The 52,499-nt window shown below is 33.6% G+C and overlaps 2 protein-coding genes across 2 annotated transcripts; one reads left to right on the forward strand and one right to left on the reverse strand.

The window, feature by feature from the left end:
* Nucleotides 1–16,213: 16,213 nt before the first annotated feature.
* Nucleotides 16,214–17,378, reverse strand: LOC115980486 (pectinesterase-like). The gene is made up of 2 exons (XM_031102727.1): nucleotides 17,054–17,378; nucleotides 16,214–16,905 (listed from the first exon to the last, which is right to left on the reverse strand). Exons 1-2 carry the CDS (start codon nucleotides 17,376–17,378, stop codon nucleotides 16,214–16,216), a joined length of 1,017 nt encoding a protein of 338 aa, XP_030958587.1.
* A 17,358-nt stretch (nucleotides 17,379–34,736) lies between these two features.
* On the forward strand, nucleotides 34,737–35,488 carry LOC115979282 (pectinesterase inhibitor-like). Its single transcript, XM_031101279.1, has one exon. The coding sequence runs from the start codon at nucleotides 34,812–34,814 to the stop codon at nucleotides 35,322–35,324; it is 513 nt and encodes a 170-aa protein (XP_030957139.1). The 5' UTR covers nucleotides 34,737–34,811; the 3' UTR covers nucleotides 35,325–35,488.
* Nucleotides 35,489–52,499: the final 17,011 nt, after the last annotated feature.

The raw sequence follows: 52,499 nt of genomic DNA on the forward strand, positions 1-52,499 counted from the left end.
AAGATCCAGAGAGACTATTGATGCAACCATGTTGCGACCAATTAGCCGCAACAAGGTCGCAAAATATCTGCTGGCATTCTGCTATGTTCTTATCCTAATCTTCTTTTTAGTTCACACTATATAAGCCAAGACTCATATCCTTTGCATGTATGAAGAGGAAGTAAGTGTGTGAGCTGAGCTTATAAGAACAAGAGAGAGCATTTGTTCATCCCAACAGTTTTGTATAAGAAAGTGCCTTATTCTAGAGAAACAAATCTTTATCCTCTCTTCTCATTTTCTCTCACAAATCAGATATCCTTATTTATACTTGTTGCTCTATGCTCTTTCTTTACTTATTCTTGATTGCTCTAATTCAGTAAGAAAAAAGAATTTTTTTTTTAATTTATTTATATTAGTTTTTACTTTTTGAACATGATTGTTTTATTGTGATAAAATGAATCTAGTTAATTTTATTTCATTTTCACATAAGCTATGAAATTTTTAGTTAAAATGATAGTATATTGAAATTAAAGAAAGAATTTTTACATATTCATATAAAATACTGTCGTTTACTTAATACATACTCTATTAATATGTCAAGGACAAGTCTCATATAAAGTAGTTATAAACCATGCATCATGCCATGTTAATTGGATTAAATGACAGTCTAACTTTATAATCAAGCATTCAACAGCAACAACAAACAAAAACAAAAACAAAAATATAAAAAATCAAGTGCCATAATTTCTCAAAAAAGAAGTTATATTTGGATTTTGTAATAATTAAACTATTATGTAGTTTAGTTATTGTTGGCAAAATGTGCAAAACTGTTTCTTGTTGGAAGAAGATCAGAGTCATTGATTCTCAGATAGCATATGTTATACATAGCATATTGGCAATATTGAGCACTAGCTCCATACCCGTTATACATGTCCAAATTCCAAAATACTTTCACATGGCCTCTTTCCTTGGATCTAGTCTTCACACTCCCACCAAAAAATGGAACCAAGAGCACATAACCTCTCACCCGAACTGGCTCCAATTCAACCAAACCCACACCAAGCCTAAGTGCTACATGGTGAGCCACGTTCCCTCCAAAAGAGTCACCCATTACAAAAACCCTATTGGAAAAACTAGTTTTGCATCTCATACAAAATATACAGCGGAAGAAACACAAGGATCTACTTCATTCATGAGAGATAACATATAACCTTGAATTTTAGAACAATGAACAGAAAGCGTACCTTGATGCACTGAAATCCAAAAACAAGATTTGAGAATACCTTCAATCTTCATCCCAATTTCACATGGTGCCCAAAATGAGTGATCTCTCAATCAATTCTTACATACGTTAATTTTCCTTTTGGAACAATGTATTCCAAAAATCTTGTAAAGAAAAACTGTTTTCTCTTTTTTTTAATCATACATACATATTAACTACCTTAACAGTTATTTTATTTAATAACTCTTATTAAATAAAAACTGATTATCTTATTGGGTTAGCCTTTTGGGCTAGCTCAATTAGGCCTAAGTGTGTGGCTTGGGATGGGACCAAAGGGATTAATAAGGCTTTAGCTCCAATGGGCTTCAGACTTACCTGTCAACTCTTGACAAGCCTAAAGTTACCATTAATTATATAACAAGTACTACTATGGAAATATAATTGCACTCTAGGCTTTATCAATAAATTATATCCCATGACTCTAATATGATATCATTTGACCCTTCCATGAAATATCCATAATGAACAAAGTTATAATAAACTATCACTTTGTAAACAACTATTTTATTCCTTAAGTACCTAGTTTAATCTTTTAGTTATTCATATTTATGAAATCTAATTTCATAAAATATGAACTTTAGTAACTCTTTACTAAAGTGGCCGGCCTTGAATAATCAGTTTCCATTAAACTTATCTTAAGGAAATATTTTGTGTCTCTGTAGAAAGAGATTATAGATTTCATCTTGAGAATATGTGTTCCCTTAATACTACATGTGGTACCCAACATACTAAGGTTTTGACCACTAAATTATATCTCACTCTTGATATATCAAAGTAACCTACATTTCATAATCGGGTTCACTATCCTCTCAAGATTGAAAGTCTATAAAATTAGAAGTCATGAGATTTATTATTTTGTGACTGTTGTTAATTGAATAATTAATCTCACAGCGGTCCAGTTCAATATGTTTTACACACTTAAGACACATCAACACATCAACTAGAAGTCTCCACTTCCATGATCAAGACAAACCATCTTAGTTGATGTGTTATAGTCTTCGCAGATGAAACGCCCAATTTCATCACCGACTACGAACTACATTTTAAGTTTACAAGGAACTTGTGATTTATATCTTCTGTAACTAAATCACATAAATCACATACAATGCATCTCAATGACTATGATAATGTCCAATTAGTTCACATACAAATAGTCTCATAAAATTAAACAATTTAATTATTATAACATGCCAATAAATTGGATTTTAGGCCATAAACCCTAACAAACCACGTATCACAACCAATGTCACCATGCATGGCTAGGGTTTGTAACCATTTAGAGAACTCATTGCATCATCTATGGCTACCGAAAGCCTATGCACCGATGCAAGCCTATAGCTTGGTGCAACTATGAGGACTCCAAGACGGATGCAAGGCAGTGACATATGTTGTGGAAGTTGGGAAAATTACATGACCCAAAGCAAAAACCGCTACCATGAATGTAATATGTTAGACATATATTAGCCCATTAACATAGGCCCAAGCCTAATTCTACTTTTTGTGCAAGCCAAGTCTCTTGCTTATACTAGAAGTCTATTAGTGTAGAGTAAAGTCTACTATATATACCCATGTTATGGTTCACTGTAACACAAGATTTGTATTACACTCTAATATATTAAAGATATATCCATTTAGGCTTTTCTCTGTGGACGTAGGCCATTAGGTTAAGCCACATAACCCTTGTGTTCTTGTGTTTCTATTTTATACTTCCCTTTTCCACATCTATACAAGCATATGCAACATGGAATATATTATAGCTAATATTTAACATGGTATCAGAGCCACCTTTCCATGGCCATGGCTTTCTGTCTTTATGGTGTGTTTAAGAGCAATTTTTGTCTTCCTCGATGTTTCTTCATTGCGTTCATCTTCTTTGACTCCTCACTGCTGCCGTCAAAACTCTTCAGTATAGTCATGCCACCATTAGAAGTCACATCAATACTACAAGACCATTGCCTTCCTTAAACCAACATTACTTCATTCAAGCAATCTTCTCAACCTTATCAAATCTCAAGGTTTCATCAAGCTTCCATCTTGAGTTTGAGAAGGGGTGTTAGAGATATATTAGCCCATTAGTATAGACCCAAGCCTAATTTTACTATGTGCAAGTCAAATCTCTTACTTGTACTAGAAGTCTATTAGTCTAGGGTTTAGTCTACTATATATACTCATGATATGGTTCATTGTAATACAAGATTTGTACTACACTCTAATATATTAAAGATGTAGCCATTTAGACTTTCTTCCGTGGACATAGGCCGTTAGGTTAAATCATGTAACCCTCATGTTTTTGTGTTTTTATTTTATACTTCCCTTGTGTTTTTGTGTTCAAAAACTACGTACAGTTAAATTAAGTGTACATGTTTTTATTAATCTTTCGGTATATGTGCACACAATTTTTACAATATTTTTACAACAAATTTTAAGTGGCAAGTTGTTATTGTTGGATTAAAAAAGTAATCTCAGTGTTAATTCAAATTTGAAATAATAATAACTAATCACCTATGATTTGTTGTGAAAATGTTGTAAAATATTGTGGACGTCGCATTTTTTTTTTTTAATTCCTCCCCAGATTTCGGCAACCATTAATTTTTTTTCCTCCCATTTTCGGTAATGGCATTGCCACAATTACCACAAAAATTTTTTTTTCCCCTATTTCTGCAATGGCATTGCCACAATTGGTTTTCGGAGATTTGGGCAGCAGGAATTTCGGTAATGTGATTATCGAAATTCAAAATTTTCTCTCTCCCACTTTTTCTCTTTCTCTCTCATACTTTTGTTGAATTTCGGTAACACCGTTGCTGAAATTCACTCTCTTTCCTCAATTCCCTAAATAACTTAGAACAATTCCTATAAAGCAAATAAACTCTGGATTTAGCAATATTGGGCCAAAAGACTCGTGACAACCTACTTTGCCATAATATTTGTTACAAGTAATGACATATAAGATTATAATTGGTAAATCATCACTTTATGACCCACTACCTTTTTACCGGCATTTATAGTTGTACGTCATGGTTCTGGCAAGATTTGTGGTTCAAAAATATTCTCCATAGACTTTATCATATTTTTCTTAATTAGTTTATGACCTTCCACTTTTCTTCCTCCATTTATAGTTGTACATGTCAAAGTTGTGGTAAGATTTATGGTACAAAAATATTGTCTATAAATTTTAGGCGAAAAACACATTCTAGTCCCTACATTTTCAGGCGATTCCCATTTTAGTCCCTACATTTTATTTTTACCGCTTTTAGTCCCTATCCTGAAAAACGCTTCTTATTTTGGTCATTATCGTTACTCATTTAACAGAAATATCTAATGTGGCAAACGGTCCAACAGTAAATGCTGACGTGTCTATTAAAATAATATTAAAAAAATATTTGCATTTTTAAAAATGCCATATCAACAATTTAATTTTTGAAAAAAGCCACATCAAATAAAAATAATATAAAAATTTCTAACCTAATTATTTTTAAAAAAAAGAAAAGAAATTAGTTAAATTAATTTTTTTTTCCTTTTTTTTGGAAGAACATGAAGAACGTGTTCTTCATTTTTCTTCCCCAACTAAGCTTGCCCAAAAAATTAAAAACATTAGAAAAGAAAAATAGAGCAATCAGAGATGGGTTAAGGCCGATCTCATAGTCGATGACGGTGGCGACGCCACTCTGCTCATCCACGAGGGCGTTAAGGCCGAGGAGTTGTTTGAGAAGAACGGACTCTTCCGGACCCAGCTTCCACCGACAATGCCGAGTTCCAGATTGTGCTGACCATTATCAGAGATGGGTTGAAGACAGATCCCAAGAGGTACCACAAGATGAAGCAAAGATTGGTTGGTGTGTCTGAAGAGACAACCACTGGAGTTAAGAGGCTTTACCAGATGCAGGCCAATGGTACCCTCTTGTTCCCTGCTATTAACGTCAACGACTTCGTCACCAAGAGCAAGGTAATAACTAAAAACATTGTCTTTTGACATTTTCGTTTAGATCTGTGTCTGTCTTTTTTAGATTAGATTTTGATTTGATTTAAGTTCTAGATCTAGTTTATCTTTTGGGTTTTGCATCAGATCTTATATGGAAATTCTCTGTGTTCTATTCTTGCTTACTCTTTTGCTATTTTGATAACTTGACTGAAAAGAGAACACCAAAAATGATTGTTAAAATTTGAATCTTTGCTCTATTTTTATTTGGTCTCCAAGAATGGTGTAGTCTAAAAATAAATTTGTAATGCAGTACAAATGAAGAAAATGCAATACATTAGACTCCTTAATTACATTGGCTAAGAAAATGCAAGAAAAGAAAAGTAAATTTTTAATTTTTAATTTTCTGGCCAAGCTTAGTTGGGGAAGAAAAATGAAGAACACGTTCTTCATGTTCTTCCCAAAAAAAAGGAAAAAAAATTAATTTAACTAATTTCTTTTCCTTTTTAAAAAAAAATAATTAGGTTAGAAATTTTTATATTATTTTTATTTGATGTGGCTTTTTTAAAAAATTAAATTGCTGACGTGGCATTTTTAAAAATGCAAATATTTTTTTTAATATTATTTTAATAGACATGTCAGTATTTACTGTTGGACCGTTTGCCAAATAGGATATTTCTGTTAAATGAGTAATGGCAGTGACCAAAACGGGAAGCGTTTTTCAGGATAAGAACTAAAAGCGGTAAAAATAAAATGTAGGGACTAAAATGGGAATCGCTTGAAAATGTAAGGACTAAAATGTGATTTTCGCCTAAATTTTATTATATTTTTCTTACCCAAGTTTATTTTTGTCAGTTTGTGACCCTCCAACTTTTTACTACCATTTATAGTCATACATGTCAAGTTGTGACAAGATTTGAGGTACAAAAATATTTTCTATAAACTTTATCATAATTTTCTTTCCCTAGTTTCTTATTCATACTATCTGCCACACAATCCTTGAATCATCTATGCTATACTTTAGTTTGTTATATATTGACATATGTTTTAACTTATAAGACTTTTAAATCTACTGAATAATTCAAAATGATTTGAAATGTCAAAATTCAACAGATTAAACAATCCATATAAATCCGTCAGAGTAGTTCTAACTTCCAACATGCAAAAATTAACCTCTAGGCGTAATCTAAGTCTGGATGCAACATAATTCTCTCCAAATTAAATGGAAAACCCAAGTTTATTTTATTATTTATTTATTTTAGGTAAAATGGCAAACCCAAGCTATACAATGAATATAATTGACTAGAATGATCCTTCAAGAAAGGGTGAATAAATAATAATAGTGCACTAAGAAAGGGTGCTTTGAACGCTTTAATGCACTATTCCCTTAGCGTAGAGTTGCAGTAATTGAATTTGGTTCTTGGGCACAAATTATGACTTTTGGATTTATACATATCAAAATTTTATAATCTTTTGGATTATGTTTCAATGGTGTTGATTTTTGGGGCAGTGTATCTCAGTCGTAATCGATATAAATTGTCACCATTCCAAATTTGGGAGGACAAGTATGGAGAGTAACTAGCTTTAAGTAGGAAAGTGGGGGGAGAGGAACAAAGAAAAAGGTAGAAATTATTAAGTCTACTAGGAGAATTGCTAACATAGTCCTCCCAACCAATGAAACAATGTCATCTGTGCAAATATGTGAGTGAACTTCCTAATTAGCAAAATGAATAAAAAATAAAAATTATTAGATGATGTCACATTTGCATAAATAATAGCATTTTATTGGTTGGAAGGTTAGAAAGAACCACGTCAATAGTTCTCTTAGTGGACTTAATAATTTCTCAGAAAAAGGAGAAGATTTTGTGAGGAAGTTGCTATCGGTTGTGTGATGGTGGTTTTGGCTGTGTACGTGGAGTGGAAAGTTTTTTTTTATTTATCTAGTGGGAAGTTTGGAGAGTTTTTTAGGGTGGTGTATCTCATAGTTATCTATATAAATAGTCACCATTCCAATTGGTTGTGCGAGGCTAGTTTTAGTTGTGTACGTGGAGTGCAAAGTTATTATTATTATCTTGTGGGAAGTTTGGAGAGTTTTTTGGGCTGTGTATCTCATATTATCTATATAAATAGTCACCATTCCAAATTTGGGAGGGTAAGGATGGAGAATAACTAGCTTTAAGTGGGAAAGTGGACGGAGAGAAACAAAGGAAAAAGAGAAGTTTTTGTGAGGAATTTGTAATTGGTTGTGTAAGTGGAGTGGGAAGTTTTTTTTTATTTTTTAATCTAGTGGGAAGTGTAAGGACTCGATTCGTAACGACCCCAAGATAATATTGGACTCGTACGTAAAGAGGGCCCAAACAATATCATTTATAGAGCGTGGGTTTGAAAAGCTAGGCCTTAGTCACGAGACGGTGGTTTTCCGTGGTGTTCATACATAATTAAATCGTGTTCGCCCTAGGAGTCTTTCTCTTGGAGGCGGGCTGGGAGGCTCTGGTTTCTGGCCATTTTTCCCAGCCCCTTTCTCCGGATTACTTACTTTTCCTTTTATACTAGCCTGTATCCCTTATCTAACGTCCACGTGTGGGTTCGATTTTCCAGGACTGATACTTGTCCCATCAGCCCATACCCAGAGTGGTTGGGAGTGGTTGTAAAAGCTAAAGAGTATGGCTCTGTTAGGTGCAGAATATTGAATGGCAGTAAGGACAGCTTCCCCTTTGTCCTTGGTCGTTATACTATCCAGCGTACCCTTCTCTATTGACCTAGATATTTTAGATTTTTTCCCAAACTGTTCCTATACCGTTTTTGCCCTTCCTTCCAGGGAGACCTCGGATATGCCGAGGACAGAATCATTCTCGGCTGTGTCTCAAAACTATTTGGACTTTTATTACCTATTCTCGGCTATAACCTTCCTCGGCTCGAGCCTTGGGCCCCAATGTAAAAATGAGCCAGGGCCACAAATTATTGGACCCCACAATAGCCCCTCAAAATCCTGCTGTCCGACCTCTTGGTTGGACAGGAGGGTTTTGGTAATGCCACGCCTTTATTGCGGTCTGCTTAGATCTGCCCTTCATCAATGTGGGCGTCTCTTCATCTATCCAGGAAACATACCGGACTACTAGACATTCTTTTGAATTCATTCATGATGCGTTCCTGCTGCTTCATTATCCGAAACGCGCCTTTAATGATTTCCCTTTACGAGACCATTTAAATTCAACGGTTATTGACGGCGTGGGGAAGTGGAATGAGTATATTCTCGTTTACCGATTTTCTTGGAAATTTGGACAGATTAAATGCCTCCCGTTTTGCCCTTCATATAAGAAGGGAAGCAAGAGGTTACCTCTCTTACACAGAGACCTTTCAATCCTTTTAAAGCCTGAAAACCCTTAGCCTCCCCTAGAGTTTCCCTTATCCGCTTGCTTACACCTTGAATTGTGATTCGTCCACAATAGGAGCGGGAATGAAGAGACCATACTCTTCCCAGAAATGCTACGTTCTTGTGAAGCTCAAAATGGCTCAGTCAGGGCAGTGATGACAGAAACTCAAGATACTTCTCATCCTCCTTTCAGTCAAAATCCGAAGCAGGGGCTCGTCGCGTCAAACTTTTGGCGCGACTGAGCTAGGGTCACCCATTATCAGTACCAGCCGCTCTCTTATGAGCATAGCTAACATGACACCAGCGTGTTAGGAGTCAAGACTGATGCAGGGACAAAGTATCCCTGCTTCTTCCTCTCTTCCTTCACTGGTGCCTCCTTTTGCCTCTCCTTCTTCTTCTTTCCCATCACCAGATCCATCCTGGTGCTTTTCCTTCTTCCTCTTCTTCTCCTCCCCCACCAAGGAAGGTCCTCCTCTCAATATGGATGCTACTGGGGCAGAATTTGGAAAGACTTGGGAGCAGAGCTTAAAAAGATTTCTGGCTGTTTGTTTGTTGTTGTTGTTGTTGTTGTTGTTTTTTTATTGTTTTTTTTTTTTTATTGTTTTTGTAATTCGTTTCCTACATAGGCTTGTTTAAGCCCTTCATTGTACTCTGTAATACCTCTTTATATTAATAAAAGTCATCATTGCTTTATTTCGTATGTTCTATCTCTTCTTTTTGAAATGGTTATGCCGTGAATAGACGTACTACCCTGTGACTTTTTTTTTATTTTTATACTCTGAATGACGCTTAGGGCCAAAATCCCCGTTAATAAAAAGACCTTGCTCTGTGCTTATTGAAACTATCCGACATAATAATGCCGATTTGAACAAATGATACATAGGGCTGAAATCCTTACTAAGAAGAAAAAGAAAAAGATATTATGATAAGCTTATTAGAGCTGTCTGGCATAATAACGCCGACTTGAGAAAACAATACTTAGGGCCGAAATTCCTTACCAAGAAAAAAGATGTCATTATGAACTTATTAGAGGTATCGTGTACAATAAGACCAACCTGAAAATGGGTTGTATACCCCAAACTTGAATGAGGTGATGGCTGAATGCTCGATGCCGACATGAAAATGGGTTGTATACCCCAAATTTGATCGAGGTGATAGCTGAATGCTCGATGCCGTGTAGGAAGTAATCATCCGAGGATATATAACCCGAAATGTACAGCCCCTGTAGGTCGCTGAGTAATAAGGCGTTTCGCCATCTTCCTAATAACTTTCATAGCCTTAACCTTTTCTGGTATTTGGTCCGAGGACTGAGCGACTTAGAATTCTTCTTAAGTAGCTGATTCCTCCATAGGTTTGAGTCCGAGGACCATGCAATACCTTGGTTCTGTCCAAAACTTGATTTTTAAGTAGTTGGGGGAAATAACCCCTCGACTATGGTGTGAGATCTTGGTTTAGGGGGATTAGCTCCTCGGCCAAGCCCTTAGAACCATTCGCGCTGCTGACGCTACGAAGCGCAGCCCCTAGTAAAGAAACGTAACCCCTAGTGGGACTCTACGTTAAAACACTACATTCGGCTGTTGGAAATTATGTGAGTGATTATCTCAACCCACCACCTGTGCCAGGACACAAGCCTTCCCACAGACGACGCCAATTGTATGGACTCGATTCTTAACGACCCCGAGATAGTATTGGGCTCGTACGTAAAGAGGGCCCAAACAATATCATTTATAGAGCGTGGGTTTGAAAAGCTAGGCCTTGGTCACGAGACGGTGGTTTTCCGTGATGTTCATACATAATTAAATCGTGTTCGCCCTAGGAGTCTTTCTCTTGGAGGCGGGCTGGGAGGCTCTGGTTTCTGGCCATTTTTCCCAGCCCCTTTCCCCGGATTACTTACTTTTCCTTTTATACTAACCTGTATCCCTTATCCAACGTCCACGTGTGGGTTCGATTTTCCAGGACTGATACTTGTCCCATCAGCCCATACCCAGAGTGGTTGGGAGTGGTTGTAAAAGCTAAAGAGTATGGCTCTGTCAGGTGCAGAGTATTGAATGGCAGTAAGGACAGCTTTCCCTTTGTCCTTGGTCGTTATACTATCCAGCGTACCCTTCTCTATTGACCTAGATATTTTAGATTTTTTCCCAAACTGTTCCTATACCGTTTTTGCCCTTCCTTCCAGGGAGACCTCGGATATGTCGAGAACAGAATCATCCTCGGCTGTGTCTCAAAACTATTTAGATTTTTATTACCTATCTTCGGCTATAACCTTCCTCGGCTCGGGCCTTGGGCCCCAATGTAAAAATGGGCCAGGGCCACAAATTATTGGACCCCACAGGAAGTTTGGGGAGTTTTTCTCCTGTAGTTTTTTGTTTTTTAATTTTGTTGAATTACAGTTCTATCCTCTTTTCTTTTTTTGACAATTTGTTAAAATGATAACTAACTTTCGCATCTTCTTAATCTATACAAATAAAACACATTCTCTTCCCAATAAAGAGAATCGATTATTAACTGTAACTAATAATTATTGATATCACATTAATATATGCTTTCCCAAAATGCAAAACTCCTTTATTGTTTGAAAATATGTTGTTGCAATAAGTGAAACCATATTTCCCACCCATTCCAAGCATAATTTCAAAAAGGGTGCTGTTAAAGGGTACCGTACAACACCTGTTAATGTGATAAAATTTAAAATAAATTATTCACGTTTTTTTAGGGATGTGGAAAAAATTGAATATGTATTGAATGTGTGCCGGTTTAAATGAAAAAAGTCAAATTATTTTGTGATAAAACACAGCTGAAAAATAAAACTTTGCCAATTTCCTATGCAAGTGGGATTTGTGATAAATTATAAATGAACCATAACTAGTTCATTAACAGGTGCTGGCCGGCACCTGTTAACAAAGTCCTTTCAAAAAAACGTGTTATTACCATTAATCCCTTATAGTAATAACTTATTACAATGAAAAACTTTAAAACAATAATTTTTCAACAAAAAATGTCTTTGCAATATGTTTTTTCAACCAATAATGTTTTGTATTTATTGTAGCGAAAATTTTGAAACAATATGTTATTGCCAAAGAATATTCGAAATATTAGCTTATTACAACAAAATTTGGTATTACTATTTCCGTCGAATTTTTTTTTCATATTTATTATAACTAGTCGCTAACTCATGCAATGCACAGGAAAATTATTGTGTAAGTAGATGTTAACAACTATTTGTCTTTTCCACTTTGATTGTACATAGTTGCTAACCCGTGCAATGCACGAAATAATTTGAGAAAAATAATATATATTTACTTTGCTTAAAAACTCACTTTAAAATGAATAGGCTGGCTTTCTACTCATAACATACTCAAAAACTGGAATCACGTTTGATTAAAGGAAAATTGAATAATATCAACTATTTGTAAAAATGGTAAAAGAACGAAAATATATAACAAATGAAAATTTTCCATTATGTTTACGCTGTTTGTTGTTCTAAATAAAATATTTTATAATGTATAATATTTTACATGTAAAATATTTTTAGTAAAATGTTTTCACTATTTGTCTTTTCCACTTTGATTGTACATAGTTGCTAACCTGTGCAATGCACGAAATAATTTGAGAAAAATAATATATATTTACTTTGCTTAAAAACTCACTTTAAAATGAATAGGCTGGCTTTCTACTCATAACATACTCAAAAACTGGAATCACGTTTGATTAAAGGAAAATTGAATAATATCAACTATTTGTAAAAATGGTAAAAGAACGAAAATATATAACAAATGAAAATTTTCCATTATGTTTACGCTGTTTGTTGTTCTAAATAAAATATTTTATAATGTATAATATTTTACATGTAAAATATTTTTCGAAAAATGTTTTCATTTTACGGTACATAGTTGCATAATTGGAAATGTTTTAGAAATCATTTTTTAGTGTTTTTTTTTAGTAAAATAAAAATAAAAATTCCATTGTTCTCAAAACCCACCAAATGCAAGCACAATTACACAACTATGCACATAACCCACCACTGACAACCACCCAAAATTCTAGATCCATAAGGAAAAAAAAAAAAAAAAGTTATGATAGCCAACCAAAAACCCAAATCTAAAAACCCAACCAAATTTGCTCCAATCTCCAAATACACCAATCTCATCCTAACCACCATCAGCTAATATCCAGTACAGCCATTACCCAAAAAAGAAGGGGAAAACTTAATCCACATCGCAACAAATGCATACAACTCAACTGCCAAAGTAGACAACCACCACAATACAACCCAACCTTCGATCCACACCCTCAAACCCAATGAAAACCCACATATCTATGTCTCTAACTTACCCATAGCAAGCCTCTCAACGACATCGACTTGAGCAGCGATAGCCACCTACACATTGATTTCTAATTGGGAGTTTTGGGTGTGGAAGTTCCGAGCAAAAGAGAGACAAATAGGTGTGGCTAACAGTGTGCACTTTAGGTGAAGGGAGAAGAGGGATATTTGGTAGAGATTGGGTCTTTGAATTTGATACGGATTTGTAATGGTTGGTTAGTTGTTTGATGAATTTTGGACTGTGGGCGTGGCTTTTTGTTTGTGGCTGATTTCTGCGTTTAGGATCGGGTTTGTAATTTGTATTTGGTGGAAATAAAAAAAAGATTTATTATTATTTATATAAGTATTGCTGATGTGGAAAATTGTGGGAGATTCAAAAGCTTCGGTTTTATATATATATAGATGAAAATTTTTGAAACAATATATTATTGCAATATATTTTCGTGTATGAATAAATTACTTAATTGATATTTACAACATGTCCATAAATGAAAAAAAAAATTATTCAATTGATATTTACAACGTTGCATGCAAAGATAATTAAATCAAATAAAAAATTATAAAAATTAAAAATTAAAAAAAAAAACAAAAATTTGAAGACTTATATGAGAATAGAACCTTACCTACTGTAGCCGATCTTGAAATTTCATAACATTGTTTCGCACTTTTGTTAAATTGAACTATAGTCTTCTCCATGCCTTCTCCAATTAAAACTAAATTGGACTTATTTTTACCAATGTAGACCACTTCAATATATATCCCTTGTTTGATTAAAATAACATATGGATTGTGACAACCTATTGAAATCTTTGATACGGCTTCGTTGTGCTGAAGTTGTCACTGCATGCCATCAATGGTGTAAAGTTGTGATTTCCAACTATATTGTGTTGGTTTTAATTTCATGCCAAATTTGATTATAATTTCTTCAATCATTTTCCCTATATGTATGTGGGTTTATGTGTAAGGGATAAGTGTGAGAGATCGGTGAAGAATCAAGCTTCAAAAATTGAATCAGTGGATTTCGCGACTAGCTCGCGAGAAGCAACCCACGAAAAAGCCACGTTTGGAGCACATGACTGGAAGATGAAGAGTTGTGCCAGGCTGTCAATTTCGTGACTATCTCGCGAGAAGAGCCAACCCGCGAAGGACCCACAAAAGTTTCTGTTTGGCAAAAAGCTATGTTTGCTTTACCAAGTCTTTACCCACACTATATATACCCTTATTATCAACGAATTGTAAGGAGTGCTTTTTAGAGAGAAAACCCTAGCAAATACACTTGAGAGTTAGAGATTGTTATACCCACAATCATCTACACATTTCCTTGTAGTTTTTCTCAAACTCTTACCTCTCCATCTCTAGATCTTTGAGAGGTTGCCAGCCAAAATACTTACCACACCCATTCTGAGTGTTAAGTGAGATTTTGGTGCTACTGGAGAGCATTGGAATGAGTCATTCATTAGCAGATGTAATTGGGCTGAATTACGGGATCCGGAAAGCTAGAGAAGACAAAATTCTGAGAAGTCTGTTGGCAGTAGGAGCTTGGAGGGCTCTAGTACATGGGGTAGACTAGATTTGGAGGGTCTTTTGTTATTCGTGTACTCCAACTTTATTCTCTAGTGGATCGATTTCGATTTGAAGGATCACGGAGAGGTTTTTCGCCAAGTTCCTTGATTTCTTTTTCGATAACACGTCTTGGTGTTATCTGGTGTTTGCATATCTCTTCTCTACTCTTTAAGCTTTCATTTTATTGTTGATGATGGATGAATATAGCTTAGGGTAGTACTATCGGTTTATTGCGCTTATATACTCTTATTCTGCACTTAGTTTAAGGCAGAGTAAAAGCAATCTAACCGAAATTTTTAATTGGAGGTCTGAATAAGCTCTTGTGTTTTAGCACAAATCCGAGCTTTCAAATGGCAATTTTAACATTGGGCTTATAAGAGTGAACTTTGACACATGAAAAGTATAGAGTTAAAATGAAAGCTAGGACAAAAATATGTATTTCCATAAAATAAAAAAAATAAAATAAAATAAAAAAGGTGGTTAGAAGAAAATAAACTAGAACTTTTTTTTTCTTGTGTTTGGATACAAAGAAGGATTACAAGTACAAAGAGTAAATGCTCTATTTATAACCTTATATTAGCGTGGACCTATGTGTGGGACCCACTCTTCATGTGAAAGGGAGTACACAATAACTTCCCCTCTCACTGGACTTAGAAAATTGATGAGACTAATGAGCTGATACCACAATATGCAACATATGGTCACTCATGGAATAACCAATTATCTACTGGATTAAATCACAGACACACATTCCTCCCAATAAAGAAAAACAATTACTAACCGTAACTAATAATTATTGATATCACATTAAAATATGTTTTTGCAATATGCAAAACTCCTTTATTGCCTTAAAAATGTTGTTGCAATAGGTAAAACCCTATTTTCCACCAATATAATTTTAGAAACATGTTATTACCATGAATCCCTTTGCAATAATAACTTATTGCAATAAAAAACTTTAAAACAATAACTTTTTGCAATGAAAAATTTTATTGCAATAGGTTTTTTCAATTAATTGTACTTCGTATTTATTGCAACAAAACTGTTGAAACAATATCTTATTGCCAAAGAATCATTTGAAGCAATACATTATTGCAACAACATTCGGTACTACAATTTCCTTCAAAAAATTGCTTTCATATTTATTCAATGAAAATAAATTTAAAAAATTAAAACTAAAAGCTCAATATGCTATAGAATCCTTCTTTTTTTTTTTAAAGAAGTATTTTGTATTGAAAGCGGTGTCACATTTAATATGAAAATAACAAAATTCTCAATTGTTGCAATGCACGATAAGTACTTGCACAAAAATTAAGAAATTGATTCTACAAAAGACACAAAATTAGACTTCAATCTTGGATTTCATTGGATTTTCTCTCAATTTTGACTTTATATATATATATTTATATGAATGCTTTCTACTTAAAAACTTACTAAACAATTTTTTGTTAGTGCTTGTTTAGGTGTTTATTATTTCCCATTAACCTTATAAAAAATTTTAGTTTATTTTAAAAAAAATTAATATTTATTCATATATTTTTTAGTCAACTCTCCATGCAATAGATGACATTTGGTTAGTTCACAAAGTAATATATCCATCAGGATAAAAACAATAGAAGTCAAGGATTGAAAAATAATGAAATAAAATCTGCATGGAGTCAAAGTGTTCCAACGAGTCAGGAAGGACCAAATTCTTTATATATATGTGTGTGTATATATATATATATATATATATATAATTTCTTTAATTGATATTTTCCTTTTCAATGCATACAATATTTAATTTATAAAACCACCAACAAAAGGAACTCCCACACTTGGCAGCCATTGGGTACCATTAATAAAATTTTCAACAGTAAAATGTTTAATCTCTTCAGAATTTTTGGCAATATGATACCCGGGCCATTTAACTCTTCCTGTTGTATTGGCTCCTGGGCCCCAATTAGCATATTCCACGTGATGCAAAGTGGATAAGCTTTTCTTGTCATTGTTCGGAAGCCATCCTTCAGGGTCAACCAATTTGTCTAGAAAACATTCCATGACAATGGTTTGTGAATAACTATACCACGGCCTGCCTAGAAATGTTTTGATTTGTGGGTAAGGTTGAAGATCTTTGTCAGCCTTAATGGAACAATTGTGTAATACTATTCCTGTATCTTCCACTTGTCCTCGACCTTGAGCTGTGATCATATTCACAGTGCCTTCCGTACGCTTCCTCACATAAATGTCACAATTCTGTAAGACAACTCGTGAATTCCCAAATATGAAATCTACTGTGCCATAAACTTCACATTCTCGGAAGAAATGAATACCATATGCTGTCAGTAACGTATCTTGGTATCCTTGTATGGAGCATTGGTAAATTGCAATTCGGTCACCGGCTACTCTCAAAGCCACAGCTTGGCCACCATCAGGTCCAGCATTGTTCACAAATCTAATACCTTTAACAAACACATCATTGGCGCTAATATCTAAATGAAGAAATATAAATGAAATAATCAGTATGTGTTAAAAAAATAAATAAACAACAACATGTGTTAATAGATATTTACAACATTACATGCAAAGTTAAATAAAAAAAAAAAAAAAATTAAGACTAATATGAGAATAAAACCTTACCTACTGTAGCTGATCCTGAAGTTCCATAACCTTGTTTTGCAGTTTTGTTAAATTGAACAATAGTCTTCTCCATGCCTTCTCCAATTAAAACTAAGTTAGACATGTTTTGAGCTATGTAAACCGCTTCATTATATGTCCCTTGTTTGATTAAAATAACATATGGACTGTTACGGTCTATTGGAATCTTTGATATGGCTTCGTTAATGGTGTTGAAGTTGCCACTGCCATCAATGGCAACTGTGACATCGGGCTTGTAAGATTGAACATTGACACATGAAATGAATAGAGTTAAAAAGAGAGGTAGACGAACAATATGTATTGCCATTGAGTCAGAAGAAAATAAGCTAGAACCTTTTCTCTTTTTTTTTTTGGATACAAAGAGGGGGGAGCTAAAACTAGGAATCAAAAACACAAACTAGAGCTTAAACAAACAAACAAGTACTGATTGCAAGTATGAAATGCAAGTGCTCTATTTATAACTTAATATATAGTTGTACCATAATTTAAATTTAACCATGGTACAACTTATTAGTTGTTGTAAATAACCTACTAACCAATTCCTCTGTGTAGATGGCTTATTTCATTTGGTTTGCAATTTAGCTTAGTGGTTTATATGGTGCTAGCAGTTTGAGTTGGTTTTGCTGTGGTTCATATTGGCAGTGGAGAGTGTGAATTCTTAGCCATGGGTGGACACAATTGTGGGTGCTTTGAGGTATTGTGTTGTCGGGGATGGTTTATTTTTAGTGCACATGTATGTGTACGTTGTGCAACATTTAGCACGAAAATGAGAAATCATATTAGAGAAATATGCAACTATTAAGCATTGACTTTGTCAATTGTCATACACTAAAAATAACTTATAAGAGTTGTCATTACGAAAAGCTACTTGAAAACCATAAATTGAATGTGATAAATGATTAGCACCACTTCATCAATTATGCAAAACAAAATGAATGCAATGGTCATAGGTACGTGACCCGGTCTACCGATTCTTAAAAATCAACCAATAAAAATAATGTAAATGCATTTATGAATGCACCCAAATTGAACATTGCCACATCTTCACTTAAAATTGATTAAAATTTCTAGAAATATCATTACTTGAGTGGATCCAATAGTCGCAAATTTGCAATTATTTTCAGCAAATATCAAGTTCTCAACATGCTTAAGAATAATTTTAGGTTAAATTCACATCTCTCTTTAATACCTGGAAAAATTACAGTCTTATAAAGTCTTTTAAAACAGAATGGATAAATGGATGGACTAAGTGATTAACACATTAATGCACAAGGGTCATGAGTGAGATTTAAATGAAAATGCAAAATTTTTTAACATGAATTTATCAAAATTTAATTGTTTTATTTCTATCTTCATTATGTGAAATAGATATGTTTGTCTATGTTAGTGTGCAAATATGTTAGTGACTCGGTATGCCTTACATTATGAGATTTGTTGAGAGCCATATGGCATAAATTTATGCAATTGTATCGCAAAAACTTTTGTAACAATTTGAGATAAATTTAATTATAGAAAAAGTTTTATGATTTCTTTTGAAATTGCAGCCATCGAAAACAATATTTATAGGGCTAAATGGTAGATTATTGTGAAGAAGGAAAGAAAGAAAAAGAGAGGACTTTTTAGTTTTACACTTTCAAAGGCTCGTAGGATATAGAATTATAAACAAATTAAACAATAAAGAAATTAAAATGTTTTTTCTTTTCCAAAAACAATAAGCCCGCCTACCATTATTATCTGCCTACTCCTTTCCTTTCAAGACTGTCTTGTTGTGAAGTCTAAACTATTGGACTCTACAAATTCTCTCATTGTTTATTTCTATCAATTTAGAAGGATATTTTGATTATTTTAGGGATTTTTGAATTATTTTTTTGTGTTTTTTAGGTTTCAACTTACAATATTTTGTTAATTTTGAAGGTTTCAATGATGTTAATTTGAAGGTTTTGAGAATATTATTAGGATGGACATTTTAAAAAATTTTGAAATATTTCTATCATTTTTAAGATTCAGATTTTCTTGAGACTAAAAATGGTAGAATTTTTTTTTTTTTTTTTTTTTTTTTTTTTTTTAACTCCTTAAAACAAGGCCCAAAACAAAAATTAAATAAAAACATGAAATTTTCCAACCAAATCAACGTATCCATGGAGATTTTGTACCAAGGCCTATTATTTTTATTTTTATTTTTATTTTTTGACCCTATATACCCCACTCTTTCAAAGTGTGTTTGGGTTTGTGGATGCGCTTTGATTTATCATGGACCAATAGGGTTTGGTTTTAATGGGAGGATCTATTGAAATTTTAGTGGGAATAGGTAATCTTAAGAATACATTAATTTTTATACAGCTTCAACTGCCTATAGGTCGAAGAAGCATAATTGCGTAAGTGACCATTGAACCTTACAACGCCTTACTCCCCTGCTATTGCAGGAACGGTGCCAGGGATAGCTTGTACATCTTCCCTAGTGGTATCTAGTATTAATGCTATAAGACAAGAAGGCAATGGTTATCCAAAGATGCTATAGGATTCATGTAGCCCTTTTCATAGGTTGGGGAAGGAGGAACCTTCTTGTTTCCTTGCTGCAAACTTTGGGCGTGTTTGGTGCTTAGGACGGTCAGCTCCATACAATTAAACTAGGTATATGGTTCTGCTCAAAAATCTTGTGACATGGCTGTTTGCTTAACACAAGCTTTTCGAAGGCTCCATATGCCTAACCGGTGGTGAGATCAGAGTGGCAACAACCCTCACTCCTTAAAGAGAGGGGGTAAGGTTTACCTTACCATAAAGGGGTAGTTAATACAAGAAACTTCATAGTAGTTGTAGTACTCCTTAAAAAGAGTTCCATGAAAGCCCTATTCTCAATAGATGAAAAGGCTAAGAGAGAACTGTAGTAAGGTATTAGAGTCCTGTAGCTATTCCCATCATTGCTATTCCTATTACAGTTATTGTTACACTAGTACAGCTAGCTCATAACTCGTAGTATACTACTAGCTCATAACTCATAGTATGGACTGTTACCCCCCTAAGTCCCCCCTCAGGGGGATTGAGAGCAATTGAGCTCCTTAGTTTACTAATAGTTTGAAGCTCCTAAGTCTTTACTGGCTTGCTTTGCTTCGCTTATCCATTTGAGAGCGTTTATTTCTCATATCATGAGTCACTTCACTCTCTTGCAAGCCTATTCATAGAAGTTAAACGTTGGTTCCTACCTTTAACACATTTATGATAACAACAAAGATTCAAGACCACAGCTGGCACCCTTAGTTTCTGCAGACTAGCAAGGATAGCATGATCTCCTCCCATAGCTGGCACCCTTAGTTTCTGCAGACCAGCAAGGATAGGCATGATCTCCTCCATATTTTCTTTATTCTTTCCTAATATATCTCTAATTACATTTACATCAGTTATGTTGTACAGATCCCACCTTGTAACATTTTATCTATAATCTATATAAGTAAATATAAGAAATCTCTCTATCTCAACCGTGAGATAGAGTTCTCAAAATTCTTTATGGTATCAGAGCCACTAGTGAGATAGAGAGATTTCCTTCTGCCTTTTTCAATCATGTCATCCTCATCAAATTCATCTTAAGTTGATGAGTACCCTTATCCAGTGACACAAAATGTTGCTAATTTTGTATCACTCCGTCTCTCTTCCACAAACTTCCTTCTTTGGAAAACACAAATGCTAAACATCCTTGAGAGTTATGATCTTCAAGGATTTATTACAGGTGAAACTAAACCACCATCACAGTTTATCATGGACGCTGAGTCCAATCCACATCCAAACCCTACATTTGTGAAGTGGCGAAAATCTGACCGTCTGGTCAAAGGATGGTTGACAGCCACTCTATCTGAAGAAGTCCTTGGCATTGTTGTCGGTCTCAACACTTCAGGCCTAGAATGCACTTGTACATGCCTTTGCACGAGTTTCATCTGATCGTAGCGTTGCACTAAAGCAGTGGCTCACTTCTATGACTCGGGGTACTGACATTTTGGCTGTGTATTTATGCCGATTCAAAGTTGTCTGTGATGATCTTGCTGCCATTGGCAAACCAGTTACGAATCAAAAGAAGTCATGGTGGCTTCTAAATGGACCTGGCAAGGAATATGCAATGTTCACCACCACTATGCTTCGCCCTCCTATTCTACCATATTCAGAAATAGTTACTCTCCTAGAGAGTTATGCTGAACAGCATAATCTTGATGCACAACCAGCTCCTCAAATGGTCTTCTATGGCCAACGCAGCAACAAGAACATAAAAAATAATGGAGGGCAAATATCATTCAATTCCAAAGGACGTGGCTTTGCTCAAGGTCACCAAACTACTCCTAAGACTTTTAATTCCTCACAGTCCCGTAACCAGCCAGTTGGTAGTAAGGATGAGGTTCCTATTTGTTAGATCTGTAACAAACGGAATCATACAGCTCTTAAGTGCTTTAATCGATTCAATCATTCATTCTCTCCAAATGATATCCCAAAAGCACTTGCAGCTATAAAGATTGCTAATAGTCAAGATTCTAAATGGTTCCCAGATACGAGCAATAGATCATATCACAGACGATCTAGGTAATCTTGATTCTTTAACTCCCTATCATGGATCTGATGGTGTAATGGTTGGAAATGGACAAACTTTGCCCATTACTCATATTGTTCAAGCAACTATTGGTACTGGTGTTTCTTCTATCAAATTAAATGATGTTCTGTTGGTCCCTGATATAAAGAAAAATCTACTCTCTGTTAGCAAGCTTACAACTGATTTTCCTTTCACTTTTGAATTTGATGGTCTTGGTTTTGTGATAAAGGACATGACAACCAACCAAATAGTAGCGAAAGTGTGTAAACGAGATGGACTGTATACTCTTGATGGAGGTGGACCATTTGCTGTTGATGGAGATCCAAAGGCCTTTTTCTCTTACAGATTTCAACAAGCTAATAATGATTGTTGGCATCGTCGACTTGGCCATCCACACCGAGTTATAGATCATTTACATTCAAGCAATCTTATTTCTTTTAATTCAAAGTCCAAGTCTTTCAAAGTTTGCACTAGCTGTCAGATGGGAAAATCTGGTAGGCTGCCTTTCTTGCCTGTTGAAAATGAAATAAAGATTCCATTCTTCAAAATTCATTGTGATTTATAGGGACCAGCCCCAGTAAAATCAAGGGAACATTTTCGTTTTTATGCAATCTTTGTTGATGATTATACACACTTCACATGGTTTTTTCCTTTACGCAAGAAGTCAGATTTATTTGCTTCTTTTGAACAATTTTATAGATATGTAAAATGTCAGTTTGATGCTAAAATTTGTGTTTTCCAAAGTGATTAAGGGGGAGAATTTGCATCCAATGAGTTTAGGCAGAATTTAATCAACTTAGGCATTCACCATCAATCTGCCTGTCCAAAAACACCAGAACAAAATGGGAAAGCTGAGCGAAAGCATCGTAATATCACAGAATTGGGCCTAACCATGATGTTTCATGCTCGGCTTCCACCTCAATTTTGGGTGGATTGCTTTTCAACAGCTGTTTTTCTAATTAATCAGTTGCCATCTCAACACCTTGGAATGCAATCTCCATTCTTTCGACTTTATGGAAAGCATCTTGATTACTCTACTTTCCGTGTGTTGGGTTCCAAATGTTTTCCTTATCTTGGTGATTATCAGACTAACAAATTGCAGCCAAAATCTCTTCCTTGTGTGTTTATTGGTTACAACATAGAGCATAAAGGCTATAAATGTCTATATCCACCAACTGGATGTGTGTATATCTCTCGACATGTTGTGTTTGATGAAGCAGTCCTGCCTTATAGCGAGCCCACTAAACTCTATGACAAAGATTCAATTGAGGGGGAGATGTGCACCTTTTCAGATTGGGAGCTAAATACCCCAATTGCATCTTCAGATAGCAATTCTCCAGCTAGCAGATCTACATTACCATCTTTGTCTGCACTAGCACTGCCAACTCTCTCAAAGCCTTCAGTTTCAAATTCCATCATGGAGCCCAAACTTGAGTCATTTGCCTCACCTTTCTCATCTAGGGCTAACTCTTCTCCAAGCTTATCTAATGTTGCTCAAGTCTCCAACCCATCAGATGTTATTATGGAGTCCACTTCTCAAGATGTGCCCCCTCCTTCTGCTTCATCACCTACCCCTATTGCATCAAACAACCATACTATGGTCACTCGGTCAAAGGCTGGAATCATTCGGCCTAATCCAAAATATCATGGTTTTCATGTTGCACGGGCTTCACTTGACATCCCACAAGAACCACAATCCATCACAGCTGCAAAACGCCATCCCAGTTGGGCTACTGCCATGGATGAGGAACTTGCTGCCCTTGCAACCAACCACACTTGGACTCTTGTTCCTTATCGACCTAATATGAACGTGGTGGGTTGCAAGTGGGTTTACAAAGCTAAGCTTAATCTTGATGGCTCTCTTGAACGTCTCAAGGCTCGTTTAGTAGCCAAGGGCTTCAACCAAGTAGATGGTGTTGATTTTTCAGAAACCTTCTCTCCAGTTGTCAAACCTGCAAGTATTCGACTCACTCTTACAATTGCTATTGTGAAAGGCTGGGAAATACATCAACTTGATGTCAAGAATGCATTTCTTCATGGGCATCTCTCTCACCTGTGTATATGCAACAACCACCTATATATGTTGATCTGAAGCTTCCAACACATGTCTGCCAACTAAGTCGTGCTTTATATGGTCTTAAACAAGCTCCTAGAGCTTGGTTTGATAGACTTAGTGAATTTCTTATTGCTCTTGGGTTCTATTGCAGCACAACCGACCCAAGCTTGTTCATTTGTCACTCCCAAGGTGGTATCCTTATTTTACTTCTCTACGTAGATGACATGGTGGTCACTGGTGATGATCCATCTCGAATCACATGGCTTATCTCTCAACTAGCACGTGAGTTCTAGATTAAAGACCTTGGCTTTCTTCATCATTTTCTTGGTATTGAAGTCCATCGAATCCCCACAGGTCTCTTTCTCTCTCAACACCGCTATGCACTAGATCTCTTAGAGTGTGCCTCAATGAGTTCTTGTAAACCAATCTCCACACCCATGCCATCCAAAGTTCGACATTTGCCAAACTATAATGAATTGTACTCGGATCCTATTCATTATAAGAGCATTGTTGGTGGTCTTCAGTATCTCACATTCACAAGACCAGACATTTCCTGTAGTGTTAACTTTGTATGTCAATTCATGCATGCTCCTACCTTGGCCCATTACAAGCTTGTTAAACGTATCTTGCGCTATGTTTATGGTACTACTCACCTTGGTATGCGCATTTTAGCCTCTAGCACCCTTAATCTTTATGCATTTTTCGATGCAGATTGGGCAGGTTGCCCTACTAGTCGTTGCTTTACAACTGGTTTTTGTACTTTCCTTGGTGGTAACTGTATATCTTGGAGTGCTAAGAAACAATCAACAATTGCTAGGTCCAGTGCTGAAGTCAAGTACCGCTCCATGGCATCTACTGCAACTGAACTCACATGGCTTTCCTTTCTCTTGCGAGACCTTGGCATACCTCTCTCTTGCCCTCCAATTTTGTATTATGATAACCTAAGTGCCTTGCATATGACAGTCAATCCAGGCTTTCATGGTTGTACCAAACATATTGAATTGGACTATCACTATGTTCGTGAAAAGGTTGCTTTTGGCTCTCTTGAAACACGCTTTGTATCCTCTACCAATTAGCTCGCTGACATTTTCACAAAGCCATTATCCAAGCTTCCATTCTTGGCATTATGGATCAAACTTGGCCTCTGTCCTGATCCACGGCCTAGTTTGAGGGGGAGTGATAACAACAAAGATTCAAGACCATAGCTGGCACCCTTAGTTTCTGCAGACCAGCAAGGATAGCGTGATCTCCTCCTACAGCTGGCACCCTTAGTTTCTGCAGACCAACAAGGATAGGCGTGATCTCCTCCATATTTTATTTATTCTTTCCTAATATATCTCTAATTACATTTACATCAATTATATTGTACAGATCCCACCTTGTAACATTTTATCTATATAAGTAAATACAAGAAATCTCTCTATCTCAACCGTGAGACAGAGTTCTCAAAATTCTTTAATGTATTCATCTTAGTGTAGTTCCTTGGGGCACATCCCTCGGGGACCCTCTGGTTACATACCCTGCCTGCCCTATCGCACTAACAACCTCAACTGCCTATAGGTCAAAGAAGCATAATTGCATAAGTGACCATTGTAAAAATACAATAAGCCCGAATATGCATTTCAAGAAGCAGGGGAAATAGGGGAGTTTGGGGGGAGTTTTCTTATTACTTTCTCTTGTCCTATTATCGGGGAACAAGCTCAGCTTGCTTGGGTTCCTCTTTTCAAGTTGTATACGTGACTTTACTTAATTTTAATAAAATTCTATCGATTATCTCAAAAAAGAAAAAAAAAGAAAAAGAAAAAGAGAAAGGCTTTCTATTGTAAATATTTTGAATTTAACAGAGAATTATGACTATATGTGCATATAAACATTAAATTAGTTAAATACTTGATTTTGTAGTTTAATTAATTGATTTTGCTCTGCTAAAAAAATTATTTAATGTAGTTTAGTGGGAATATCATAATTCATCCTGTGGGGACTATGGCCCAAAGTAACGAGTTGGGCCTTGGGCCCGTCCGAGGACACCATCCCGTTTGAGGAGACAACGTGGTTTAAGCGATTCAAGTTAAGCCTATCACTTGAAATAAAGAAAAAAGGTTCGAGGAGGAATTTCTCCTCGGACACTGAAAGCCCGGAGTGGAAGTACGTCTAAGCCATTGAAACCCATCCCCTAAATACGTGAAAAGGAAAGAAACACAAAATATCTAAGAAAAAGCTGCCACCACCACATTGAATGCACTATAACTACTTTCCTGGCCGCATTAATGTGGAGAAGACCCTTGAACAGTGTTACCTTGGCTACCACAACTCACAAAGGACTGAAGGAGGTGTTTGATGGGATGGGTGCTCAAGTGAGAGCTTGGATGATCAACAAGTGTAAAGCTCAGATGATAAGGAAGGGCCTATATAATATATAAAAACCCCCATAAGGGAGGGGGGGGGGGGAGAAAAAAAGATGGCAGAATACTATGGCATGCAAAGGAACCCTAATGTACTAGTCTGTATACATAAATTAATTCTTGAATCTTCTCAGACTGTGAGATTTTTCAACGTAATGGCCTTTGTTCTTGTACATGTGTACCTTTATCCCATGTAAAGCCTCTGTCTAACTTATCTAAACCTAGTTCTTTAACCCATACTCTACAAAATTCATTGTGTTGGGTTTTTTTGGATCAAGACTTCACAAGATAGGTTTTGGGTTCTAAAATTGTGACCCTACACATCCTATACTTTTTTAGAAAAAGTATCTATATTATTATTTAAGGGATTTCCCCTGCTTGGATTCCTCAATTTTTTTTTTATGCCTAAAATACTCTTATAATACCCACTTACAAGTTTTCAACTAATGGGGATAAATATGTAAATTAAAACTCATACACTTTAAGATCCACAAACTCACGTACGTACACTTTGCCAGTTTCTATCTCACTTTCTATCTCTCATTCTTCTTCAAATTGAAGACATTTAGTTTAGCTCTACATTCGCCTTTCTTTTTCTTCAGATTGAAGACATTTACTGTCAAAGGCTCCAACAACTTTTCAGGTTCTATCTTTTGCAAGTTCCTCTTTATTTTTTTTTTCTTTTGTTTTGTTTATCATTGACTTTCTTTGAGTTCTTACCTGCCATGGCTGCCAAGTATTCATAGTTTGAGGAGTACTTACTTGTGGATGAATGTGATTAGGGATTCAAGGGTGTTTGACAATGGCTTGTTATCGTGGTTGACTTTGAGATTTCAAATAGGAGGGTTTGTACTTGAACTAGCTACTTGAACAAGAATAATGGTAAGAGTTCTTTCATTTTGTTTTGGTCTAGAATTAAACACAAACTCTTTTTTCGGGTTTTTTTTTGGGAATTTATGTTTTTTTTTTTTTTTAAGGGAATTAAGCTACTTTGTTTGGTTATTTATTTATAGGTATTTACTCTTTTTTTTTATAGGAATTACGCTTCTCTGACCGAAGGCATATCATCAATTATACACCAGTTTTTATTCCAAAGATTGAGTCATAATTGAAAAAGCCTAATATATTTATCATTTGTATAATTCTATGTAAAATTCAATTTACATTTTTTTTTATAATTATTAATTTACTGCTCCATAAAAAATGTTACGTACCCTTTCTCAGTTTTAAGGGTAGTTGATATCTTTGAAATCTAAACTCTTTTTAGCTTTTATTATGGACGTGCAGTAAGTGGCTAACTATTTGGATTAAAACACTACATTTTAGAATTAAAATTGATCCTTTTACCGTAAAAGAAATATATTTGAAATTTAAACTCTTTTTAACTTTTGTTATGGATGTGTAGTAAGTGGCTAACTTTTAGGATTAAAACATTACATTTTAGGATTAAAATTTATCCTTTTACCGTAAAAGAAAAAAAATGATAGTTGCCAAATTTTAAATATAAGTTGTTTCCACTTTTTGTTATGGATATGTAGAACATGGCTAAATTTTAGGATTAAAACACAACATTTTAGAATTAAATGAGAAGTTTTTAATGTGGGGAGTGTTATTGCAACCCACATGTATAAATCATGCATTAAGCAAATGTGGGAGACTGGTAGTTTTATCCAAAGATTTTCAAGATGTAGTTATCCACAAATGTGTACTATTTTTAAACTTTGAATTAAATAAATAAAAATAAAATAAAATAAAAAGGTGGCCGGGTACTTTTTTTTTATAGAATGTGGGATTTAAAATAAATAAATAAATAGTTTAATCCGAAATTTTTAAACTTGTAGTTTTTCTTTTTTGATAAACTTTAACTTAAGGATAGGGGTCACACCAATTCTTTCAAATTTGAGCACTTCTGCTACTAGATGAGTGGACTCAAGTCCAACTAGCCCAATACAATAGATTTATAGAGAGTAGGCTTAAGAACTAGGTCTTAGTAAGGATTATAACAACCAGACACAGTTATGAATGGATTGAATAACAAGGATATGGACTAAAGTATGAAATTCTGTCCTCGGGCATTTTGTCCAAGGAACTTAGTGTTCTTATTATTTCTTCAGTGCTAGGTTATAAAGGTTTTTAAGATTATGCAAATTGCTACAGTCTTCTCCTTTCTTTTTTCCTCCCCTTTTTCTGGAGGATTTCTCACATTATATATCCCTCCCCAGTCGATTTTGGCCCTCCATTTGTTGATCATGCAAGTCACTACTCGAGTGCCTGTCTCATCAGCCACCTTCCCAAACCTTCAGTGAGTTGCAGCAACCAAGACCGCGCTGTTCAGGGGTCATTTCTTCATTAATGCGGCCAGAACATTAGTTGTGGGCATTTAATACGGAGGTGACAGTTTCTCCTTGAGTTGTTTCTACACCATGCTCCCGTGGCTATCCTACAGTACTTGTCCTTTTTCTTAGGACACTCTGGGAGGCTGCCATTGATGGCGAGCCGTTCCTCCTTACTAGGATCTGGGTTGGCCAAGGACAGAATTGTCCTCAGCGATGTTTCTGGGCCACTTGGGCTTTCTTCATTCGTCCTTGGCCATTCCTTCCTCCTCGGCGTGGGCCTTGGGCTTAGTATAAGGTGGGCCAGGGTTGTTAAATTCTTTGACCCCACAATGAGATATCCTAAAAATTAGGTTTTCTTTTATATTTCTTTTTCACGTTTTATTTATTTATTCTGTATAGATGAGGGTTTTTTTTTTTTTTTGGGTCCTATTCTTCTCCGTGTTCTTTTTCATTTTGTACGGATAATTTTTGTTTTAAATAGAATTATTGATGTAGGCTACCATTGGATAAGAATAAGGTATTTTCAAACTTTGAATTTGAAAAAAAAAAAAGGTGGCTAGGTAGTGTTTTTTGGATAGAGCATGGGATTTAAAAAAAAATAATAATTTAATCAGAAATTTTTGAACATGTAGTTTTTCTTTTTTCATAAACTTTTAAATAAGAATAGGGGTCACACTAATTCCCCACATTAATCTTTTAAATTTCCCTAAAATTTAGCTTTTTATTTTCTTTCAAAATCAGATATCCTAAAAAATAGGTTTTATTTTATATTTCATTTTCACCTTTTTTTTTTTTAATTCTGTACAGATGAGGGTTTTTTTGTTTTGTTATATTCTTTTCTGCATTCTTTTTCATTTTGTATGGATGATTTTTGTTTTGGATAGAATTATTGATGTAGGATTTTGTGGGATAAGGATAAGGTATTTTTAAACTTTGAATTATAAAAAAAAAAAAAAAAAAGGGTGGCCGAGTAGTGTTTTTTGAATAGAACATGAGATTAAAAAAAAGAAAGTAATTTAATCTGAAAATTTTGAAGGTGTAGTTTTTCTTTTTTGATAAACTTTTAAATAAGGATAAGGGTCACACCAATTCCCCACGCTAATCTTTTGAATTTCCCTAAAATTTAGCTTTTTATTTTCTTTCAAAATCAAATATCCTAAAAATTAGGTTTTATTTTATATTTCTTTTTCATGTTATGTACAGATGAGGGTTTTTTTTTGTTTTGTTATATTCTTTTCCACAATCATTTTCATCATGTATGAATGATTTTTGTTTTGGATAGAACTATTGATGTAGGTTACTGTGGGAAAAGGATAAGGTATTTTTAAACTTTGAATTTGAAAAAAAAAAAAACAAAACAAAACAAAAAAGGGTGGCTAGGTAAGGTTTTTTTGGATAGAACGTGGGATAGTTTTATGTTTTTTTTTTTTTTTTTCCAAAATGGGGGTAGCTTTTTTTGGATAAAACGCATGACTTGATAACTTTCATAAAAACAAAAACAAAACAAAAAAACTAAAACAACAAAAATTTGAGTCTTTTACCGTAAAAGAAAAAAAAAATGGTAGTTGCTAAATTCTAAATATAAGCTCTTTTTAAAATTTTGATATGGATGTGTAGTACATGACTAAATTTTAGGATTAAATACAACTTGATAACTATCATAAATAAAAGAAAAAGAACACCACCACTAAAAAGAAAAGAAAAAAAAAAGTGTGGATGCACATCGGTAAAAAACTAAAACTAAAAAAATTTGAGTCTTTAGCCATAAAAGAAAAAAAAATGTTAGTTGCTAAATTTTAAATATAAGCTCTTTTTACTTTTGTTATGGATGTGTAGTAAGTGGCTAAATGTTAATATTAGCTCCAGTGGGTAAGCAAATTCGCAAGCTAACTAGAACTTGAACATGGCCTTACAAAAAGGCATGATTTTGTTTTAAAGTGTGTCAAATGAGTACAGCAATTTAATCTAATTTAACTAGAAATGAGTTTGGAAAATAAAATAAACATTTTTTAAATCATATTTTGATCACATTGATCTAACAATTCATAACCTAAATTTAAATATATTCTCAAAAATTCTACCTGAAATAATAATTTAATAATTTTAAGAAGTGTAACTTATTTCTCCTATTTTAGTAAAAATTTATTACAATTGCACATTTTATTACAATTCTTTCATGTGATTAATTTGTTCAAAATTAGTTCAATTTTTTAAGGTTTTAATACATGCTATCTATGACAAGGAAAGATTTATTGCTTATTGTGTATGTATGTGCAACAACCACTATAAATTTAATTTAATTTTATGTAGAAATGAGTTTGCAAAATACAGAAATGGTGAATAACGATGACATAGAACGTCGTCAAGAATGATGGAAATATTATCCTCGCCTGAGAAGCCAACGAGAAAACAATGAAAGCAGAAATATTCAATTGGCAAGACATCGTGCTAATTACTTAAGACAAAGACAACAAACTTTAGGTGGTGATCACATTTTAGTGGGAAGCTAGAAAATTTAAATGAAGAAGATGTTGCGCATTCTAATTCAACATCAACAGACGCATCACTAATACCACCTAATCATGAGGTTGGACGAAGTTGTCGGCTTACACATATCTGTAACTTGGCACGCAATATGCCAATTGAGCATAAGGCTATGCAAGAAGTTAGTGGTGAGATTATAGTTTTGTATCTTTAAACATTATTCATTGCTTGGAATCTTATTATTTTGAGAAAATCTATAGTTTTTGGCCTATTAGTTGTATGTCAATGTAAAGAAAGATAGTGCGTACTCAAAGGCTCTTCTAAGGCTATGCAAGAAGTTAGTGGTGAGATTATAGTTTTGTATCTTTAAACATTATTCATTGCTTGGAATCTTATTATTTTGAGAAAATCTATAGTTTTTGGCCTATTAGTTGTATGTCAATGTAAAGAAAGATAGTGCGTACTCAAAGGCTCTTCTATATTTGGGGTAAGGGTTAATTTAGAGCATTTATTATAATTTGTGATTACTACATTATTCAATCACCAAAAAAAAAAAAACAAAACCTAGGGTGTGATGAAAAATTGTTTCACCACACATAATACTCATCATACCCCTAGGTTTTTTTGTGATTGAAAAATGTAGTAATCCCAAATTATAATAAATGCTCTAAATTAACCCTTACCCAAAAAATAGAAGAGAAGGTTTTTTTTTTCCCTTTTATTTTTCAATGTTAAAATCATTAAATACAAGGCCAAGCAACACATGATTTCAAGATTTCAACAAAACAAAAACCTCATAATCAATTGTGATTCTTTCCTCCCTTTCCAACCTCTTCTTCATAGGGCCAATTATAGTGTCTTTCATATGGATTCAAAGAAAGTGTCTTCAAGATCCTTTGGAAGCTATATTGTCGATTTACAGATGGTTTTGGGAGCCTGCTTCCTTTGTGAAGGTTTCAACTTTTCAAATTGGCCTCTTCATTGTCCTCGAATGCTCCCATCTCAACTCCTTTCACAAAATGAGCAAATTTAGCATTATGGGATATTTACAAAGGCAAGTATTAAAAAGAGAAATGTCCAATGTTTAATGAAAGTTTTAAAGGAGAAACATATATTTTAGACTCTAAAATTTAGGGATGTAACAAATTAAACTTGTGATTTTATTAAACCCTACAACTTGTAATTTAGGGTTTGTATCTATGTTTGTGATTTTGAAAGGGAAAATCACAAATTTGAAATTTTTGTGTTTGTGTTAGGATTTCTATGTTTGTGTTTGTGTTAGGATTTGTTTTTGTATTAGGATTTATGTGTTTGTGTTTGTGTTAGGATTTGTGTTTGTATTAGGATTTCTGTGTTTGTGTTTGTATTTATGTTTGTGTTAGGAATTGTGTTTGTGTTTGTGAATTTGAAAGGAAAAATCATAAATCATAAATTTGTTTTTTTGATTTCTCAATTTGTGTTTATGATTTTGGGCCGAGCATGATGGGACGGGGCCTGCAAGGCTCGATGGGGAAGGTTTGGGGATTTAGAAAAAAACCCATTTATTAAACGAGGTGGGTTCAGGTAATGGGGGGAGGCCCGCAGGTCGGGTTTGGGCATAAGAAAAACCCACCCTGAACCCAACCCGTGTGAGAAATTTAAACCACAGAAAGAGAAAAAGACTCAAAATAAGGATACCCAAAAGAAATAAAGAACAAAGAAGGCAAAAACCATGGAATATTGGCGTGGTGCATAAACAGCGGGGAGCAAAGAGGCAGATCAAAGTGCTAAAACCGTAATCTTGAAAAGTCTTTCTACAGAAGAAGCAGGGCTTCTGTATCAAAATGAAAATTGTATCCTCAAAACTATACTCCTAGGGCCTGTTTGGTTTGAGTGAAAAAGGGTGTATTCTGTATTCATTTTCAATTTTCATTGGACCTGCCACTAAAAAACTTGTTTGACTCTGTATTTGCACTCAATTTTCATTTTCAGTATCCAAAAAAAACGGATTTGAATACAAAAACTGAATACAACTTTTTGGTGTTTTTATTTTCTTGAAAATGAATACAATGGCATTTTCGTAAAAAACTATATAGGTCCCTCTAACATTGACTTGTCCCATAAAAACACACACAATCTCTCTCTCTCAATCGTGTTGAATTTTTAATTGAAAAATATAAAGTGAAAAAACAAAGTAAAAACTAGACTAGAAAATAATGACAAACATGAAATGGGTTGGGTAGAGAAAATGAATACAAGATTTGAGAAAAAAAAAATGAGTTTAAAAAATGAAAAGAGAAAATGAATTCACCCCCATGATAACCATACAGGGCCTTAATTCCTTTTAAAACCAAAATTAACAATCCAAAAAATCATTTTATACTTATTTACATTTTACAAAAAGATTCTAAAGAAAACATATATATATATATATATATATATATATAAGGTTACGGTATTTTAGAGAGTTTAAGAATTTGTGTGAGAATATTTTAATATACAAAATGATGAAACCTAAATAGAGAGTCTTGTTATTAGTATAATATATATAGTAGGGGTAAAAAGAAAGGCATGCCCCTAATTTGGGCTTGGCCCATTTGAAGCCAGTTGGTCCTATTGTCATCCATCTTAGCTTGGTGAAACATGGTCAGAGATGCCTCACCTCGGAAGGTCCCGCCAATGATAATTGGCCTCGCTGAGGACATGTGTTAATATGGGGACAAACATCTTGCTGAGCACAAAATTAGCATTAAGCACAAGTTACTAAATGATCTTTACAATGTCATAATTTCATGCCCCACCTTTGATAAATGATTTGACAAGCATGAATAGTACTGTAGACACAAAGAACCACTTAAGCCCTAAGGGTGGTAGGGCCCACACGCGTATGGAATATTCTGCCATCATAAGGGCTCCACTAAGAGTATGGTATAAAAGGAGGAAGGAAAACCAAATAAGGGGTTGGAATGAAAATTGGGAGAAGGATACACAAGAGAAAAGTGAGAACACAGTCTTGGGATCAGAGAAATCTTGCTCAAATTTCAAATAGGGAAATCGGTTACTCAGCTGCTTGAAAGCCTTCTCGACTAGGCTTGATTCGAAGTAGCCTAATAGTAAAATAGAAATAGGGTGTTGTCCATCATAGCATAAATTGCATTAGAGATCTCCCATAATGGACTAAACCTAACCAAGAATACAAATAAATTGGCGGCTTGAGCCCATTGAACTTAGGGTTATTAGGAAAATGCCACCACAATATATATATATAAATATATATATATATATATATATATATATTTATATAACTATTATGAGTCACGTTAATGTATGCCCTTATGGCACATATTTACCATCCATTTTAGGAATCCTTTTATAGGAAATTAAAAAGGCTAACAAAAAAGTTGATCACTTTTTTATTTTTTCATTAAAAGTTTCACAAAATGGTTTACATTGCACGCATTAGTAAAATTCATATATTATATTCACAGAATATTTGTTCATAAATAATAATAATAATAATAATAATAATAATATTCGTGTTTTGGGTCGAAGCTTCTTTTTATTTAGCCAACTCATAATAACCATAATAATAATCGTGTTTTGGGTCGAAGCTTCTTTTTATTCAGCCAACTCATAATAACCACTGTAAGGTCAAAGAGACCGATTAAACAGTGTGGTTGTGTGGTCATATGTAATTCAATCTCGTGCTAAAATATTCCATTTACTTTTTATAGATCAACTTTTAAAATAGGTAGTTGAACTTAGAACCGATCACATCCCAACTTTTTTCTATATAACCATAGTCTAATAGCTACAAGTTTCTCAAAAACACCCAAAAAAAAGTACTATCACTACATTGACTTTACCTATTTAAAAAAACAAAATTTATTTGAAAAGAAAACATTATAGTGAAAACATGAATCCCATTTCAAGCCTCGTCTTTGTGCTTCTTTTGACTGTCTTTCCAACCCAAATTTTTTGCCAGAACTTGATTGCGCAAGCTTGTGGTTACACTTCGTACAAGCCACTATGCCTAAGCACTCTTCAATCGGACTCTGAGGCCAAATCAGCAAAAGATCTCCTGACTATAGCCAAAGTTGCACTAAAACATGCAGGGACTAAAGCTCAAGCAGTAAATGCGGAAGTCAAAAAACAGCAAGGTTCGGCAACGGACGAGGGCTTGAAGCAAGCCCTATCTGATTGCGCTGAGAACTATGGAGATGCAATTGATCAAATTCAGTCCTCGACCAGTGCCTTGGGATCTAAGAAATATAATGATGTTAATACATGGGTCTCAGCTGCCATGAACGATGCAGACTCGTGTAACCAAGGTTTCGAAGATCAATCCGTCAAGTCTCCAATAACTTCTTCAAGTACCACATTTAGTCAGCTATGCAGCAATGTGTTAGCCATTACCAATCACCTCTAAGCCTTGATTCAATGTTGGCATAAATAAATTTTCCAACTATCAAGTTGGTGCTCATCTACTTCCGTGTTGTCCCATGTGGATTTTTTCTCATGGAATGAAAGTTTATTTTTTAGTTAAATAACCATATGGCTAAATTTTAATAGGGAAATCTAAAGAACAACATCTAAAATATCTGTACCTAAATTTTGTTCTATATAAATTATGTAATATTGATATCACCTCATATATATAAAATGAATGAGATCTATAATTCATCAAGAGCATTTATAGCAGTTCTAGATCTTTTCAAAAGAAGTGTGGCTTTTCTTTAGTGTCACAAGATATTAAATTTGTTGCGATTATAACACGTGTCAAAAAAATAAATATGTTCCAAAAATAAATGTAAGTCACTGGACAGATGCGCGCCCTTTCAAAAGGCTTAAAAGTTTAGAACACGCAGATTGGAGGGCCCTCACAAACATCGTTGCCTGCTACACATGCCATCTATTCGGCTAGTTTGGCTTTTTTAGAAACTACGCGCGCTTGACGCGCTTTTAGATGGCGCGCGAGATTAGTTAGCATCAGGAAAGTAACGTATGGTGCGCACGTTGTGCGTCATTATGACATGGACGGAAAGTCTTGATTTTGTCGCGATAATTTCAGTTTATCATACCGAGAGAAGTCTTTTGCGGTTTTGTCACTTGTGAGCGTGTTTGGCTTCTTTCCAGTTTCCACCGAATTCTCCAATCTCTAATCCGTGGTGCCTTTTCACGCTCAATGATGTGTTGTTGGCCATTTTCAACACAAGTTTTGATTTGGACCATTAGGTCATCAAAATATAAAATCATTAATTTTAATTATTATTTTTTGGCCATGTGTTTTAATAATTTTTTATTTTTTGGCTGAAGCCATGTGTTTTAATAGTTGTTGTATTATGCGTAGAGCCTTGAACCTCCTAACATTTGAAAACGAAACATTCAACCCTGCTTAATTATCAAATTATTTTTTTTAAAAAAATTATTCTAATGACAATTTAATAGAATATTCATATGTATTATTAAAATAAATAACACAATTCATTAAAATAGTTATACAACTAAAATTATACTTGAATATTTAATGATTGAGAAAAATATTTGTAAATATGTTTGGAGTTAAACCTTTTCCTTTGTCTGTATGTATGAAATGATTCCGTATATATTTCAAACACTTTTGTGATTAATTTTTTATTTTTCGAGTACAGGTGCAACAAAATTACAAAGACACGTTAGCTAGGCAGTAATGGCGTGAGAGAAGTGGCAATTCAGAGAATCAGAAAGATAGTTGATCCTGTGTCTCTGGAGTCTGGACTCTGGTTGTTCCCCACATAATGCACAAGAGTTGTTCCTATTTAGATGTCTTCTACTCCTCTTGTGAGCTCGTACTTTGAAGAACATTATGAAACAGCTTCCATATATAAATAGAGTGACTAGACATGCATGGGATGTTTTAGAGTTCCACTATATATGTTTTCCATTTTGTGGGCCTCTTTATTGAGTTGGGCGTGTAGATGGGTAAAACATGCATTTGTTGTTCCTTGAGCAACAATCTTTAGTATAGACTATAGTCTATATGCTTGGATCCATTGAAAGAAGGAGGCCAAATGATTGTAACTAGGAGCATAACTGCATAACTTCGAAAATGTTAGACATATTATGGTCTGGGTTGCTCATACCAATTGTAGGTTTATGTACTAATAAAACAATCATATTTTAACTTTAAGGGTTTGTTTGGATATTGGTTATTGCTGAAAACTAAAAACTAAAAACTGAAAACTGAAAATATTATAGCAAAATAATTTTTAAATATGTGAATAGTGTCGCGAGATTTAGTTTTAAAGTTGTTTTTGCTAAAAAAAGTACTTGAGAGTTCTGTGAACAATGCACAAGAACCACTAAAAAGCCTAAACGCATGCATTGAAATAATTTCAGTGCAATCCAAACGTAGGCTATGTTGATTTATGGTTAGTCTAAAGTTAGTAAAATATTCTCTAATATATAAACTATATATTGGATTCATTGTAACATAAGTTCTTAATATAATATGTAGTCGTCAAGGGTTTTCTCATTATAGACGTAAGCTTTTAGGCCGAATCACGTAAACTTTTATATGTACTCTCTTTTTCATGCTTCTACTCATCATTCTATCATCACATGAGAAATGTTAATGGATGCCCTATGGACCAAAGCTTGCTCCTATTTGGCCCTTTTTTCTCTTTGTTGGATACATAGGTGCCGTTTAGATTGTGCTGAAACCTGCTTCTACGTTTGCGTTCCTTTTTTTTTTTTTTTTTTTTTTCATTTCACGCGTTTTGCTGAAAGGCAGGGGACAATTATTACTGTAGCAGTACTGTTCATACACTGTAGCAATATTGTTCATGGGACCCACAGCCAATTTACTCAGGAAAAAATTATTAATATCAGTTTTCAGTTTCAGCAACAATAAGTTTGATCCAAACGGTCCCATAATCTATAATACACTTCTATAGATGTACCAGAGCCTACTTTGCACCTCTGGGCAAGGATTGTGTCTTTGCATAAGAGGTTTCACATCCACATGGCTCTTCCATTCCATATATAGTGTATATATATATATATATATATATATTTTAATCGAAAAATACTTTCTTTTCAAAGTGGTGGCCAAAACAGAGTTCGTGTGTCAAATAACTCAATCTTACAGATGCTCAATTCTTCGAGTGCCCTAGGCTTGCAAAGAGTTAATACCCCAGTTCACTAGATGCATATATTTTATATTATATATATTTATTTTGATCGTCCCCCACCAAAAAAAACCTGACTGTCCACATATTATGTATTAGGCTAAAACTTATTATGCACGTTTGTATATACACACGTGTGTAACAAACAGTACTCTATGCAAGGTTGTCAAAATCGAGATCCTATGTAGGATTGTGAGAGGTAGGTAGAATCGTGGATCGTAGGATCGGATCGTGAATCGTAAGATCCTACATTATTTGAGAAAAAAACAAAAAATACACATTGGTATGTTAAATAATCACATAAATTATACATTCATTGATATAATTACCATATATCACTATATTAATTTGTAAGCATTATTTAAAGAAGCCAAAAACCTAAAAATGTGACACTCTATTGGAATATTTTTTATTCGAGTCTAACTGACACTTTCTCTACATTAGAGTGGAAAAACTTGGTCTATTAGGATTTTATTTTTCATTTGGGTCCAACTAAGCCTTCTATCAAGTTAAAGAAGATTACAAGAAACCAAGGTCGTTTGGTATCATCAGAATCGTATGATCCTACTGATCTTGAACGATCGCAAAGATCCTTAAAAGATTTAGATCGTTTTGGGTAGGTAGGATCGTAAAATCGTAGGATCGTAGGATCTAGATCGGGATTTTAACAACCATGACTCTATGTATTATGTGCTTTGGTGGTCAGATGCATGAAAAAGAAAAGGTGGAGAGTGATTAGGAAAAAAAAGAAAAAAGGGAAAAGAAAAGAAAAGATGGAGAGAGCTTGAGAGAGCTCTTTATATACAAAGAAGGCACTATCACGCTAGCTAAGGCTGCTTTTTAAATGTTTCCGTGTCTGTTGGGATGGGAATCTCAGCACGTCGAAATAGTAGTAGTAGATTCAATTGTGTTAAGCAAGACAACTTGATTAGCTCACCAAATTAAGTTGTATGCATGGGACCATTTTCCTACATAAGGGACACTAACTACTAACATTTTAAGAAAAATTGTGTGTTTTATGTGCGGTCAACATCATCTGGGTCCAATAATTTTCAAAATAATTATAATAATGCTACTCAAAACTATTAGACAAAAACTAAAAGCTACTGCAGATAAGTACATAAAATACAGCGTTTAAATACTTTAAATTTAGAATTATGACTCAAAAACACTCTTAATCAAACACTCCTACCAAACACACTATTCTTTAGGACTCACAGTTTTCATTATTTAAACACTAAAAACTGTTATTTGAACTCACATACCAAATAGATACTAATGGTTTATACACTTTAAAACTCAGAAAAACAAACAATTATTGTCACATCTAATTAAAAGATTTTTCTTTTTTAGGTTTTCCTTTGATAAAAAAAATTAATTTTTATTTATTGATGAATATTTGAGATGATCCATGGAGAATTGCAGTTTTGATTGCTGATACAATTAGGCTGGAAAATCTCTCTCAGAATATACAGTTTAACTGGGTTCTAAGAGAAGCAAATGGTGCAGCCCATTACTTAGCAACCTGGTCTTTATCGAACAAGCTGGCTGGTTTGTTTATTTAGGCTCTGCCCCTCAAGTTTTCTTTGATGTAGCAATAGCAAAGCAAGCATTAGTTGGAAAATTAGTTGGAAATTCAGAATAGTTTGTTCAAATTTTGTAGTTTTAATAAAAGTTTCTTGATTTTCATTAAAAAAAAATTCTTATAATTCAATTAGTTAGTATCTCTTAATAGTTTTAATAAAGATATTCAAAGTTTATACCCTCGCCAACTTGAAACTAACGTATTATAAAAAGAAAAAAAAAATGGCATGAAAAGACAGCGCATGATATTTTGTAAGACCAGCCCATGCATTCTGTTTGGCTGCTTGAGAATCTTAATTGTAAGTGACTATCATCATTCATGCCCCCCACACAGATTCGCGTGTAGAATGACGTATATGTGATTATTATTATTTAAAAAAAAAAATACTTGGATTTTTTTCCCCTGAAGGGTACTTGGAAGTTGGAAGTTGGAACTAGTTTATTGCGTTTAATATGTTGGTAAAAAAAAAAAAATCGCACTAGTTTATATCAAGCTGACCCAAATGCAAGAATACCACAAAAACACAAGAAGAGGCATTAAAGTGCACACAAAACGACCTGAATGGCTGGATTGTTGTCCGCAAGATGTGCAGTTGGATCAAGTTCTCGGTGAAATAAGAAAGGATTCAAACAAAAACAATTAAGTAAAACACGTGTATTTCAAGAGTTTTGTGGCTCAATTGACATTTTTATGAGAAACATCCGAGGTTCAACTGGTATCTCTTATTGCTCAACTGCCAACTTTTTTTAACAATAGAACATTTTTACACAAATTCATAACGCTATCAGCGATCAAGAACTCTCTTTGTACTTAGATTCAATCTACAGTGAACAAACTACCTTGACAATTGTCAGATAGGAGAAACATACTCTTAACTTTAATTAATTATATATATAGACTCAATGCGGTAGTTTTGGTTGTAAAAATGCAAAATAGGTCGTTTTCCTTAGTTTATGTATTCTTACCTACTTTCAACAAACAGAATGATTAAGATTTAAATGGGATACCAAAATTTTGAGGAACACACACAAAGTTTCCGTGCGTGTGAGAATCTGAAGTTCAGCAAAGCCCGAATTATATGAATGTCAAGATGAAATGTTTATGGAAAAGAGTGACTTCTTGTATGAACAAAAAATGCTGCCCAAAAATTACTAAGTTCTTATAGAGGGATATAGGGTCTGTTTGGATAGAACTTATTTTGCTGAAACTGAAAACTGAAAACTGAAAACACTGTAGCAAAATAATTTTTAAATGTGTGAATAGTGCAGTGAGACCCATTTTTAATGAAAAAATTGATAAAAAGTGGAGTTTGTGGGTCTGTGAACAGTGCAAAAATGCACTGTTCACAGTTGAAAAGTCAACAAAACCGGCTCTGAAAGAAAAAGAAAAAGAAAAACATTTGAAAACACGCAAAGTTGAAAATGTGAACGTGGACGTGCTATCCAAACTGCACCATAGACTAGGTCATCTTTGTGTCCTCCCAAAAGCTATTTGAAAAGGGACCTCACAGTTAGCTTGCTAGAGGTGAGTTTTCCAAAGAGAGCACGAGTAGGTTCCATGATATTTTATAATATTAATTAGGGCAAATTACGTATTTCTACCAAAAACTATTTTCTTGATTACACTTATCTTCTTGAATTATCGAAATGCATAATCAGCATCCCAATTTTAAAAATATGTTACACTTAACCCCTTGACGTTTGTTTTGTAGTTAATTTTAATATAATTTTGCATTGAAAGACTAATTTACCCTTTAGTAATCTATTTTGGAAAGAGGAGTAAATTGGTCTTTCAATGCTCATTTCCGTCAAACTTAATACTAAAACAGACGGCAGAGAGCATTGAAACAAAGATAAACTTTGGAGGATTAATCATGCGTTTCAATAGTTCTTGAGGTTAAGTATAATTTGGATGATAATTTAGGGTTAAAAACTGTAATTTATCTTGTAATTAAATCAATTGGCCTACCAAAGTAGACAGGATAAGAAAATTGTAATTTACCCTATAATTAAACCTATTAGCCAGCAAAGTAGACCGGATAATAGGCTATTTTTACATGATTAACTGTACATTTGCTTCTCTAGATAGTCTTCTTATTTTGAAGCATTTCATATTATTTGGCTTCATGTACAGGTGATGATTAATCTTGACTACTGCTTAGCATTTATCTAACTGATCTTCTCCTCTAAACATTCATTCACTTATAAAGCCTGAAACCACTAAACATTACCTATCCTATCACAAGACGATTTAATTTATTTTCATTTTTTTCAATTTTAGGCTATCAGCTTAGAGAGTCTTGTGCAGGTTTTTTAGAGCTTTGATGCTCTAATGCAAAATCACTCACCCCAAGAGATCAATCCCAACATTAGATCGCTTTGCTCAGTTTTAGTATGCCCCACTACAAAATAGTTACTACCCTCAAACTTCAAATGTTTAAGCATAATATGTCATATTTTAATTTTTATGCGATTGGCTAAATTTAATTAAGCTTTAATTGAAATCTAACCATGCGATTAGATTAATTTTGGTGCTATATTTAAGACCATGCAATTCCTTTTGATTTGACCGGTCATGGGCGAAAATTGAGTGGTGTCACCAATCGCATTCTTATCCTTGAGTAGTTACCATTTTTATCCATATTCTCAAAACCCTATATAAATACCTATTTTTCTCCTATTCATTATTCATTATGAACAAGAAAAACAATCATCAGCCCATTTTGAGAGGTCCCCAAGGTCCCAGGAAAACCCCATTCCCATGGCCTAACCTTGGTATTTCCTCTTTCCTTTTGGTTCTCATCCTCCACCAATCAACATCGATCATCCTCAACCCTCTACCCTACCAAAAACAACAGCAGCCAAAAAAAAAAAAAAAAAACCTCTCATAGGCCATAGCCCTCAAAACAGAACCTTGGGCCCAAATCAAATTAAAAGCTCCAGCCTAACCCATCTAGAATCCTAAGCCCAACCCGTGGGTCCACAAGCCACAAACACAGCTTCCCAAACGGGCCAAACTTACATTTTAATCCCAAAACTTTTCTAAAATAGTTTTCAACCCTAAAATTCCCCAAATTAATGGCATTTTGATTTTTGAACCCATAATTAATTTCCTAGGTGGAAAAAAAAAAAAAAAAAAAACCCTCAAAAGATATCATTATAAATGATATACAAATTGAAAGATGGTATGTGGACTGCAGAGTAGGGATGGCAATGGGGCGAGGTGGGGCCGAAGGATGAGATCTTCGCCCCCGCCCCGCATGGATTTTTCTTGCCCCATCCCCGCCCCGTCCCGCATGACGGGGAAAATTTCTTACCCCATCCCTGCCCCTTAAGACCCCACGAAGCCCCACCCTACATCGTAAATCTTTATTTCTTGTTAATTTTTCCTACAACTATTACCATTTTTTCAAATAAAATGACATGTTTCAATAATAAAAATATACTTGAAATTATAAATAAATTATAAACAAAAACCCAGCTTGTAAAATAGATATGGATTTTAACAAGCATAAAGAAGCAGTGTTGTTAAGCAGCCAAATGCCCATACAAAATTACAAAAACAATGACACAGACACAAATTTAGAGCCACAGACCCGTAACTCATTAAAAAAAATATATTATGTTCATGATGAAAAGTAAGTTGAGAAAGACTGTATGAATCATGAATGAAATTAGCAATTCAATAGTATATAAATTTGTTTCTAATAAAGACAAAAAAAATGTTAAAATTGGTACCTTATTTCCAACTTTGCTAGAGAGAAAAAAGAGGTAGAGCCACGTTAGGTAGAATAAAATAAGCTGATGATATTTTTGTTTAAATAATAGGGTTTTAGGGTATGATAAAATTACAATTTAACCCTTATTAATGTGGGGCGGGGCGGGTTGGGTCTAAAAAGATTAAACCCATCCCTGCCCCGTCCCGTGGTGCGGGTCTAAAATCTTGCCCCATCCCCGCCCCACCACCTTTGCGGGGCCGGGGAAAACCCGCACGGGGTGAAGCGGGGAGGGGTGGGTCAAGCGGGACGGGAAAAAATTGCCATCCCTACTGCGGAGCATAGGTGCCAGAGAAAAGATAATTATTAATCTTGTGACATCGCCATAAAAAATTAAAAATTGCTTCTTTTTCCTAAATAGATTGGTTGAATGCTTTTGGATTTTAAATATTCAGGGATTTAAAGAAAAATGTTTTCACCTTCAAAAAAAAAAAAAGGGAAAAAGTTTTGTTTTGTTTTGTTTTGTTTTGTTTTTTTTTTTTTTTAATGCACACCATATTGAAAACTGTGTTTTCAATAAATTACGGTTGACCGCCATTTATAGTTATCCAAATTGTGAGATATTTTACTGTTTGGTTTTTATATTAGGCTTAGCTTAAGTAGGGTTGTATGTTGTATATCAACAATTGGGGTTGTGGGTTTTAGTTTGTTCATTTGTTATTTAATAAGAGATTTGGTATTCGATCCAATCTACACAAAAAATTAAATATTGTTTTGATCTAATGATAAAAAAAGAAAACATTATATGGAGGATGCTATAGGTTGAAGTTATATCTCATATATATAAATTTAAATTTTGCACACAAAAAATAATAATAATAATTGGGGTTCACCTGAGTAAAATCTTATTTATAATTTTTATTTAGCTGAAACAATATATGTTTCCACGATATCATAGCAGTGTGAAAGAAATCATCCTGATTGGCAATGTCTAGAGCCTTGTGGGGTAGGCATTATACTTCAATGGGCTTTTAGGCTTTATGCAATCCCTTATAAATATTAAGTATCCCGAACTTTTTGAAAAAGCCAAGAGTGGCTTTAGAGTTATCATCCTCACTTTGGATGGCTCTTTGTTCTCGTTTATCTACTAGATCAATATAACGGAGTCATACTATTGTCCACATCGAGATATAATGGCTGAATAGGTGAGATTACTACTATATATATAAAGAGTTCTTGATTCCATAAACCCGATCTGAATATGACAGAATTTCTGCCCAGTACCAATGGAGGTATGCTAAAGCTTAGACTTAGCCTGTCTTCAAAGACGGAGTCACACTAGGTCCCGAGTTGCCAAAAATAAAAAAATTGTAGGTATATTAGGGCGTAATTTGAATTGGGCGCGGCAAGGAAATAAAATTTGGTCCTCTTCCACAGATCAGCTCAATCAACCACAGTTTACAAATTATTGGCACTACCAATTCATAATCCTGGTTCCGTATTGCTTGTCTTCATGGAAAGTGATGCTATGAGTTAGAGCATCAGTATCTGGAGTTGTAAAACTCCGGATATGCTAAAATTTAGCATCAGAGCCCATAAAACTCATATTACCTGAACTTGTATACCCATAAAATTTTACAATTTAGATAGGTGCCTGAGACTCTGAAGTATATAACATATGCTATGGTTGTTGGTTAAAGACTATTTACTACTTAATAAATGCAATAGATTTGACACATCACTATTATTTTCAATATGTTAAGTGGGATATTACAATTCTTAGGATTTCAAAAATCAAAAACTTAACCTTTCAAAAAAAAAAAAACAAACAAACAAACAAACACTTGAAATATTTCATAGTTATAACTTTTAAACATGTTTGCAAAATCCAAAAATGGGTTAGTATTTATTTTTCTTTGCAACACTCTTCATGAGTATCGTATTGTTTGTGGACCCTAAGCAAAAACGTGACCATATATAAAATCTAATATTGTTTAGATACCATTGATGATTTAAGAGTTCAAGATTATTTGTATACAGGTGCATTCAATGATGAGAAGGTTGCTACTAGAGCTTATGATCTTGCTGCCTTATCCACCGCGCACCTTTGGTGCGATGATCACTCCACAAGTATAAATGCTTGTAAGGTGTGGGTGGCAAGGATCGAAGTTTAAGTCTCCAGGAGGGAGCTTCGCATACATATATACTTGATTAGACTAGAATAGAAATTCTACCTTGTATAAAAAAAAAAAAAAAATGATCTTGTTGCCTTAAAATATTGGTGGCTAACACTTACATTAATATTTATGTGAGTTTTAATTACTTTGCAACACAAATAACTTCTATGTTCCATCTTTTTATTATTTTTCATCAATTCCTTATCGATATATTTTTTTACTTAATTTTACAATTTCATTTTTATGTGTGTTTGTCTCTATCTATTTCTCACTTTCACAATTTTGTTGTTTTTATTTATTTTTTTTGGTGGCTTAGATCAAGTCTTTATCTATTCACTTGTAAATCACTTTACTTTTGGACCAATCTATATGGACCAAAGTAGACCGAATGGACTTAAGTGGACTAAAACTTATTGAAGTGGATCCAGAGGGAGGGAAGTGGACCGAATGAGACTGAAATGGACCAAAGTGAACTAATTTTTTTATTTTTTTAAAGATAAAAATCCGTTTTAGATAAGATTCATTCCCCTTTATCTATTTGATACAGAAAATGATGTAAAGAACAAGATAAATTATGTTTCATGTGATTAAGAAAATGGTGGCAGTGATTTTGAAGTTGTTAAATTTCTACCTACACCACTAACTATGATGCTATATAGTTGATAGTTGTCATCGCCAAAAGCACCTGCATTCCATAAAAGGAATGTGATTTTCGTAATTAGCATCAACTTTCATAAAACAACAACAAATAAATAAAGGATAAAATTTAACTACGAAATTGGTTGTAACCTAAGTTTACAATCTTATTCAATATCTTTTTATTAAAGGTGAATTTTGACAAATCCACCATTGGATTATATCTTCTTTTTATATTCTCCATACTTGCAAAATTTCTAGAAAATTAAAGATCAATAACTATGTCATCAATAAATTGTTTAAATTGCAAGTTTTTGTAGTTTCAAATTATGCATAAAATATGAGCTTATAGATTATATAGTAAATAATATCAAATTGACAAAATCAACAATGCAATTCAACGGTTAGATTTCCAAAATATGTAGTAATGTTTATTTTATTAAGTAAGGTTGTAACTTTAAGTTACAACCAATTTTGTAACTAAATTTTGTCTATAAATAAATAAATTAGGAAAAAATTGCAATTGAGCTCTTGTGAATTGTGAAGAGGTCTAACAATTGTGGTACATGACCACAAAGAAGCATTTATGAATGGACTCAAAATCAACAATGCACTCCCCCTCCTCTTTCCTGTTCAACAATATCTTTGCTTTAAAGTCAAAATGGTTTTATTAATTCACAAATATAGCATTAGTTCAGAAGGATCGGATGGTTGCAATTGTTTCAACAACTATCAACTTGTCAACCTAATTAAGCATGATTTTTGCAAATTAAATTAATAGTCAAATGGTTTTTAGCTAATACCATATTCATCTACTACAATTCTTGTAAATTAAATTAATAGTCCATTGATTTTTAAAATAATCCAATGTAGAAAATTGGTTATTAGATTTTTGTGTGGTTATCTTTTGTTTTCATTACTATCACTTGACAATGAATTAAACACCTTGATTTTATGATTTTGGAAGTCAAAAGTCTGCAAATAAATTTCATATATAATGAATGCTATTGGATAACTTGGTGAAATTATTGCTTCTACGGGATAAAATGGTAAGTTACTTCCTCCTTAATTTTAAAAAAAGCGGGAAAGTCATTATTCATTAATACATGTTAGTGACCTACAAAGCGTGAACTAGACATTCCATTTAATAGTTTGACAAAGTTTGGTTACAACTCTCCCTAAAAAAATTAAAATAACTATATATTTTGAAAATATAACTATTAAATTGCATGTTCTTTATGTTCACCAACACATATGTTAAATTTCATATCAATCATATATTATTTACTATTCAATTCTAAATTTATTTTTTATGCATAAATTTAGACTACAAAAATGTGAAATTTAAATATTTGATTAATGATATATCTATTGATTTTTGTTCTTCTGGAAATTTTGCAAATATGAAGGATATAAAAAGAAAATGTAATCTAATGAGGGATTTGTCAAAACTCACATTCAATAAAAAGATATTAAGTAGCCTTAAGTTACAACCAAGTTTTTTGCCAAATTTTGTCATTAATAATTAATCCTAGGGTAGGGATTATTATTGCATAGTCTCATTTTGTTGGGTAGCATCATTGATTTATATACAAACTATATCAACATACATATCATACATACATTCATTAGTTATATTTAATAACCATTTTCAATGTTAAAAATATTACTAATTTTAAAAGAAATAGGGTGGTTTGGGCCATATGTAAACCCCATTCTTCATGCATTATTTTATTATAACTTGCGAGATTGTGTAGTGTAAGGGATCAAAAATGAAATTTATTTTGTTTCCCTTGTTGGTTTTCATATTTATATTGGGGGTTGGTTATGGCAACAATGACCTTGTAGACTATGATTACTTTCACCTTGTGTTGCAATGGCCAAAATCCTATTGCAACACAGTTTAAGTAACATGTAATGATATACTGCCAAATTGGTTCATCATTCATGGGATGTGGTCACAAAAGAATGGGCATACAGTCTCATGCCCTAAAATTTCTAATGAAGCTTGTCACCTCCAATTAAAAGAGGTAACATATATTTTTGCAATACCTTATTATATTAGGAAATTTTATTGCAATAAGTTAAAATGAAAAATATCATCGTAATAACTTGAAATTAGTTATTTTTGTAGGATTGAGATTTGGTGCTATTGCACCATGCAATAGAAAATCAATGGTTGAGATTAAAAGTTATTGCATAGTCTCAAATTTTTTTTGGTAACATCATTGATTTATATACAAACTATATCAACATACATATCATACATAGGTTCATTAGTTATATTTAGTAACCATTTTCAATGGTAAAAGTATTACCAATTTTTAAAGAAATAGGGTGGTTCAGACCTATATATAAACCCCATTCTTCACGCATTATTTTATTATAACATGTGAGATTGTGTAGTGTAAGGGAGCAAAAATGAAATTTATTTTGTTTCTCTTATTGGTTCTCATATTTATATTGGGGGTTGGTTATGGCAACAATAACATTGTAGACTATGATTACTTTCACTTTGTGTTGCAATGGCCAAAATCCTATTGCAACACTGGTGAAGTAACATGTTATGATAAATTGCCAAATCGGTTCATCATTCATGGGATGTGGCCACAAAAGAATGGGCATATTGTCTCATGCCCTAAAATTTCTAATGAAGCTCGTCACCTCCAATTAAAAGAGGTAACACATATTTTTGCAATACCTTATTATATTAGAAAATTTTATTGCAATAAGTTAAAATGAAAAATATTGTTGTAATAACTTGATCATATCAGTTATTTTTGTAAGATTGAGATCCAACACTATTGCACCATGCAATAGGAAATCAATAGTTGAGATTAAAAGTGACTTTTAATTTCAACCCTTGACTAAATATTTTTGAACCCTCAACTTTTTACCATCTCACTTTTATACTTTATTTTTTCACCTCTCTCTCACACCCTATGGTTAATTGCACAGTACAATAGCATTTTGCTATTGCATCGAATCCCAATCCATTTTTTGTATTCTATTGCAATAAAAATTTCAAAATAATAGCTTATTGTAATGAATTTATAATTGCAATAGCTTAATATATATTATTTTACAATCTATTGCAAAAATAAATATGAAGATATTATTATAATAACTTAGTATTAATTATTTTACAATCTATTGTAATGACAAACATGAAACATTTTTTTTTCTTTCAAAAAAGATATCATTGCAATAATTTGATCTGAATTATTTTTGTCAATTATTTAATTTAATAATATCATAATAGCATATTATTACAAGATATTTGAAATATAAAATTTTTATTGCATGACATATATATTATTGCATTAAATTTATCATTAAAATAATCAGAGTTTATTGCAATGAAACTTTTTGTTACACAAACCTATTACCTCAAATTTTATTACACCATCTCATTTCAACTATTGCAATGACTTTGATGTTATTACAATGATTTTTTTTGTTGTAACAAACATTTTTTCTTGTATTGTACCATATTAGTAGTAGAGTATACTAGGATTATTGCATAGTCTCATTAATTATATACAATACTGTCAACATATATTTCATGCATATGTTTATTTGTTGTATTTAGTAACAAATTTCATTTGTAAAAATATTACAAATATTTAATGCATTAGAGCAGTAGAAGGTCTTATGTAATCCCAACCCTTTATGTATTATTGTTATAACTTTGTAAGATTGTGTGGTGCATGTAAGGGAGTAAAATGAAATTGCTTTTGTTTTTGTGTTTGGTTTTTGTGATTGTGATTGTTGATGGCAACGATTGTGATTGTGATTGTGATTATTTTTACCTTGTGTTGCAATGGTTAGAATCCTATTGCAACACAAATTAAGTAGCATGCTATGATTATGTCTGAACATACCGATTCACCCTTCTTGGTATGTGGCCCAAAAAGAATGGTTAGGGGTCTCATGTCCTGGAAGTATTGACTTTTATTTCTTTGAGGTATCAAATACTATATTTTTGTCTAAAAATAATTGTTTTAGTACTAGTTACCATTATTAATTTTATTCGGTTTAGGTATTTCTTATTCTTTACACACTACAGGTGCAAAGAGTTCTGAATAACCACCTAAGTGGAATGAACTATTGGTGGCCAAGTTTTATTGCATCACACATAGGATGCAATAGACCTTTTTGGTATAACAAATGAAAAAAGCATGGCGCCTGCACTTCCTTCACTCAATCTGAGTACTTCGAAAAAGCTATTTTTAAAGTTGAAGGACCTATACTTTTTTTGGAAACTATCTTAACCTATACTTTTTTTTTGAGAAGAAATCTTAACCTATACTTGATATTGTATAAAGCAGGTTTGCATATTTATTATAATGTTCAATCGTGTTTAAAAAATTAAACATTGTGTTTTTTTTTCCTTAATAATTTTTTATCCTTTTCTGAAACATGAATTCAACCTAGCATGCGAACTTATACCAGTGAAATCAATGATGAAATTGAAAAGACTTTTAGATTGAAGCCAAGGATTTGGTGCAATGAGGACCAATATGGAACAATACAAATTGTATACAAAATAATATTTGGTGTGGACAAAATTGGAACATGATTTCAGAATTGCACTTACAATGCTGCATATAACCTAGAACCAATCCAATTTCCCAATACCTATCAACTGTTAGCAGAAAAATAATGTTACTATAAAAGTTAAGATTTAGTCTACACTATGCTTGCTTAGAATATAATAAAGCATTTTTATAATGTTAATAGAAATTAATAAAGCAAAAATACGTGTAAAAAATTTGTGTTTAGTAACCTTTCAAATAAAAAAAAAAAATGTCTAAAATAAAATCATTTTGACATAAATTTATAAATAGTATATTCACATGTAAAAAGCATAATTCTTAAAACACTAATAAAATTATCAAATAATAATAAAAGCATAATTCTTAAAACACTAATAAAATTATCAAATAATAATAGATTAAGAGGGAGGTAATATGATAAATTGAAAAAATATAATCTAAACTCAAAATAAAGAAAATATGGAATCCAACTTGGATTAAAAAATCAAATTTTCATTTAGTTCAAGGTTAACCGGGTTGGACCAGTTAGTCCAGTCCAGGTATGACAACCTTGCTATATTTATAATAGGAATTACTACCACACAGAAAACTCTCACACTCTTTCACAATCCTTTTTAATTCTTAGTTAAAAAAAATCTGATTTTCACCTGTAGAATTTTTTATGCATTAGGTAGTCACTATTAAGGAAGAACAATTTATTAGCATCAATGAACATTTGCTAATTCTGATTATTAGTGGTATTATGAAGTTTCTAAAAAAAAAAATGATATTATGAAAACTCACCAATAAACCAAAAATATAACCAAACAATGCTAGGCTATTTAAGACATGTGGCCACCGTGCACTCTTGGTGCGGTGGTCATTCTACAAGTATAAGTGCTTGTAGCGTGTAGGGGTAAGAGCCGCGGTTCAAGTCTCCAAAAAGAAGTTTCATACACATATACACTTAGATTAGGATAATTTTTAAAAGTGTAAATATTTAAAAAATAAGTTTCTCTGTCGCTAGCAGAGGTTGGTCTACCAAACCTCTCCTAGACTGTAGAACGGTTGTCCCTTTTTGAAGGTGCTGGTGTCCCTTTGCGTAACAAGCTTGCGCTTGGGTTCTTTTGTTTTTGCTTTTTTACCTGAGAAGAGACACTCTTACAAAGGAGCCTTACATTTGTTTTTTTCATGGAAGAACTCACAAGGCAGTGGAAAGGGCTCTCCCTCACATAACAGGAAGGACCCAAGTTTCAGTTGAACAATGATTTAGCTACAACGGAATACATCATTGCTGCAAAATTCTTAACAAAGCAAGCCCTCAATATTGAAGCAATTACAGCAACTTTCAAACCACTATGGCGATCTAGGAATGAGTTCAAGGTGAAAAATATGGGCAACCATGTTATTCTTTTCACTTTTGACAATGAGGCAGAGGTGGAGACAATTATGGCAAATGAGCCTTGGACTTTTGATAAGCACCTTATGGTGCTTCAGCGATACAGTAAAGAATCAGAAGGGGAGAATATGCCTTTTAAACATACCCACTTTTGGGTGCAACTACATGGCATCCTAATTAGATTCATGAATCCCAGAGTGGCAGAAGGTTTGTGTGAAATAGCCAGGCAGGTTCTACGCCATCCAAACACTCTAACTGAAGACGGAGGCGGCTTTATGCGAGTGCATGTACAGGTTGATATATCATAGCCCTTATGTAGAGGCAGGGTGGTGACCCTCAAAGAAAAAAAGGAGCAATGGGTGTCGTTTAAATATGAACACTTGCC

Source organism: Quercus lobata, chromosome 3 (genome assembly GCF_001633185.2).
Source record: "Quercus lobata isolate SW786 chromosome 3, ValleyOak3.0 Primary Assembly, whole genome shotgun sequence".
In the NCBI taxonomy this organism is placed as follows: Eukaryota; Viridiplantae; Streptophyta; class Magnoliopsida; order Fagales; family Fagaceae; genus Quercus; species Quercus lobata.

Coding starts and splice junctions, on each gene's coding strand:
- LOC115980486 (XM_031102727.1), bottom strand. CDS start 17,378: ATGGCAATACATATTGTTCGTCTACCTCTCTTTTTAACTCTATTCATT. Junction 16,906..17,053: donor TTCAGGATCAGCTACAGTAG/GTAAGGTTTTAT, acceptor TTCTTCATTTAG/ATATTAGCGCCAATGATGTG.
- LOC115979282 (XM_031101279.1), top strand. CDS start 34,812: ATGAATCCCATTTCAAGCCTCGTCTTTGTGCTTCTTTTGACTGTCTTT.